The sequence below is a fragment of the Halichoerus grypus genome, chromosome 13, assembly GCF_964656455.1.
Source record: "Halichoerus grypus chromosome 13, mHalGry1.hap1.1, whole genome shotgun sequence".
NCBI lineage: Eukaryota > Metazoa > Chordata > Mammalia > Carnivora > Phocidae > Halichoerus > Halichoerus grypus.
Window position 1 is genome coordinate 16,469,864 of NC_135724.1, and position 71,501 is coordinate 16,541,364.

At 48.0% G+C, this 71,501-nt stretch overlaps 1 protein-coding gene across 1 annotated transcript; it reads right to left on the reverse strand.

The window, feature by feature from the left end:
• Window positions 1-23,356: 23,356 nt before the first annotated feature.
• LOC118541887 (O-acyltransferase like protein-like) lies at window positions 23,357-52,942 on the reverse strand. Its single transcript, XM_078060485.1, has 11 exons — window positions 52,918-52,942; window positions 51,413-51,592; window positions 50,531-50,633; window positions 44,872-44,973; window positions 39,515-39,680; window positions 37,826-37,905; window positions 31,363-31,476; window positions 29,475-29,607; window positions 26,797-26,983; window positions 23,971-24,113; window positions 23,357-23,712 (listed from the first exon to the last, which is right to left on the reverse strand). Exons 1-11 carry the CDS (start codon window positions 52,940-52,942, stop codon window positions 23,587-23,589), a joined length of 1,359 nt encoding a protein of 452 aa, XP_077916611.1. The 3' UTR covers window positions 23,357-23,586.
• Between the last annotated feature and the right edge of the window lie 18,559 nt (window positions 52,943-71,501).

Consider the following 71,501-nt stretch of genomic DNA (forward strand, 5'->3'; position numbering starts at 1 on the left):
CCCTACGTGTGCTCTCTCTGTGTATCTCTGTGTCTCAAATGAACAAATAAAATCTTTAAAAAAAAAAAAGTGGGGGGAGGGAGGGCATCTGGGTGGTTCAGTCATTAAGCATCTGCCTTCAGCTCAGGTCATGATCCCAGGGTCCTGGGATCGAGCCCCGCATCGGGCTCCCTGCTCGGCAGGAAGCCTGCTTCTCCCTCTCCCACTCCCCCTGCTTGTGTTCCCTCTCTTGCTGTCTCTGTCAAAATAAATAAATAAAATATTAAAAAAAAAAAAAAACATGAGAGGAAGTCTCCTGAGGCCTCCTTGAAAAGTCCCTTGTTCTTAGAGGAAGCCCCTGGAACAGAGGGTTTCTCCGCTAGCTCTGGATGTTGTCATGCCAGGAGGTGATGCCCAGAATTGCCGTATCAATCTAAGACCAATCTGAGAAGGAAGATAATATACCAAGGATGGCAGTCTTCACAGAAGGGAACAGTAACTACTGGGGAACAATAATACAAACTAGGTAGGATGGAAAGAACCTAAGAACCTGGGGGCTTATCGACATCACTGAGTTGCAGCCTAGAACCCTAGAGTGTGCCTTATCTCTGGACTTACCTGATCTGTGAGATTATTATTATTTTTTTAATCGCCTTCCTCATTGATTGTTTAAGCCACATGTGGCTTGGACTGCAGAGGTTGGGGCGGCCCCTGCGGAACACGATGGTGATCTACCCACTTTTGTCCTGTGGCCTAGGAAGCTCAAGTTCTGATACTTTGACCCAACAAATAGCACAGAGTGACCCATAGGTCTTATAAGTAAGCTCAAAGAGGTCAGGGGGGAATTTCTGGGGAGCAAGGCCAATTAGCAGAATTTCCAGACTCCCAGTTTGACGAAATGGCTGCACCTTTACCTGGAAAATGGTAGAGGCCTGGGAAGGTTTCTATTTAGGCAGCGGACAATCCTTTCTGGAGCATTCCCACCCCCACTCTCTTCCTTTGTCTTTGCTTTGTCCTTCAGGCTGACTCACTCCTGGCTTCCAGTGGTCATCTCCACCTTGGTCTCTCCAAAGTATTTGGTTGTAAATGACAGAAGACTGAACTCCAACATACACAAGAAACGGAGTTTTCTTAGTGGGCTGCTGAGATAATACCCAGAACTAAAGAAAGTGTTTCTCTCGGGACCTTGCTGAGGGAGTGATGGGGCTGGGGCTCTCTCTCGTTCTGTCCCTCTGGTCTCTGCTTCTCTCAGGAGAGGTTTCACCTCTTCCTTCTCAGTGCAGACCAGCTTCCTCCACATGCCACAGATAATACCTGCCAAGAGTTCTCGAGCCTAGTTTCCCAGCTCCAGCAGCAGACAGAGAGACTGACCCTTTTCCTCCGTGCAAGTTCTGCCATCCCAGGAAGGACTCTGCCTGGCCTGGCTTCGGTCAGATGCCCAGAGACAGGAACACCTGCTCATTCACTGTCCACCCACCCACCAAAAAAAAATGTTCTCCTCCATTCAAGAATGATTTGGGGGAATGTTGTTATTATTTTGGTTTGGGTTCAGTTTGGTTTTTACCAAGTGAGCTGTATATAAAAATAACCTGGTATAGTTTAAATTGTGTGTACCACCATTGACAAGGAATGGTATAGAAGTCATTAGAAAATACTTTGCTTCTATCATAGTAATCTTGCTTTTAGACTTCCCTGCATCTTGTGGCTGTGTTGGGGCGTCTTCCTCCGAATGATTACAGATGATCTGCACTGAAGCAAGGGTTTAAATCCACACACGCCCTCCGTATTTGATGAGCACATCTTCCCCAGTGCCTCTCATCAGTTGAACTTTAATTCGCAAAATAGTGTATTTCCCATCACTTCAGCTGCTTACAGGTCTCTGCACCAGTAAGCCTTCCAGCTATTTATCTGGCAAATAAAGCAAATAAGGTATTCTAGGTCTGCTTGTCTCCATGAAGCCCGCTGAAGTGCTATTAGCAGAAGTGTTTTCCTGATTTGAAGCATGGAGATTAATAGGGACCAAACTTTGTGAACAGCAAACACAGTCCAGCTGGTGAAAAGCAAGGACAAAACCGTGTTTTGTAATTACCTGTTTGTCCAGAAATCGTGTGAGTGTCTGGGGAGCGCTTTGTCGAGAGGGCCCTCCCCGTGGGCCTGCTGCCCTTCTTGGGCATCGGTCATCAACCTTGGCAGTTCATCTTCTCACTGCCCATGCCGGGAACATAGAGGACATGGAACACAAAGCCTTGAGGGTCAATTCACCCAGCACTGCCTCTCCTCGTTCCTAGTGGTTCTTCTAAAACACTCGGAAGTATATTTGTAATGTGTTGTTTAGGACCCCGTCTTTCCAGCAGGCTGATGGCTCGCCTCGTCCTCACAGTCTGAAGCAGGGACGTTGGAGCCCAGCCTGGATTTGCTGCCTGGCTCCAGCCCATGCCAGTGTGTTGTTTTTTTTTTTTTAAAGATTCTATTTATTTGACAGAGAAAGATACAGCGAGAGAGGGAACACAAGCAGAGGAAGTGGGAGAGGGAGAAGCAGGCTTCCCGCTGAGCAGGGAGCCTGATGAGGGGCTCGATCCCAGGACCCTGGGATCATGACCTGAGCCAAAGGCAGACGCTTAACGACTGAGCCACCCGGACGCCCTGCCAGTGTATTTGTTGGCTAGAGCTACCACCCCAAAGAGTGACAATGGGCGGGGGGGGGGGGGGGGGGGGACTTAAACAATAGAAATATATTCTCTATGAACAAAACACTTCTGGAGGGGTGCCTGGATGGCCCAGTCAGTTCAGTGGCTGGCTCCTGATTTCGGCTCAGATCATGATCTCAGGGTCATGAGATGGAGCCCCTCGTCGGGCTCTGAGCTCAGCAGGGAGTCTGCTTGAGATTCTCTCTTTCCCTCTCCCCCTCCCCCAGCTCACTCTCTTTAAAATAAATAAATAAATCTTATATAAATAGGTAAATAAATAAATGTTTCAGGAAAGAGCTGAAGTCTTCAGACTCTGCCCCACGCCCATAAAGTAAGCAAAGTTCTGGAGCCTGCCATACAACCGAGTTGTGAGGATCAGGAGAAGTGAGGACAGGAGGCTAAGCAGAAGAGAGGGAACGATGTCAAGAGAAGTCAGGATCCCAAACACAAGGCTTTGGGACTCTGTTACTCAGCAGTGGGTTCTGGGGCTTGGGGGACTGTGGGATTCGTGATCCCCAGTGGTTCAAAGTTTTTCCTGCCCAGAGCATCCATGTAACCACCCAAAGACACTCCAAGGAAAAGAATCCCAGTTCTAACACAATTCAACTAAAATGTTTCATGGAGAAGGCCAAACCAGCTGTGTAAATCAGATGCCTTTTTCAACCATGGCCAAAGGGAGCCAGGATCCATAAGAGCCTTGGGAAGAGGGAACCAAGGCAGATCCAGTCTTCAGGAGCCCAATGAATGGTCTCGAAATAGAGGCACATGCTGATCAGAAGCCAGGTTTCAAACACCACCGGAAGCCTTCAGAAACCACTCTGCTTCAGCAGACGTCTCTCTACCTAGTTCATCCAGATTCAACATGTGTGGTTTCTTGCTTACACCCACACCAGCCCCAGCTCTCTCTTATCTTGGGTTTTTCTCAGACGTGGGATTTTCCCATTTCTTTGGCTCAGGTTTCATCATTGATTGTTGACATTTCCTTCCTGACCAAGGTCCTTCCCCACCCATGCTTGACTCTTCAGTTTGTCTACTCATGTCTGACTCGGCACTGGTGTCTGTCCCTAGCTTCAATATTTCTGGTCAGTATACAGATTCTAGAAAGACTCTTTCCTGAGCAATGGGATGATCAAAATCAGATTAGTGACCAGGGCTCCATGGGAATGAGGGGGTTTGAGGCAAACCAGACAGAAAGGTGAGACAGAACCTAGAGAAGAACATGGACATTGGGGAGGAAGACAGGGCTGTCAGGGATGAAAAAACACTAGGAATCCTAAATAAGCAGGCCAGCCAGACTTCCCTGAGGTTCAGGAGAAGCAGATCAGGAAATGGGGAGAAGTCTGGCCACAGACCAAATGCAATACTGCGTGCACTGCCGTTGAAGACAAATGACCCTGGAAGTGAAAAACAAGAAAGCCTTGACCTTAAGGCAAACATTTAGCCCATCAGAGGAACTTTTCTAGAACTCTTTCTCAGGGAATGGTCAAGATGATGGAGATAGGAAGTGGGTAAGTGCACCTGCCTGACATGAAGGCAGGGCACAGGTAGTGATGACGGGAGGCTCTGGACACCAGCCTTCTCCTTGGTCCCCTCCACCCCTTAGCACTCAGCCAGGCCACATGGGTGGAGTTGGAAGCAGCCTCATGTGCACAAGTGAGCCTCCAGCCTTATTCTGAATGAGGCCTTTCAGCTACCCACGGGGTCCCAGCCACTTTCAGGTCATCTCTCTTTGGGCCCCAACAGCTCCATTGATTGGATTTTGAGAAAGGGCCATTACCAGGAAACATCCGCAATGTTCCATCCCATGGGCCTGTCCTCTGCAACCGTACTGCATTTTGGAGGACCATCCAAACAACAGAGTGTCAGAAATCCCGTATCAGACACACCAGAGAAGCTGTGGCCCCAAACAAGAATGATTCCCCTCTTCAGGGCATCTGACCAAAGCCTTCCTCATTGATTGTTTAAGCCGTGCATGGTTTGGACTGCAGAAGTTGGGGTGGACCCTGAGGAGCACAACGGTGATTTACCCACTTTTGTCCTTTGGCCTAGGAAGCTCAAGTTCTCAAGATACTTTGATCATACTGTAGTAGGGGGATGAAAGGAAATTGTGTTTCCTTCTTCCCGCATCTGAGGTCTAGGCACAGGTCCCCTGATGGTCTACAGGTTAGAGAATTAAGTGGCTTGTCCTTCTGTGATGCAGAGGGAGCATACATACACTTTAAGAGGACATGGCATAGAAATAATGTGAGTAAGCTTGACAGCCAGGGAGGCACTGGGAAATTGTGTTCTTTCAGAGCTGGTTTGTGTCTGAATTTGGGAGGAGTCCAGTAACAGAATAGAAGAGATCAGCGTTGCTGAATTCATAAGCATCCAGCTCATCTCTGCCCACAGGGCCAGCCATCAGGCAGCCTCTGCCTGGATTTTATAGGGCAAACGTGTCTGTCTCTAATTGTTGAGTCAGGAATACAAAATATGTATACTGGAGTACCTGGGTGGCTCAGTGGGTTAAGCGTCTGCTTTCAGCTCAGGTCATGCTCCCAGGGTGCTGGGATCGAGCCCTGTGTTGGGCTCCCTGCTCTGCTGGGGGTCTGCTTCTCCCTCTGCCCCTCCTTCCACTTGTTCTCTCAATCTCTCTCTTTCAAATAAATAAGTAAAATCTTAAGAAAACAAAAAAATACGTATATTGGCACATAAAAAAATAGACATGAATTTCTGGTAAACTATATTAAAGGGCTTTCTTTAGATAACAACTTTTTCTTATATTCATGCCATTACTGAGGGATTTTTTTCTTTTTTATGTGAACCCATGGGCATTTTTTTTTTTTCAAATACCAAAGGAAAAACTTTTCTTATCATGTGCTTTCAGAGTTATCGTTTGTAATGTAAAAATCAACAATGACAACAAGGATATATTAAGACACGAAGTGATAAAGTTACTCTGGAAGCCAATTTAAACATTTAAATTTGTGCAGAGGGCAAAGTGAATGTGTACATAGAAAAAAAATCCTGGAAGTTTGTACTCCAAAATATTAACAGTCATCTTTTCCCAGCTTGGGGAAGTAGAATTGTGAGTGATTTTCCTTCTTTGTTTCATTTCTTTTCCTTTCCCCTCGTTAGTCTCTCTAAGCTTTCTGAATTGAGAATGTGTGTTGCTTCTTTTAAAGGACTTCATGAGACCAGTTTCAGATTCACAGCAATGCTGAGCAAAGATACAGAGACTGCCCATTCACCCCCTTCCCTGCACGTGTATAGCCTCCCCCCACTATGAACGTCCCCCCCCAGAGTGGAACGCTGGTTAGTTGATGAGCTACAGCAACACATCCTGACCCACCTGCAAGGGAGGCTGGGAAGTGGCATCCCGACGGGCAGCCCCGTGCCTGGCTATTGAGTGTCTGCTATTATGAACGAGGGAGCAAGTGGACGTGGGTGGACAAACAGCAGTCTCTCTCACGAAGAGGGGAAAAAAGTGTGAAGATAGAAGAGGGAATCAGAGTGAGAGAGATGAGAATGGAGAAGAGAGAATTGTAAGTGGAAGAAGAAGCCCCGTTGGCTGAGGGGAAGCCGTGGGGACAGATTCCGCTGTGTCCCCGCAGCGTCGCGGGCTCTGATTGTTGCTCTGCTCTTGGGGTCCGTGACTCAGTGGGGAGGGACACCGGTCTTACTGCTCGGCCTCACCTGCTTGCACTTCCATTCATCCTGCAGCTGCGGTCTGTGGAGCTGGTGCTTTCAGACTTTGAACATCGTTGTTCCCCCTTATTTGAGCACTTTGGTTAAGTCAGATGATGAGACAACTTGAACGGGAACAGAAACTGATCAGGGAGGATGGAATGTGGGGTCTCCTACTAGCTTGAAAAAATAAAAACCCCTTTTTATGGGGTTTAACTTTTTTGACAGTTTCTTACGGATGCTGTCTCATTTCCTTCTAAAACAAAACTGTAAGGCAGGAAAAGCCAGTATTAGTAATGAGACTCGCTGAGGGCACCGCCTCGGGGGTCAGATGCCTGACTGGAACCCCCCCCCAGTCATTTACTAGCTGTGTGATCTTGGGGAACTCACCCAACTCCTCTGAACCTCATTTCCCTCAACTATAAAACAGGTCTACTGATAGTGTCTACTTCCATACCTCCAGGCAGAGAGTTCATGCGGTACAAACAAGATGGGCAAGTAGCTTGCTGGATTGAATGAGAATTAATTTAAGATTGTGAAACAGCACAAAATATGTGGATTAGAGCAGGAATTTCAAGGAGTGGAGATGGCCATGACACAGAACAGAGCAAGGGGGACAGCGAGAGAAGAGAGAAGGAACAGAGTCGGGCAGAAGGGCCATATGGCTGTCAGAGGTACTGAGGCCCTGAAGTTCTCATTGTCCAGAAAGGGAAACTGAGGCACGAGGACGTCACACCCACCTCCCGCAGCTAGAGCTGCAGAAGTCTGGAAGGAATCACTTCACGTGGGAGAATTTTCACATTCTCGGGGGGCTGCTGAGCAACCATCTGCATCAGCTTCAGCCTCCCGGGCTCATGGTGATATTTTCTGGAATGACTTCAGATTCTTCCCACCGGCTGCCCACACCGTGGTCAGACAAGCGGAGCTAGTTGAGGGAGGACAGCACACAACACACGTCACGATATGTTCTGCTCTCTTTTGTTTTATTCTAATCCCTCTAGGAACAGGACACAGATAACCTTTCAATAATCCGAAATCCCAATAAAAAGAAACTCTCTCTAAAAAGTACACAGTGTTTGGGAAGGCTTTAGTATTTAGTAGACCTGAAAGATTTTCATCAGCCCTCCAATTTCTCTGTGTGCTTTGGAGGCAGTGAGGGGAGTAATATTAGCTGAATAAAAGGTCACTACCACAAAAGTTGTTTTTAGCCAAATAAATTTGACATAGGAGAGGGGAAAGCTCTGGACAGATACAAAGTTGCTGACAATACCGTGGGGCAGGAGCAGTCCTCACACACCCAGGCAGGGTAGGAGAAGCCCTTCCATTCTACGCTCGCTTGAAAATGCCTTTCCTCTGTTTTTCTTCTTTTTTCTATATTCTCTCGCGCGCTTCCTCCATAATTTACTTCAAGCTTCCCCTGGCTTTGCAACCACGAACACTACCACTGAAATGTTGCTTTGCTGGTTCTCCAGTTTGCGTGTGGATCAGAATTATCTGGAGGCCCTGCTGAAGCACTGACTGCCGGGCCCCAGCCCCGAAGTCTCCGACGCTGCTGGTCTGGGGGGGAAACTGAGCATTTGCGTTTCTAACGAGTTCCCAGGTGCTGCTGCTGGGCTGGGGGCAACGCTATAGATAAAGGCTTACAGACACCTCCCTGGGCCGTGCCTCAGCCAGGGCTACCAAGTCACTCTGCACTCAGACCTGCCCTCACTCCCAAGGGGGGTCGGGCTGCAGGTTTGTGCTCAGGTTCCTGATATCTCTGGGCTGGCCCCACAGTCGGATCAGATCACGGGTCCTGAAACCCCCAGAGCAGCATGGGCCTGAGCAGTCCTCCCAGCTGCCCTCTGACCCAGGAATGCCAGCGTCCACCCAAAGGGATTTCCATCACCGAGGAGCCAGCGTTGTCCCTTAGCTTGGGTGGGGGCGGGGGAAAGGGCGCATCTGGGCGTTTGACGCACCGGGTGTTAAAGATCCAGGAACTCTGGGTCTTTAGGTGTGACAGGCAGTCAGATGTGACAGACAGTCCTCATCTTAACAATTGAAAAAATAAATGAAACATAAGGTTCATTTCAACTTCCTCAGAAACAAGGCAGTGGAAATCACGGAGAAGATTATAAGTTGTTTTCGGTTGAAAATAACAAACAGATTAGAAATAATAGATACATTTCCAAAAGGATTCAGTGGAAACCTTATTCTGGTCCTCATGATGATAGTCTAATTTTCCTAGTAGGCGGGCCATTTAAGAGGAAACCATGAATACTCTGACTCTTCTAATTAACGGTTCAGCAAGGCTGCAATTTTCCCGGGAAGCTTCTGGTGAGTTTCCACAAGGCAAAGGGACCCTGCACTGCTCTTTCAGGTGCTGCCCTCTTGTGGCCGCCCGGACGCATGCAAACTAACGCTTTCTTGTAGATCCTGCACATCTATTCCTTCAAACCAAACGGAGCTGAGACCAGAACTGACTTCTCTCACAAAAGGGGGAAGGGTGGTGTCACATCTGCCACACACAGATGTTTCCACACGCCTGAACCTGGTGCCATGACTGTCGCTGCGTCATGTTTTGTGCACAAAGGAGGTAAGAGAAATCATCGAGGCAGGTCATACTGATTTCCCTAGAGTTTGTTAATAGGAAATTTGGAAAGTAAGGGGAAAAAAAACCATGAATATGTGTATGTTGTCTGTGTCTGAGTATATGTAAGGAGAGAGAGGGAGAGAGACAGAGGGAGAGACAGAGGGGTCTATTTTGCTCTTCTGTCCTGCTCATACGGGCGAGCAGGAAGAACAGGTTGATGGTGCGGGCTGCTTGATGACAGGTGCGTGAACCCGGATGTGTCACAACCTCTCTGGGCTTCAGCTGCCTCACTGTAAAATGCCGTCATGGAGCAGATAACCGCCGCAGTCCCTTCCTGTTCCAGATTCTGAAACTACTTAAAACAAGATGGAAGAGAAACCCCTTCTCGTCACTCATTTCAGACGCCCCAGCTGATATACTTTGCCTCCCTTTTGCCTGCCTGCCTTCCTGCTTCTCTTCCCACATCCTCTAGCAGAGGACTCCCGATGCTGTCATTCTGGCTTAGTTCCGTGCTGCCCTCTTTTTGAGATTTTCAATATTATGTAGGAAAGTTCCATTTTTCTTCTTGAATCTCACTCAAGGCTATTCCAATTGTCTTGTCTCTGCTTTTCTTTTTCTTTTTTTCACACTCCCCTAAAACTTTTGTGTGTATCTTACCACGTCCTTTATTGTTGTAAATTAGCAATTCCTGCTCAGGAGCTGTGGGGGTCAGGCTTCACCATGGAGCTCCTCTTTTAGGCAGGCTACACACCAGGCATTCGTTGCTTTAATTTACATGCTGACTTAGGGCAGTGATTCTCGGAGTGTAATTTGGATACCACCCCCCCACAACACCCCGAGTCCCTGAGAGCCTTCCAGGGGACCCACAATGTCAAAACTATTTTTGTAATACCAAGACATTATTTCCTTTTTTTAGTCTCTCAGTCCCCATGAGTATACACTGGAGATTTCCAGAATCTACATGATGTGCCATATTGCAGCAGACTGAAAGCAGTAGCAGATATAAAAGAAGCAGAGGTATTAAGCTGGACGTTAAAGAGATTTCAAAACTGTAACACAAGGACACTCCTCTTACTCTTATTTTCAGTTTTGAAGATATAGGTATTTTCCATAAAAATGTTACGTCAGCATGTAATGGATTTATTGTTATGTTTGAATACCTTAGTAAATAAGTGTTTAAAATTTCCTTCCGTTTTAGTTTCTAACACAGTGAATATCAACAGCTAGAACCCACATAACAAACAAAGGCTCTGTGGGGTCCCAAATAATTTTGAAGATGTAAAGGGGTCCTGAGACCAAAACCAGGGATAGTAATAGTATCTGCTTCAAAGAGACGAGACGTTTGAGAGACCGTGGGTCACTAGGGGTGCACCTGTTATAATACGTGAGGAGAGGTTTAGGCTGGTTACCAGTCCACTTACCTAGTTCCGAAGGGTGCAGAAGGAAGGTTAGGTTCAACACTGCTAGCCAGAAGGATATTCTTAGGTCCCATCAAACTTTCCCTGGGCCCAGGAAATATGAGGCTGCTTTGCTTTACATCTGTGCGGAGCCCAGAGAAAGCTGGGGCCCCAGGGAAGATGCGCCATGTGTGATGCTGAGAAGCTGTGTCCCCGCCTGGCTCCGGGCCCTCCGGGTGGGGCCCCCTGACCCGCGCCTCCTCCCAGGGGGCGAGATGCAGGGGACTGGCTGGAATTATTCCTCTCCACCTCCAACTACTGTTCTGTAGAGTCTAGAAAGCCAGGCATTGCCTTCCTTTGCTTCATTTGCAGCTAGTGTCCTCGTAGGGGCTGAATGATGTTCCCAAGAATTCATAGGTTGAAGCCCTAACCCCCTCGTGTGACTGCATTCGGAGACAGGGCTTTAAAGACGTAATTAAGCTTGCGTGGGGTCATCAGCGCGGGGCCCTCAACCAGTAGAATTCGTGTCCTTACAAGAAGAGGGAGAGAGGCCGAGGCGTGCACGCACAGAGAGGCCATGTGGGAGCCCGGCAAGATGGCGGCCGACAAGCCACAGCGGGGCAGGCCTCGGGGGAAGCCAACCCCTCGGCACTTCCGCCTTGAATTTCCAGCTTCCAGAACTGTGAGAAAATAAACGTCTGTTACTGGATTGAATATCTGAGAATTGCTAATTGAGGAGATCTTTAAAAAGTTCTCACCACAAGAGGGAGATTGGGTCATGCAGTCGGTTAAGCGTCCAACTCTTGGTTTTGGCTCAGGTCGTGACCCAGCCCCGCATCAGGCTCTGAACACAGCAGAGACTGCTTGAGATTCTCTCTCCCTCCTCCTTTCCCCCTCCCCACCCCCACCTCGAGCTATCTGAGTTAGTTAATTAATGAAAAAAAAAAAGTTCTCACCACAAGAAAAAAACGTGTAACTACGTGAGGAGATGGTTGTTAACTAGACTTCATGTGGTGATCATTTCACAATATATACAAGTGTCAAATCTCTATGTAGTACACCTGAAACTAATATAATACTATAGGTCAATTCTTCCTCACTTAAAAAAAATAAGTAAATAAAAAATAAACATCTGTTGTTTAAGGCCCCCCAGGCTTCGGTGTTTTGTTATGGCAGCCCTGGCAGACTAACACAGGGAGTGGCTGTGATTTAGATTCTGTCAAATAGGCATTCGGGTGAGATTTGGAAGGCAGAAGGGAGGTAGACACAAACCTCTGCAGCTTCTGTAGCATTGGCTAGAAAACCTCTTGGACATGTCTGGTTCTTCTGTGAAGCTTCCTGGTCATGCCTGTTTCTGATCGTATTGGCTGCCTGATCATGGCAGGTTCCTAGCTATCCTGGCTTCCAAAACATGGCGGCAGAAGCATGGCTCGGGGGTTAGCAGCTGCAAAGCTGAGTACCCATACTGACAGGTGACTTTCTGGGCACAGAAGAGGAAGTAGTTCTCGTGGTACGGAGGTGTGCCTTTGAGAGCTGTTCCTGGAAGTTCTGAGCAAGAGAAGGCTCTCCAGGGATCTAGCTTGCTATTTGGCCCCTGTGACCCAAGTGATCCACTGGTATTCCAAGGTCCTGGGGCAGCCAAGATGCTCTGTGGAGCCCGTGACAAGCCCTAATAGGCCCCGGAGTTCAGGGATCAAAACCAAGCTCTCTCTGGCTATTAATATTCTTCTCTTGAGAAATAGCTCCTGAACTTGCTGCTGCGCCCTGGTGAAGATAGAATACCTGGCCGTGGGACGTTGGTAGCCACGTGCCTTAGGCTCTCCATCAGAAATTGCCTGTTATCTAACCCAGCAAGGTTGGATGCATGCAGAGGCACCCCATCATCAAGTGACAGTGGAATACATGGGCAGGTCCTGGGGTACAGTTAGGCTGCTGGAACAGATGCCACACAACCCCAGCACACCACCTTCTGCCCCATTGCCACCTGCCTTCTCCCCCTGGCCATGACGTCATGGTGGGGCGACTGGGGGGAGGGTGTCCCTTGGACCGAGGAGGAGTTGAGTCTGGTTTTCAGAAGTTTCCCCACAATGGTCTGCAACAAGGCAGAAGACTGACACCAGCTGCGGGGCAGCCCTATAGGACGGAGGAATCCTTGCGACGAGCAGAATTTTGGGTTCCTGAAAGGAGATATGGTCAGAGACCTAGCTCTTCACTAATTCCTGGGCAGCAACTAATCATCTGGCTGGATGGCTTAGAAGCTCGGAAGGAATGAGACCAGGGGAACTGTTAACACGTCTGGGAGAAAGTTATACGTAAGATCCTCGCAGAATGAGTCCCAGGTGTGACAATAACTGTATTCCATGTAACTGTCACCAACGAGTACCACTGCATATGAGGCTCTTAATAATCAGGCGAGCAGGATGGCACACTCTGGATGTCAGCCAGCCTCTTCCTAAGCAGCCAGCATGCCACCTGGTCGATGGCCTTGTTGATGAGCCAGCACTGAGTGGCTGGAGAAAGAGGTGGGAGCAGGGCAAGCGGGAGCTTTTGGCCCTGCTGCTGCTCGGGTAGCAGGTACCATCGGTGGAGGAGACTGTGAACTCTCCTTCTCCTGCACGGTGGAGCCTTCAACCACGGGAGGGCCATACGCCAGGTTAGTGTAGCCTGAGCGTTCCCATGAGAAAGAGTCACATCCAAGAGCAGAGTGGGCTGTGCCCTACCAGCATCCCGTTTATCCTCCCAGAAGTTACCACGTCGATGAAGAAGGCAGGCAGCTGGAGAACAGAAGGCCGGCGATCACGTGTCAGCAGCCACTCCTCGCTGAGGAGACAGAGGGGATGTGACTCCTAGCTCCCAGCTGGGAAGCCACAGTCTGGGGAAAGAGGCGTTCTCCATTGCGAATCCACGTCCAAAGTAGAGAGAGCGTCCTCCTGTTCCCTCCGGTGTCGGCCAGTTGCGTGGCTTCCGGCAGCCATGCGGGCGGACGCTGCCACCACCATCCCCATCTGGTCCCTCTGTCGCCCCCTTTCCACCCACTCCTCAGTGAAACTCCGCTGATATTTGCTTATACCTAGATATGCTCAGTCTCTTGATCCTCGTCTGTGCGATCACTACACCTGCTTCCTTGCCTTGTACCAAACAGTGACTCGCAAATCAGATTTCGGAAACTGGGGCGCGTTACTTCACCAACCAAATGTCTATGCATGAGGCCCATGGTGGAACACAATATTTGGGATTTTTAAAACGTAATGAACGGGTGGAGTATTTCTCCAATATTCCCAAGAGCAGGCACTGGAGGGTAGAATATCGAGACACTTCACAGGCTTCAAGCACATTGGTCTCAGGTCATTCTCTGTAAATGAAGACATTTCCCAAGAAGGGGCTCCTCCATGTTTCAGAAGGCTTTATGAGGCCACAAGCTTCACCTGATGCTGGAGGAAGAATTACCAGCTCTCAGTGCACAGGTCCGTCCCATTCCCAGCGCGGATCTGGAAATCACAGGCTGCCAACCTCTGGAAGGGTCTCCATGGTCTCTGGCTCAGATCTGTGAAGTCCCTGAGCATGTTTGCAGAACGGGGAGGGAGCAAGGGGGGCTTCTGGGGAGATGTGGGGAGACTGAGTGAGGCTGCAGAAAAGCAGCGTATTGGAGGGAGCCCCGAGTTGCCAGGTCTGGTTGTGAGACTCTCCCTTAAACTTCCTTGGTCCTCATTTTCCTTCAAGTGTTGAGGAGAAAGTCCTCTCAGAATCTGCAAGGAGTGTAAACGTGCTGTCTTTCTATCCTTACAACTCCCATTACACTCCAGCTCCCCATTGTCTCTCTCCTCCCCTCACAGCCAAACTTCTGGAAGGAATTTCTCATACGGGCCCTGCCTGGTTGCCCCAGGTTGCCCCAGGACATGGTACCTAAGAGTGTGGGCTCCGGACTCAAACTGTTCACGTTCATATCTTGGTGTCCCCACGTGGCTGTGGTCTTAGGCAGATGACTTCTCCTGTGCCTCATTTTGTGTGTGTGTAGGTAAGGATGAGAACAGCACTTCCCTCAGCGTGCCGTGTTAGGATTAAATGCCTTGGTTTCTACAAAGTGCCTGGAACAGTATGTGGCATGTAATAGCCCTACGTAAATACAGCCGCTACTGTCTTTCAAATCTCAGCTTAAGGCTAGTTTCTCAGAAATTCCTTCAGCAGCCTCCCAGTTAGAGTCAGGCTTCCACAGTTCTCACCTAAGTTTGATGAGGTATTTGTGGTGGTGTTCATTATTGCCCTCACCTGGGATACTGTAAGGTCAAAGCGGAAATTGCCCCTGTGTTTGTCAACATTGTATTCCCAGTGCTTAGCAGGGCCTAGCACGTGGCAGGAGGGAGTAAACGCTTGTTGACATATAATTCCCACAGGAATGGGTGAGGGAATGAGTGAGTGCCCCCCTGCATCCAAGCATGAAGGGAGGCAGCCTCAGGGAGCCAGAGCCCCCATATCCCTTGATAAACTCACTATGGAAGACATCTTTGGCCAAAGGATACCTGGTGGCTTGACAGACTGACTCTGACTCCCAAAGGGAGCCTTGTAGGGAGTCCCTTCGGGCATGAGAAAGCTCACTATGAGCCAAAGATTGTGCATGTCTTGGAGAAGTCGCTGTTTGCACATGAGTGTCATTAATTCAGACTCTGTGACGTCGAACGAATCCCATCACTCAGTGGGTCTGGTGGTTCAAAAACACGCTTGGCTACTTACTAGAATCCTTCAGGATTTTTTTTTTTTTTTAAGATTTTATTTATCTGTCAGAGAGAGAGAGAGCAAGCGAGTACAGGCAGGGGGAGAGGAAGAGGGAGAAGCAGGCTCCCTACCGAGCAGAGAGCCCGACGTGGGACTCGATCCCAGGACCCCGGGATCATGACCTGAGCCGAAGGCAGCCGTTTAACTGCCTGAGCCACCCGGGCATCCCGAATCCTTCAGGAATTTTTGAGAAAGGTATAGATTGCTGAGTCCCACCCCACCTGCAAATCCCCCAGAGTTTATCCTGGGGACGTGTATTTGTTAAAAGCTCCTCAGGTGATTCTGCAGCCTGCATAGACCAGCATCGGAGAACCTCTCCTGTTGCCAAATTCCATCATTTTACAGAGAAAGAAGCAGAGGCACACTGACACCATGTCAAGATGCATAGCATGATTTTTCTAATGAACAAGGAAGTAAACATAATTTGGTTGGGACCAGAAAATAGGGTATGCTTTTTGAAACAGTGCATTATACAAATAATGTGCATGTTGGGGTTCATTAGCATGGCAATAAGGCCCTGATGAGAGAGCCCTGGCAGCACCCCGTCCCCCTCCTATTGCGATCTGAGCAAAGGCATTAGGGTGTCTGGCAGACTCAGCCAAGTTTCCACCAGTAGACTCGCCACACTTGGCTGGGGTGTATTTGCCAAGTTCAAGACAGAATGATCCGGTGTTACTTGTCTAAGTGCTGACGGCCCCAGACACAATGCCAAGTCCCTCCATGTAGGGGCTCTGCACCTGAGTGTTCCTGGTTTGTGAGAACACAGCAATCAAAGCGATCCCATTCCAGACTCAGAGTTTCTCAACCTGGGCACTATTGGCTTTTATCAGATAATTCCTCGAGGCGGGAGGGGATAGCTATCCTACACATTGTAGTATGTTTGGGTTTTTTTGTTTTGCTTTGTTTTGTTTTTAAGTAGGCTCCACACGCAGCATGAAGCCCAATGTGGGGCTTGAACTCACAACCCTGAGATAGAGACCTGAGCTGAGATCAAGAATTGGACACTTAACCGACTGAGCCACCCAGCTGCCCCTGCATTGTAGTATGTTGAACAGCGTTCATGGCTTCTGCCCACTAAAGAAGAACAAAAACATCTGCAGACCTTGCCAAACCTCCCCTGGAAAGACAAAATCGTCCTCTCTGCCCCGCTGAGCACTATTTATTTATTTAACCTTACAAATTTATTACATTGTTTATCTAACCTTACAAATCCACCTTACAATGAATCAAAGGACTTTTAGCATTAGATCAGGAATTTTTACTGGAGCCTTTTCCCCTATGGAGAAAATATTAAAAAATATTTCTATGGGTTTCATGAATAAAACCCCAAAACTCACAAGCCAAAAGGAAGAGTGGTAAATTTGCCTGCATTAAAGTATTAATGATAGATGATAAAAGCATTTATCCCTTACAATGTTGCCACAGATTGGGAAAAAGTATTTGCAACACAAATAATCAACAAAGAATTAGTCTTTGGGATATATAAAGGACATCTTTGAATCAATAATAACAAGAAAAACACTTAATAGAAGAATGGGCAAAGGATATGGTAGCCAGTCTCTGAAAGAGAAGCTCCAAGGGCCATTACACACATGGAAAACACTCAACCCCATTGGTAGACAGAGAAATGAAAATTGAAGTAATCAGACCCTACCACTCATCAGGGATTTAACAGTAAATTAACAGGTTGATAGAACCAGGGGTTGGGGAAGGTCTTGACTAATGGTATCTACTCTCCTCCTCCACTAGTGGAGGCATAAACTGGCAAAATCACTTTGGAAAGCTGTGTAGTATTATCAGAATATACATACACCTCATAACCCTGCAATTACTCTCCTGACTATATACCCTGGAAACTAACATATCTCCATGAAGAAACACATACAAGGAGTTCGTTACAACTATGTTTGCAAAAATGAAAAACCAAATTCTACCTACCAACTGGTGAATGGATAAATATTTAAGGCACACATGCACTCAGTAAAACATTATGAACATTAGGGCGCCTGGGTGGCTCAGTCGGTTAAGCGACTGCCTTCGGCTCAGGTCATGATCCTGGAGTCCCGGGATGGAGTCCCGCATCGGGCTCCCTGCTCAGCGGGGAGTCTGCTTCTCCCTCTGACCCTCCCCCCTCTCATGTGCTCTCTCTCTCATTCTCTCTCTTTCAAATAAATAAATAAAATGTTTAAAACAAAAGAAAACAAAAAAAACCCCACAATGAACATTAGAAATGAATTGCCAGCTATACAGACTATGTTTAATGGGAAAAATTGTATTCTGAAGGATATTACAGCATGGATCCAATTACATAGCGCTTAAAAACAACATACTATATAACATTTATAGACATATGCATGTTATTAGTAAAAATATAAAAACATGGATGAAACTTGGATAAGAGGAGAGGAAGGAAATGGGATGCAGGAGGTCTACAATTGTGTTTACAATGTTTTATTTTTAAAACAGAAACACATTAGAAAGAAAAATGATGGGGCGCCTGGGTGGCTCAGTCGTTAAGCTTCTGCCTTCGGCTTGGGTCATGATCCCAGGGTCCTGGGATCGAGCCCCGCATCGGGCTCCCTGCTCGGCGGGAAGCCTGCTTCTCCCTCTCCCACTCCCCCTGCTTGTGTTCCCTCTCTCGATGTGTCTCTCTCTGTCAAATAAATAAATAAAATCTTAAAAAAAAAGAAAAGAAAAGAAAAGAAAAATGACAAAATGTTACCCTGTGTTTATTAGGGATGATGGATATGTGGGCTTAGCAATGGTTTCATTTCTTTAGACTTGCTGGAATGTTTGAAATATTTTATATTTTTAAAAAATAAACTTTAAAAAAATAAGTACATCTGGAAAAGGCAGAACTATAGGGATGAAAAATAGATAGTTGCTAAGGGCTGGGGATAAGTATAGAGGTTAAGGAGCCTCAGAAATTTTGAGGGGTGATGGAATCCTATATTTTGGTCATGGTGGTGATGACTATATGCATTTGTCAAAACTCACAAAAGACTTTTATAAATTTTTATAAATTATACCTCAATTTAAAAAAAGAAAAAGAGAGCGCCTGGGGGGCTCAGTCAGTTAAGTGTCTGCCTTTGGCTCTGGTCATGATCCCAGGGTCCTGGAATCAAGCCCCACATCGGGCTCCCTAATCAGCGGGGAGTCTGCTTCTCCCTCTCTCTCTGTCCCTCTCCCCACTCACTCTCTCTCTGTCAAATAGATAAATAAAATCTTTAAAAAAATTAAAATTAAAAAAAGAAAAAATTCATCTAATAAGCACAGGAGCAAAAGGTGCAGAATTAGACATTATTTCGGGAGCTTATCTAATAAAAAATGAAATACTACATAAAATTCTATTGTTATTTGAAAGCATATATTAATACATTCCTAGTCATAATCAATACATTTTAAAAATTCAATTGACATTTTAAGTAATAAAAACATAAGGATCTATCTATAGTGCACAATCTGCTAAAATATGTAGCACTTTGTCCCTTCCTTAATCCAAAGCAAAATGCAGCCCCAGGCCATTCTTCCCAGCTCTGGCTGCCCTAAGGGATGAGAGCCTCTTCAAAACAGGATTTCTGACATTCACATTAATAGTCCTAAAGTCCTTATAAATAGGTGATTATTAGAAATATTTGGTTACTGACTGAATGACTGAATAAAAGAAAGAAGAATCACTTTGTCTCAGCATCTTTATGGAGGTAGTCTCTTCTCTCATCTCTTCAAGGACAGCAATAGTTCTGGTAGCTTTACTTTTCCCCATATAACCTTTTCCCTCCAAAATCCTTTGCTCTGTGCGTTCATTTTAGACTCAGTCTTCCGGATGTTAAAGACTTTTCTCAGGTGTGTGGGAACCTTGGTTGTTCTGCTCACCATTAAGAGTGAGGAACTAAAAAGCTGATAGAGGGGTGCCTGGCTGGCTCAGTCAGTTAAGACTCCAACTCTTGGTTTTGCTCAGGTCATGATCTCAGGGTGGTGAGATGGAGCCCAGCATGGAGCTCTGGGCTCGGCGCAGAGTCTGCTTGGGATTCTCTGCCTCTCCTTCTCCCTCTGCCCCTCCCTCCACTCTCTTTGTCTCTCTCTCCGATAAATAAAACCTTAAAAATAAATAAATAAAATAAAAAGCTGATGGACATGAGCTCAGTAACCGCCCATCCCTGTTGCCCGGGACAGAGGGGTGTGTGAGGATGGGGGAGCTTCGGTGCTAAAATCGACAAAATCCCAAGCAAATGGGGATGAGGTGGCCACCCTACTTTGAGTCTATGGTTTGAGCTTGTTGACTGTGAGCTGCACTGGCAGGGAGCTGGCGAGGACACTTTGGGGACAGCTCTTATGTCAGTATTTTTAAGGGTTTCATCTTAGGCCAGTCAGAATCCTCCGAGAAGCAACTTCCAGTCTCCCACCTGGAGAGTGGCGATCTGCGTGCTGGGGCTCGGGAGGCTTCAGCGCACAGATCCAGACACCGTGCTGTCGTAGAGTGTCTTCATCCTCAGCTGTGCCGGGCAGCCCTCAGGCCCGCCATCAGTCTCAGTGTGTCGGCCTTGCCGCCTTCCCTTTCACAGGATGCTGCCACGACGCCCAACGGCACCACACCCTCCCGAGACTGCAGGAGGGGAGGACAAGACCGGCTTCCCGCTTCACGCCCCCATCCCCGCCGGTCTCAGCGAGGACAGTCTTTCCCGGAAGTCCCCGGCACACTTCTGCTTAGTCTCATTGGTCAGAGCTGGGTCACATGACCACGCTTGGCCCAATCATCGGCAGAAGCACCAAAGGACACAAAAGTGGCTTTTACTGAGTATGAGTCATTGGACCATTCCACCCTCTGTCTGGGCGCCTTGATGCCAGAACGTCAGAGTTGTTTGGCGGGGGGGGGGGGGGGGGATTTGAAGGTGGGTGGACCACCAAAAATGGCTGCCTCTGAGTGTATATTAGCACAGCATTGCTTTAAGTCCCAGTTGGGGTCTAGGAAATACAGTTCTAAAGGCTTCTCATCCTTTTAAGTACTCTGGCGCATCTGAACTTTGACCTTCCCTGGAAGGGGGTCTGGTTGGGCCATTTGGGGGAAAGGTTCTTAAAAAACTGAACATATCTAGGGGCGCCTGGGTGGCTCAGTCCTTAAGCGTCTGCCTTCGGCTCGGGTCATGATCCCAGGATCCTGGGATCGAGCCCCGCATCGGGCTCCCTGCTCGGCGGGAAGCCTGCTTCTCCCTCTCCCACTCCCCCTGCTTGTGTTCCCTCTCTGGCTGTCTCTCTCTCTGTCAAATAAAATCTTTAAAAACAAAAACTGAACATATCGAAGACCTGGTTGAGAGGTGCCTACCTGTATGCATGAGGAGGCTCCCGGGAAAGAATTCACCTAAAAAAAGAAGGGGTTGATTCCATCACTATTTCAGCCGCCATTTATTGAACACCTGCTGGGTGCCAGGTCAGGGCTAGCGGTGAACAGGGTGTAAATGTGAAGAGGAAAAAATTGTCACTCTGATCACCCTCCATCCCGGCGCCCATAGACTCATAGTATATCCAAGGGAGAATGACCCCTATTAAAATAAGGAAAATCTGCAAGAGCAGTTTCTACAAAAACATGCGGAGCACTTAGCAGCCCCGCATCAAAGCCTGAAGGAGAAAACACAGATGGCACAAGGGGGGCAGAGGGGACTTCTCTGTGCCATTTGTGGAGATCATTTGTGCTGTGAATGGACACGGTGGCCTGAGCACCCAACCAGCCCAGCCCACCTCCTGCCCAGAGAAGTCAGGAGAAGGCGGCATGCTTTGAAGAGTGGAGCGGGGACAGCAGGTGTAGGAGGCGCTGGCCCGACCAGCAGCTCTCAGCAGTCTGAGGGCAGGATGGAGGGAGGGCGCAGCTCTAAGGAGAGCCAGCACCATTAAAAAAGGAGCTAGGAGGGTCCGGGTGTTTATAAGACAAGCGAGACATTCCCGGACTCTCCCAAGACCAGTCAGGAGGAACTTAAGGAGGGCTGGAGTTCCTTTAGATCTGCTGGGGGTGACTATAGGGTCAATATGACCTATTTTTATCCATGGGCTGGTATGTGGGGATGAAACATGGATTTCAGAATTTAGGGAGAATTAGAGGAGGGACCCATCAGTTGATGCTTACTCTGTGCGGATGTTGCTGTCTCTATAAATTTGCACAAGTTTATAATTATATTTGCTTGAGTTTATTATACACAAAAATAGGAAAAAAAAAAACAGTATAATGAGGTCCCACATACCCATCACCCAGCTTCAAAAATGATCACTACACGCCCAATCTTGTTTCATCTATCCCACTTCCTCCTGATATTATTTTGAGGCAAATACCAGATTTTATCGTTTTGTCCATAAATATTTCAGTATGCATCAAAAACATAAGGGCTGTTAAAAAAAAAAAAAAAAAAAAAAAAACATGACCACAATACCACAATACCAAAACATGATCACATTAAAAAATTAATAAGTCCTTAATATCATCGAATAGCCAGGTGGTGTTCAAATTTCCAACTGTCTCATAAATGTCATATGCTTTTTTACAGTTTGTTTCTGAATCCAAAGGAGGTCCCCATATTCTATAAATCTTAAACTCCTAGGGAATTCTGGATCGAAACAAAAGCCAGAACAAAATTGGATTTCTCTATCCCTACTTTATATTTTATGAAATTGCAATAGTGGAGAGGGTATTTTTTTCTTATTAAAAAAACCTATCAAAAGCAATGTCGCTAGTAGTTATGAAAGCCATTTCCATGGGCCCCAGGTTTCTAGCCTTATAACTAGAAGCCCTTGGCAATTTGACTGCCCAGCAATGTTGGCAGGCGAGTCATTTCCCACTGGGGTCCGTCGGATTGTAGTGTTCCTCCTGTAAATGCCACCCACCCTCAAGATCCTCTCTGAGGCCTAAGTCAGAGGGGTCAGGTGCCAAATCAGCCATCAGGGGGCTCCCAAGAATTCCATGAACTTTGGGGTTGCCCAAAGATCCAACTTGGTGCATTCTAATACAGATCGTAAACATGCCAGGCGGGGACTTGTCTCCTCACTCCCAGCAGATTCTGCCAGCAGAATAGACCAGGCCTCCGGGAGATGTGGCTCCCCGAGATGAGTTGGAAAAAGACAAGGTTAGCTGTCAACTGCCCTTTGAAGGATTTGAGGTTAGCAGCCCTCTCCACCCCCCAGTGGTCCTCCTAACAGATCCACTTGGAGAGAAATAGTACATACAGATGTGGGGAGCATTCTGTGCTAATTAGCTCCTTGTAGCTCCCTGTGATTGTCAATAAATCCTTTGATTCTCAAGTACACGAGAGTGTTGTTAAAAGTGATAAGCATATGTGAGTAGGGATGGTTAACATGAAATCACACACCCAGGAAGGAACACATGTCTGCCAGCTGGGACACCCTGGCCTTATAAATCTCTCCATTTCTAGGCCTCGCTGCTGCAAACGGAGGGGTTGGGATGGAAGCCATTCACTCGGGTCTCCCGCTTCTCCACTGGGAGTTTTGTTGAGGGACTGTATTCCTTTGCTAGGGTTGCTGTAACAAAGCACCACACACTGGCTGATTTACCACAACAGATGTGTATCGTCTCACAGTTCTGGAAGGCTGAAGTCCTAACTCAAGGTGTCGGCAGGACTGTGCTCTCGCTGAGGGCTCCAGGGGAGAGTCCTTCCTTGCCTCCTCTGGCTTCTGGGTCTGCTGGCAATCCTTGGGGTTTCTTGGCTTGTGGGTGGATGCCTTATTCCTGTACATTTTCACCCCTTCTTCCATCTGTGCAGATCTGTCTCTATGTCCAGATGTCCCCTTTTCATAAGGACACCAGTCATATTGGATTAGGGCCACCTGCCCCCATGAACTCACTTTAACTTGATTACCTCTGTAAAACCCCAACCCCCAAACAGGGTACATTCTAAGGTACTAGAGGATTCAGACTTTGTATCGTTTTCAGTGGACACATTCAACCCCTAACAGGGACCACACTGTAAAATATATAATGTTTGGAAGGCCTGTCACTATGCACTCATGAATTGTGCACGCCAGTGGGTCATACAATCCTGAGGCGCCAGGGTAAAGTTACAAGTCTACAAGGGTATCATGATAACACAAAGACAATTACAATGTGAAAAACTACACACTGTGATTTTACCAAGAAAAGTGAACATTATAACCGAAATTGCATTAAATTTGCTAGGTTACGGTTTTCCTATGATCATCGGTATAGAAAATACACGGAGGGCGAGACCCCAAAAATCCAGGTTGTTTTTTTGTTTTTTTTGTTTTTTTCTGAAAAGGTACATCAGAGGGTGATTATTGTGCTACTAGGTAGGCTATCACAGAACCCTTTTATATAGTAAACACTCAGAACTCTTTCATGTATTAAGCACAGAGAAGTTGTACATCTTAAACATTCACAAAATCAGATTCACACCCCTTGCCGGGGGGACAACATCCATTACATAAACGAGGCCACGCCTGCTTTCGCTCATCACCCGCAGAATGAACCCATCCATTCTTCCGGGTTGTACCAGAACATTCATGGCCCTGCCGGCATTGGTCCCAGCAGGTGCCGCTTCAGTTCCTGACATGGTTTCTCAATGCACAGCGTCAGGGCCAGCCCAGTGACGAAAGTCAGCAAACAGTGTCCAGAGAAAAGATAGAACTGGAGAGAAAAAGGGGCAGAGTGGATGCAATCTTACTACCAGATTCCTGGCTGTATGAAATGCAACTGTAAGACAGAGTGCCCTGAACATTAAAACTAGAATAAATACAATCAAAGAAAGATATTATCCTGAAGCGCTCCCTCAAATAAAACAAAGGACAACAGGCTCCTCGAAACAACAACAGAACCCACTACTCCCCCAGCCAGGGGCTTTGTGGCTCCAGCAGAGTCACACCAGAGCCGAGAGCGGGGACTCACCATGTTGGTGTCAGTGTAGTGAATCAGCGTTTCTTGAAGCCCGTTGTAGAGCATGATGAGGATAGGGTGCACCAAGTAGCAAGCGTAACTGATGCTGGCCAGGAGAGTCCAGAGCCGGCAAGAAAGCAGCCGGGCCACCAGACCTGGAGGGAACCGACAGCGTGGTTTACGGAGCCTCAGGCGCCTCTCTGGCTCCACGGGGCCATCCCCGTTCCCTCGGGGCCCCGCTCCTGAGTGTGTGAACCTCCTCTAAGAAGGTCTTTATTCTTCTCATTTTTAAGAGAATGTGCCCAAAACAAAGACAAAAGAAAACAAAACAAAAAACACTTCCCTTTGCGGGAGTATGAAAAAAATAAGAGATGCTAATGTAGAGTTTAGAGTCGCCCGGAACACAAGACATGCCACGTGTAAGACGAGGTGCGAAGTCCTTCCGCCAGCTTCGGTTCTGGCTCCAGATGCAGCACAGGATCCGCTGGGCCTTGGGACAAGGCAGTGACATTGCCAGGCCCAGGACTTGTCATCTGTTATGGAGGAGCTTGTGTTTGGCCAGCTTCTAGTCCCTTTCAGGACAAATATTCTGTAACTTGCTATAACTTCTAGAACTGTGCTGTCCCACATGGTAGCCACTACCCACTTTGGGCTATTTAATTTAAATTAATTCAAATGAAGTGCAATGAGACGTCCTTCTCTGCACAGGACTTCCTGCTCTCTGTAGTGGGTTAAAGAGTGGTCTCCCAAAAGCTATGTCCACCTGGAACCTTGGTCTATTTGGAATGAGGGTCTTTGCAGATGAAATGAAGGTAAGGAACTCGAGATGAGATTATCCTGGATTAGAGTGGGCCTCAAATCCAAAAATGAGTGTCCTTATAAGAGACAGAAAAGGAGACACAAACACACAAAGGAGAGGAACTGGGTGAAGGCCATGTGAAGACAGAGGCAGAGATTGGAGTGATGCACACACGGGCCAGAGAATTCAGGGCTTGCCGGCAGCCATGGGGGTGGGGGGTGGGGATGGAGAGAGCACGGAACAGATCCCCACAGGGCTTCTGGAAGGACCTTGCCAACACCTTGATTTGGGGTTTCTAGTCTCCAGAACTATGAGAGAATCAATTTCTGTTGTTTTAAGCCAAGAAAAGAAAGAAAAAGAAAGAAAGAAAGGGGGCGCCTGGGTGGCTCAGATGGTTAAGCATCTGCCTTCGGCTCGGGTCATGATCCCAGGGTGCTGGGATCGAGTCCCGCATCGGGCTCCCTCCTCAGCGGGGAGCTTGTTTCTCCCTCTCCCGCTCCCCCTGCTCGTGATTTCTCTCTCTGTCAAATAAATAAATAAAATCTTCAAAAAAAAAAAAAAAAGGGCACCTGGGTGGCTCAGTAGGTTAAGCGACTGCCTTCGGCTCAGGTCATGATCCTGGAGTCCCAGGATCAAGTCCCGTATCGGGCTCCCTGCTCAGCAGGGACTCTGCTTCTCCATCTGACCCTCCCCCCTCTCATGTGCTCTCTCTCTCTCTCTCAAATGAATAAATACAATCTTTAAAAAAGAAAATAAATAATAAAAAAAAAGAAAGAAAGAGGGAAAGCAAGAGAGAGAGAGAAAAGAAAAGAAAACAGAAAAGAAAAAGAAAAAATTTCTGTCTCTCCTTTCCATGAACCTCATCTCGAGTTGTTTCAGTTGCTCAGGACAAAATCTTTGGTGCCATCCCAGATTCTGTTCTTTCTCCCATATCCCACAGAGCGCTGCCAATCTATCCTTAAAACTACCTATCTCAAATTGAACCCTTTCTCCCCATCTCCTCCGCAAACCCCCTCATCAAATCCACCATGGATTCCTCCTCCACGGACCGCTACAGTGGCTTCCTAACGGATCTGTTGGTCTCTCTGCTCTCCTTCTTGCTGTCCTACAGTCTCCATGCAACATCTAAAGTAATCTTTTAAATCACAGGTCAGATGATGTTACATGACGTTTAAAATAAAATCCGAATTTTTCCCCATGGCCGTGAAGACCCTGCATGACCTGACTACCACTTTCCTCAGTCGGTAGAATGTGTGACTCTTGATCTTGGTGTTGTGAGTTCGAGCCCCAGGTTGGGTGTGGAGATTACTTAAAAATAAAATCTTAAAAAAAGATAATAGAGTGACCATAAAACTATAAAACCAATAATATCTGAATTAACAACATTAAGTCAATGTGATTAGTAGTTGGCTGAAGCCAAATTGTAGCTCGCAACATGAACAGGATATTGTTTGCTTTAGGAATGTTCTTTTGTGTTTGGTTTACCTGTGCTCTTTGCTGACTTAATTTTTCTACAACTAGACATTTCTAATCTGGAGAAAATCCCTTTCTTTCCATTTAAGCCCCTTCTGCTTGACTTCTCCACACATTGACAGCCGGACTCAGTAGAGACAGTTTCCCCGCTTATCAAAGGGCTGAGGGGATCTTGGGAATTACTCAGTCTATATAGCCTTAGGTAAGGAAACTGAGGCCCAGGGTGAGTGTGACCAGAACTTTGGTCTCCAGCACTGGTATTTTGTTCTCACTACGTGACCCTGTCTTCCTCCTCCAGCTTCGAAACTAGCTTCATTGGAAAGGCTGCAGATTTTTCTTTCAGAACCTGCATTTGTACATAAACCAGGGTAAAAATCTAAAACAGAATATGCGGGCAGTTCTCCCCCAGGACATAAACAAGTTGCTGTTTTTGAGTCAATTATCAGTCATTCACCAACCACTCCAGCAAATAAAAAAGCCCCTCTGTGTACGCCATGTTTTCACGTTTGTCGCCTTTAAAGGGACACAGCATGAGCCCATGAACAACAGCCTGTGCCGCATCATACCTCCGTAGCCTTCCCGACATGCCAGCATGACCCAGCCGACGGCCGCCGCCCACAGGGTCCGGTGGAGGGCCTGGTACAGAACAGCGGCCGGCGAAGAGCTGGCAGGGGCGTCATCCACCACGTACGCCAGGGCGACCACTATGAACAGGGTAGACAGGGAGCAAATCCACCCCAGCGTGGCCTGCACCTACGGGGAAAGGAGAGACGTGGGTCAAGCCCACTGTGGACATGGCATATTTACTTCCTTTTGCACTAATTCAGTTTTTTCTCTTTTTAGTGTCACTTCAGGTATCTATTTGTAAACCTCCATCAGTGCCCAACTTTGACTAAAAGAGAAGGTTCAGACTAGTGGTTATGAGGGGCTAGGGTTGGGGTGGGGTAGGGGAGGGTGGGGGGCGTGACCGTAAAGAGTTAGCACAAGGGAGATCATTGTGGTGACAGCAGAGTCGTGTACCTTGCTTGTGGTAGTGGTTACACCACTCTCCATGTGCTAAAATTGCCCCAAACTATATACACACACAACTCAGTGCCCATAAAACTGGTGGCTCCAAGACCTATGGATTGTGCCGATGTCAATTTCTTGGTTGCATGTTACCAGTGAAAGAAGCTGGGTCAATGGTACGTAAGACCTTCTGTACTATTTTTGCAACTTGCTGTGAATCTCAAATAACTATTAAATGAAAGTTAGAAGGGAAAAAAGAAAAGATAATGTTCTGACCCACCTCTGACCTCCCATTCTGTTCCTTAACCTAATAAGGCTCCTGCATTGGTTCCGTGCCCACCAGCAATGCAAGGGCTTTTGGCACACGTCTGTCCCTGGGCTGCACCCTAGTCACTGGGCTCATAAAATGGCAGCAGGAATGGGAGAACAGAGAACTTTCCAGCTCAGAGAAGAGCCCCATGGGTTAAATTCTATTATTGGGTTCAGTTCAAGATCTTAGATCTTATGTCACCTCACTTGACCTTTTTAGACTCACACCTGTCTTCCAAGAATCTCTCTTGCTTCTCTGTTCCAGTTCCCAAGTTGCTATGATGAATGAACTAGCATCTTATCAGTCTACTGTCTAGTCTCTAAAGAGAAGCTCTCCCCTCCTTGGCCTCAGATCCCTGTGCTAGGCTCTGGCTACATGGGAGTAAAGGCATTTCCTTGGGGGGTCTCCACAAGCCCCCTCTTTTAGGCTAGGATCCCCTTCACTCTTTCACTGATAATGCACCCTACCTCGTCTCATTCCTAGCATAGGGCATTGGCCCCAGCTGCCTCAAGCTTGGACTCGTGTTCTTATTTTCTGGCTTCTAGAGGTTTAATTTTGTTCTACCCATCCCTTCTACCTTGTTTCTCCAGCTCAGCTTGACCTGTGTTCTGGCTTCATATTCCCTGGTCCTGACTCAACCTCTGGAGTGTTCGCAAATGCTCTGTCATCGTCTTAGGTTTCCCCTCTGCTCCCTGGGCACTCTGGAACCTGGATGACATAATGGCACTCTGCTGTAATCTACAACTGAATTGTGCATTTTTAGGGGAAACTCCAACCTACAGGAAAAGTCATGTAGCCCTTGTACATCCATTCTGTCTAGTGAAGCCCTATCTCCTCCTGTTGCTACCGTGAGCAACACAAGATTTTCCAAAGACAAGGGCCTCTTCTCCGAAGCATCTAGGTGAGGTACCCACAAGACCTAGGCAAACAAAGGTAGGGTTTAGCAGAGAAGATTTGGGCCTATCACTGTACCCTAATAGTGCAAAGGAATTCTTGGCCCTTTGTCCATTGAAAAGCACATTATCTTTCATTCATTCATCTATTAAGTGCCTTCAGTGATTTCAGAACCAGATGTTGGGGATTCAGAGATAAGTAAGACATAGTCTACCCTCAAGGTCTTATGGGTCAATGAAAGCCAAATGAAGAGCTTTTGCACAGTTCAAGGGCAACACCAAGGTAGTGTTTTAAATAGATTGCCCCAAGGGTGGATTTGAGATGGACAAGACAAGAAGTCCAGGCAAGAGATGAGAAGAGCTTCAGTGAGGTTAGTTGGACAGGCTAAGAGGACAGCAAAAGAAACAATAGGGGGGCTTGGTGAAGGACTGCCTGGGAGGAGGGGTCAATGAGGAGGACGTGTCAAAGATGAACACAGGCTTCCGGCTTGAGTAATGAGGTTGGATGGCAAACCAGAATGATTACCCACAAAGGAGCCAGGGAAGCAATTTTACCTGGAAGACAAAGTGACAGCTTCTTTCCCCTCAGACACCTTGTGTCTTGATGCCCAATGGAGCCATTGAATCTGACCAAGAATCCTGTCTATAGAAACCAAGGAGCATGTGCTATTAAAAAGTAACCATGCCCTTCCAGAAGAGGGCCTTGCCGCTGCAAAAACTCACTGGGCATGTTTTTCCCATATCAGTGAGTTCTCTGGGTTTGTACCGAGACTCCAATGGATGGAACACCACTGTGTTTCAGTTCTGGAGCTTTCTTAAAGGCACTCAGTGAGGAAAGCAGAGAATCAGGCTGTGGCAAGAAAATAAGGTCTCTCTTATTCTCTGGCACCAAGAAACATTGCTAACACACCACAGCCCAATAAAGTACTGAGCAGTCTGATTCCTGCCCATGGCTTTTGACGAGCCTGGCCAAATGGGCCACTCCAGTCCCCAGCAGACCCAGCCCTTACAGTGAGGTACGGGGCAAGCTTACCTTGGTTTTAAGAATGTTTGCCTGGTGGTTTTGGTGCATGAAAATGCTCAGAAAGAGGCCCACGAGGAATGGCCCGTATCTGCAGTAGGGCTTAGTGTAATACTCCGAGAAATACAACACAGTCACATTTTCACTGAAAAACACAAGAACATGGGCACCTGGGTGGCTCAGTTGGTTAAGCGACTGCCTTCGGCTCAGGTCATGATCCTGGAGTCCTGGGATCGAGTCCCACATCGGGTTCCCTGCTCAGCAGGGGGTCTGCTTCTCCCTCTGACCCTCTTCCCTCTCGTGCTCTCTGTCTCTCATTCTCTCTCTCAAATAAATAAATAAAATCTTAAAAAAAAAACAAAACACAAGAACAGAAGGCAGAAGGGTCTGTTTGATTTGGACCTGAAAAAAGGAATCTCTCAGATGTCCGTTGGTGCAATCATCAAGTCCGAAAGAAAATGTGGGGTACATTTGTTCATTTCCTCACTAATGATCCACAAACAGTAACGCCTTAGACCACAGCTGGCTTGCTAAAATTCCAAATTCCCCTGGGCCCCCCCACCCTGGATCCTGAGGAAATATGATGACCGTGTTCCTTTTAAATAGTTGTTTCTGGTAGCTGGTACATCAGGATAGTTCTAAAAATCTGGTTCTCAGGAGTGAACCTCGTCGTAGAAGCTCTTACAGAATTCGGTTGCTTGGGCCATGTCCCTGGAGATTGTGATTCAGGGGGTCTAAGATGGTGCTTGCTGGAAGCATCCTTGGATTTAAAAGCTCCCCGCGTGAGTCTCATGTGCTTCCAGAATTGAGAACCGCTGGGCTAGACGGGAATGAGCTTCTTCCTCAGTCACCTGGCAGCGCCCACAGAAAACGAGGACATGGCGGGAAGGGCCTGGTGCTCCCATGATCAAAACACCTGAGGTGTCTTCATTCATTCGTGCATGCATTCATTCCTTCATTCCCCTCACAAATACATAGTAAGCACTGTACCAGACATGGCTCAGGGCTATTTTACATCGGGAGGTCAGCGAAGGCCGCTCTGAGAAATGACATTTGCACTGACACCTGTAGGAAAGCCCCGCCAAGATCTAGATTCTAAAGGAAAAGCATTCTAGTGTGAGGGAACAGCAAGTGCAAAGGCCTGAGGAGGGAGCATGCTGGGTGCGTGGAGGTAAGAAGGCCAGTGTGGCTGGTCCAGAGTCAGCACAAAGGCGAGTGATAGATGAGGTCAGACAGGGATTTTACTCTGAGAGCACTGGGCAGCCACGGGAGGAATTTGAGAAGGTGACTGACAGGATCTGATTGCCATTTCTATCACTCTGCCTGCTGCGCTGGGAAGAGATTAGCAGGAAATCGGACCACTTCTCCGCATGTGATACACAGGGTGGTTATAAGGAAGAATCGTTATCTATACCTCACTGGGGAGGCCAAAGAGCATAGTGGGTAAGATCCTAGCTTCCACTCACACCTGTGCCGCTTACCGGCCCTGTGACTTTCAAGGGATAACCCCAACTTCCTTAAATTTCCGTCTCTCCAGCCAATAATAAGAGCTTCCAAGCACAGGTTCGCCACTGAAGGAGAAACCCAATACGGCCACATGGGGGCGCTCCTCTCCTCCAAGAAGCATCTCAATGGGCAGCCGTGTGTGTTCCCCGTACTTTCGGAGAACGACCCACCCCCCACCCCCACCCCGCCCCTGTGCAAGTTGAAAGGTTCGGAAGTTTGGAAACAAAAACGCAATCAATTTTCCCATCCAGGCTGAACATTTCCCACCCAGTTTTTCCACGAGCCAATGCACACAGCGCAGAGAGGCCGGCACTCATTGAGCAGCCCTCCCTGGGAGGTCCTGGCCCTCGAGGGCAGGCGAGCCGAGAGCAGCAGGCTGGGAACTGCGGGTTACCTTGCTTCCGACGGAGCTGCGACCGGAAGGCTATGAGCCAGTGTGAGCAGAGCTGTGGCGGTGAAAGACGCCAAGAACAGCATGGCCCCGAGGAGGACAAGGACATGTTTACTTCTGCAAAGAGAGGGCATGGACAGAAGCGCTCTTCAGTTTCCGTCACCGCAAAATCTGTGGCCACGAAAGATTTGAAAGCTTGGCAATCAGAGGCACTTCCTGCTAGGGCTGCCATTGAGAGAGGCTGCGTGGCAGGGTGGGGGCAGCCGTGGCAGGGTGGGCTGGCGTTAGAGAACTGGGTTAGCCTTTAGACTTGACCGTTTACTGGCTGTGCGACCCTCGGCAGGAACTTGAACTTGAATGTCCTCATCTTCACCCTGAAATTTACCATGCAGCTCAACATGAGACCATGCTTGGGAATGTCCCTTGCGACCCACGAGGCACTATATGGATATAAGTGGTGGTTGATTTAGGAGAGAAATGACTGTCAGGCCCGGGGGGTGCAGGGAGGGGAATAGCGTAAGGGGGGGCCAGGGATTCTTCCCCCACCCAGATGCAATCTGAGACAAATATCTGGGTGCTGGTAGCTGATAGGGGGTTAGGAATGAGGGATGGGGTGTGGAACAGGGAAGCAGGGAAAGCTAATACAAGGATGCACTATGAAAGTGACTAACGCTCCATTCTTCCAGAATGTTCTATGGACCCTTATGAAATGCACCTGAAAGCTGTCTTGGGATATGAAAGAAAGAAGCCTTTTCTAGTGTCTTCTATCCCCCATGGGTCAAGGGTGGCCCCACAAATGTCAATGCCGTCACACTTAGGGACTATGCATGTTTAAGGCCAAGAGAAGTCCTGAAGGAGTCCCAGCTGTAGTATGTAGGAGGTTCTGGGGCAGGGAATGAGATTTAGAGACACAGGCTCAGAGCAAGGCAATGTCTGGTTGCACCTACTCAGAATTGTGAGGGCTGGGACCAAGACGATCTGCAGTGGTAGAGAAGAAATGTCAAACACAGGTGCAAGACTGTCCAGGCACAACCCTGTCTGGATGATGCCTCTGACAAGCCCATTCCACTGCTTGAAGTTGCCATGGTTCTTCATGCAGAAGGGATAAGGTACCATTCGTATATCATGAGTGATGCAGGGAGCAAACGATTTTAATCCAGAGTGCCAATTCTAGTTTAGTGTTAATGCTTGGAATGGAGAAAGGTTAGTTAGCTCAGTGGTGCTCTGATTGATTAGTAATGTCTGCTGTGAGCGTGGGCTGGGAAGTTACGACAATGATGCTGTCTATTTACTGTGCCATTTGCCGGACCATCTAGTTCTGCCCTCCTTGAATCACTAGCATTCTATATGAGTGTGTTCTCTAAAGAAAAACCTTACCTTTTTTACCTCCCACCATTTAGAAGCTAAGTCTAGTTGCATGGCGGCAAGCTTGGATAGGGCTGGTTTTTAGCTGAGGGATTGAAATCTGTCTTCCACGACAGCCTCTAGGAAAGATGCTGACATTGGGGCCAGGGCTCCTAAGTGACAAGGACATTCAAGTAAGTCCCCAGTAGGTCTAGAGTTGGGGAGTACTAAGAATTCATTGTCTTAGGCGGGTGGTAAGTCATCCAGTCAGGCCATCCAATAAAAACCCACATCCACCCAAGTAAATATTTGTTTAACTCCCTGGGGGACTTGAGCCCAATCTGTGGCACCTCCTCTCAGGAGTCAGACAAGTCTCCCCTGGCAAACCACTGCTATAATAAAACGAATAAAGTGTCCTGACCTAGACTGTTATGGGCTGGATTGTGTCCCCTCACATTCCAACTTCCAGCACCTCAGAATGTGACTCTATTTGGAGATAAGGTCTTTAAATTGATAATTAAGGTGAAATGAGGTCATTGGGATGGGTCCTCAGTCAATCTGACCGGTGCCTTTCTGAGAAGAGGAGGTTAAGACTCGGACAACCACAGAGAGAAGATCATGTGAAGACATGGGGAGAGGCTTCAGAAGAAACCAACCCTGCTGACACCATGATCTTAGACTTCTAATCCCCAGAGCCATGAGGAAATAAATTTCTGTTGAAGCCACCCAGTGTATGGTTTTGTCATGCAGCCGCAGCAAGCGAATACGCATAGGGGCCAAAACAGACACATGCCCCGCCTTACCTCCTGTTAGTCCTTTGTCCTCCGGAGCCCTGAGCCGCTAATCAGGGCCTTTGACCACAGCACAAATGGCCCAGTGCCAAAGGCTTCCTTCTGCCAACTCAGGTTAGTGGCTATATTTTCTGGCTTTTTGAGGGGACTACTCCTGGGCCAGCGGGATTGAGAAAGTCCCAGAGCTTCAAGCACTGACCACCATCCCCATTTTCTCAAGAGGGATGGTCCCTCAAAAAGGTCCATTCAGGGGCCATAGCCCAAGAGGAGGAAGGAGTAGCAGAACGGCAGAGTGTCTTCCTTGCAAGCCTGTCAGCCCCCAGCATCCTGGCCAGGATTCCCTACAGGATTTCTCTTGCTCTTTCTTCACTAAATACTTGGACACATCCTGCTGCAAATGCCACCCTGAGGAAGCCTGTAGAGGCTTGCCCTTTCTCCTCTGCCAGGGCTGCCGGGCCTGCTGAGGCCTCACACCTGATCCACCTGGTCCTGCAGCACTTGCCAAGGACTCCGGAGCCCTTTGAGCAGCCACAGTCCAGCACAGAGCCGAGGCCTGTGACAGCACCAGAGAACAGAGAACGGGTCAGCCCGGCTCTGCTGGGCCCAGCAGCTCCCCCTCCCCTGAGGGAGCTCTCAGGGTTTGACTGCCTTGTGGGAGGGAGAGTCCACCCCAGGGGAGGCCCTGTGGGCCTGAGCAGGTCTCAGCTGCTGCTCAGGGAGCCCCTCCCCTAGCAGCAGGAGAGATCAGTGACCCAGGAGTGCTCTGGGAATCAGGCCACCCTTTCTAAGGGGCTGGGGAGGGGGCGGGGGGTGGAGACTTGGTCAGCATCCCAAAGCCACCTTTACCTCCTCTCCACCTTCCTTGCCTGATCCATGGTAGGGTGAGGGGAGGAGGTCCCACTAATTCTTAATTCCCACCACCCTCAGTGATTTCATCCTGGGAGATGTGAGTATCAATTAAGCAGGCATCGAGTGGTAGGTCTTTCTACCAGAGGATGTTCAGAGTTAATTTTTTAAATCTCCATTTCCAAAACAAATAGCAATGTGATTATTAGATCTCATTTCCATCTCATTACCAGATTTTATTTCAATCTCATATGCTTGTATCAGTTCTGTTATGCTATCAAAAATTGCACTCCCCACACCCCAACCCCCACTCTGAGAAAATAGGCCATTTGATTCAGATGCTTTTGTTTCAGGAGACTGGGTGGGGGAGCACTTGGACCTCCCTGCTCTCCCCACAGCAATCACACAGAGACAGACACACACACACACACACCCCCAGCATCGGGCATTTGTTCATGTCTCCACACCCTCTCACCCACCTCAGAGGAGTGGAACTAAGAAGGAGTGAAACATGAAGTGTGGAGGAAGGGGTGAGGCTAAGCAAGAGGACCTCAGACCCTTCAATGTGGGAGGCCTTTGTTAACATCTGCTCCACGCCAATACCTTCTGGAAAGGGTGTTTAGAGAAGCCAAAGAAGGGGACTGATTGCCCAGATAAGGGGACCCTCTGTGGAATAGGGATGGTGCAGAGAAGATAGGGAGATGGCCACCCCTGAATGGGTTTAGGGGAGGAACAGACACTCACAGTGGCTTATCCAGCTACCCTTCCCCCAGTCCCTGCGAGACTGGGAGGGCAAGGGGCCGCCCCTGCTTGGGGACAGCAGCTGGGGACAATGACGATGACATGGCATCTCAAATAACAGGTAGCTGAGTGACATGTGGTCGCACATTACTGACAGGCAAGCTCTGTGCTGGTTCCCATGTGTATGATCTTGCTTTGTCCTCCAACCCTGATGTGAAGCACTACCAGCTCATTTTATAGAGACAAAAATTGAAGATGAGAGTCTAGCAACTTACCCTAGGTCCCCTAGCTAGTGACTTACCAGTCATGATTTGAACCCATGTCTTTTGACCAAACTCACGATCCCAGCAAACTGCCTTTGTGCTTAGTGAAATCCATGGAACATTTTTAATGATTAGTAAAACAAACAAACAAACACCTCTTTGCATTTAAAGTTAGAAAGCAGGGTGTATTTAAGATATGTGAAAAAGCAGATTTTCCTTTTTTTTTTAGGTGCTTAATTCTTAATTAAGTTAAAATTAGGATTCTCTCTCTCTCTCTCTAAAATAAATAACTCTTGGGGCACCTGGGTGGCTCAGTCTTTAAGCGCCTGCCTTCGGCTCAGGCCATGATCCCAGGGTCCTGGGATTGAGCCCTGCATCAGGTTCCCTGCTCAGCCGGGAGCCTGCTTCTCCTTCTCCCTCTGCTGCTCCCCCTGCTTGTGCTCTCTCTGTCTCTCTCAATCTGTCAAATAAATAAATAAACTCTTTAATAAATAAATAAATAAATCTTAAAAAAATTAGAATGCATTTCCCTTGCCCAGGATGCATGAATGTTCACATGTGGCTGGAATGGGCAACATCCTGGGTCAGCCTGTGGTTTAAAGGTCTGTCCTACAGAGAGCATTAACAGGAAACCATGATGCAGAGCTGGTCAACACATACTTGGAACTCAGCTGCACCCCTAGTAATTGAAGACTTGCAAGTTAGATGTGAAAAATGAATGTTTTCTTACATATCAAAATAACAAGGTTTGTATTTTGTTTTGTTTTATTATTATTTTTTAAATGTTTTATTTATTTATTCATGAGAGTCAGAGAGAGAGAGAGAGAGAGAGAGGCAGAGGCAGAGGGAGAAGCAGGCTCCCCGCCTAGCAGTGAGCCCGATGCAGGACTCGATCCCAGGACCCTGGGATCATGACCTGAGCGGAAGGCAGACGGTTAACCATCTGAGCCACCCAGGCGCCCCTGTTTTGTTTTATTATTAACATTCCATGTTGGCAACAGTGCAATTAGATGGCCAGAGGACTGAATATTGATAGACCTTTAAGGAAAGCAATTTGTCATTATGCTTTAAGAGCCTAGAACACATTCATGCTCTCTGATCTAGTAATTCCCCTTTAAGATATGCATTCTAAAGAAATATCAAAGTTGGAGAAAAATGGTTACCATGAAAATATTGATCAGACTGTTATTTATAAAAGCATAAAATCAGAAATAATCCAAGTGTTTAACAATAGGGGAAGGTATAAGTAAACTAGAGTTGATTCATGGAATGGAATGTGATGCACACATTAAAATTATATTTACTTAGAAGTAAAATAATATAAGAAATTGCTTATGTCATAAAACTATTAAAAGAAAGATACTAATGTGTAGATACAGAATCCTTTCATATATAAAAAGCTATGCAGAAAAAAAGATTGGAAAAATAAACACGAAGATATTGACATGGAATTCACTTCTCCTTGAGCGAGGGATGGGTTGAGGGTGATGGTTTTCCCCTCTCTTCATCCTATTACCTTCCAATGTTTCTTAAATAGAACATGTATTTTAACAAAAAAAGAAACATCTTTTAAAATATGGCATGGAGGGGCGCCTGGGTGGCTCAGTCAGTTAAGCGTCTGGTTTCAACTCAGGTCATGATCCCAGGATCCCGGGATCGAGTCCCACATCAGGCTCCGTGCTCAGTGGGGAGTCTGCTTCTCCCTCTCCCTCTGCCTGCCACTCCCCCTGCTTGTGCTCTCTCTCTCTCTCACTCTCTCTCTCAAACAAATAAATAAAATCTTTAAAAAATTATTAAAAAAATTAAAATATGGCATGGATAATCCCCAAGCTATAAGTCTCCTCATGAATTATTGAGGCCTTAAGCTTTTCTAGAACTAACAAAAATTAAGGTAATAAATATCCGATGTGGGGAACAGGTACACTGATGCATTGCTTGGGGCACTGTAAATTACCTCCCTCTTTCTGGAGAATAATCACACAATATGTAACAAGCACCCCCAAATTGTGCCTACGCTCTGACCTAGTAATTCCACCTTGAAATAGGGCCCCACGGAAATGAAGAAGAGTGGAAACGTAGTATGTTCAAAGACAGTCATCGAGGGGTCATTTGGAGTCACGACAAACTGGACCTAACCTAGATGGCCAACCACAAAAATGGTTTATGACTCTGGAAACTGACAAGTATGCAGATCGTGTCGCTATGCGGCAATGTTTACAAAGACCGTTAAGTGGAAAAAGCTGAGACAGGATATTAATACACACGGATTGCAACTCTGCAAAAACACAGAGGGATGCGAGTAGGACAAAGATCAGAGGAGGATGCGGAGGAAGGTAAATAGTGGAGGATGTGGTGTCCAGACTGTTCTGAAAAGTTTGTTTCCTAAACTGTAAAGGCTGCTGTGCCCAGAACTGCAGGACTCGCTGAGAGTTCCGTGGGAGACACCCCACGGGGAGACACACCTGTCCCGGGGAAACTCACTTTCCGTGGATGAGGACGATCGCCGGCGTGGTGAGATGGAACTGAAAGTCGTTGGCGAGGTACCACGTCCAGCCATTACACTGAAACGAGAGGAGCAGAGGTGACCCCTTTCCCTCGCTCATGGGGCACCCCACATTGTCTCACCTTTCTGGAGCTGGAGGAGGAATTCACTGGGCAGCTGCGGGGGGGGGCGGGGGCAGGTGGTGGATTTCCGTGGGAAGAGAAAGGAATTCTGAGTTCCAGGTATTTCAGGTACCCCATCTCATTTAATCCGGGAACAAGCCTGGGTGGTGGGGATTATTATTGCCAGCTTACAAAATGGAAATGCGGGCAAGTGTTCTCACTTGTTGAAAAAAAGCAATAAGAGCTAAGCTCCCAGCACCCTCGTGGGAGCTCAATGCCATCCCATGACCCGAATGTAAGGAACAACCATGGTTTTGGTGTCGTCAGAGTCCATGTTGTGCCCTCTTCCCTGCCTTGCCGGCCCTCCTGGCCTCCAGGGGAGGAGTGTGCTCACTTAGCATGGAGGCCTGGCTCCAGACGAGCTTTTCTGGGAAGGCCCAGAGTTCCCACGAGAGCCTGACAGGCGGTCCTCTGGCCCAAGCCACCTCGCTGCAGAGGCTGTCCTCCTTTGTGTGGAGGGAGGCAGTTACCTGTATTTCTTCTTCAATGTGAGGAGATTCCCGGGGCAATTCTCTCCAGGGCTTCAGAGATAAAAGGCTCCTTGTTCCCTCCAATCCCCCACCAGACTTATCCAGGGCAAGTGACATCTTTCCTTGTCCCCGCTAGAAAGAAGTTCCCGGGATAGGCAAATCTGTGAGGACTCAAGGCCTGACAGGCCTCACCCTTCTGCTTTCAGGGACCTGAGGCGGGCTTTGCCTCCAAGAGGGGCTGGCTCGTGTCCTTGTCCCCGCTGCCCACGCACGGCCCCAGCCAGTCTGCATCTGGGCGAGCGGGCCGGCCTGTCCTCCATGGGCCCTGTCCCAGACATGGGCCCCTCCGAAGGCGGTTAGGCTGGGACGGACACCCTGTCCGAGCCGCCGGGCACTGGCTGATGGAGGGCAGCCTCCCCGTTGGTAAGTAGTTACGCGCAGAGATGAGTCACGCTTTAGCGATTCTCTTGTCAGCCTTGCTTTCCAGGCATGTGCAAACGTCAGGGACATGATTTAATTACAGCAATTTCACTTGCGTTTACTCCAACGTCATTATGAGGAGAGGAGGGCTTTGGGGAAGCCCCCACCCACGTATACACAGGCTGTGGCTTGAAATGGAAAAGAATTCATTACGGCGAAGGTGCAGCGCAGTGCTCCGTCCCAATTATAGGTGAAGAAAGTGTCCTTTCTCCATGGGGTGACACGGGCTGGAACAGGAACCTGATGGGGCAAGGCCGGCTGCATCCGGGACAGGCACCTCGATGGTCGGTGGGCAATGCCCACTACTGCCCCCTCCGCTTGTCGCAGCAACCCTCCCTGCCAGGACTGGTTTGGTAACGCTCACCCATCCCAAGGGGCTAGGCTCCCTGCCCGCAGCCCACCTTACTATGGCTTCGCTGTTCCTCCAGAGAATATGCCAGAAGAAAGGGCATCGGACTCAGGTTGGCCCTTGGAAAGGTTGCCAAACCACGTGAAGGGAGACCCGGCGTTTGCCCCTGCCCACCTGCCTGTCGCTAGCCCCTAACAGGGGACTCACCGCGTTTCGGACCGACAGGAAATTATTGAGCAACAGCAGATTTGTCCACCACGCCTGCCGGCAGTTATCCAGGTGGAACTTGGGCACGTCCCAGACAGGTCCCCAGGGAACAAGAGAGAACAAGCCAACCAACAGGCACACGGAATACAGGTGGAGAGGCTGCAACCTGGCAGGGAGAGCCGGGGGAGAGAAGGTGACTCTCCACAGTGGTTCCATTCGGTCCCCTGGGCGAGTGAGCGAGAGAGATGCTCCAAACCAGGTTGTACTGGGTGGGCGACCAGCTCCCTGGCCACACCGCAAACACTCCCACATTCCTGGGTAAAAAATCATGAGCCGCCAACCCTGAGCCAGCTCCGGTGCTGTGGATGCAAAAATACTATTAGTCATTGAGCAAGTGGAGCATGTTGGCCACTGTGCTAGGAGCTTCTCAGATACTTCTAACCCTCGGAACACTCCTTCAGGGAAATACTACGTGCATTTTACTGGTGGGGAAATTAGAGCTCTAAGTGTGGGCGATTTGTCCAAGGTGGCCCAGCCATTACCGCAGTGCTGAGATCAGACATTGGTTCCTGTTCTTTATTTCTCCCTCCCTCCCTTCATACCCTACCTCGTCCCAAGCAGGACCTGAAGTAGCTACAAAGATGATGGGAAAAAAGGCACAGGTGTCTTTTAGAAACAGAATTGGAGCCGCACCTGCCACCTAGTGTACACATTCTAGCAGCCACGTTTGTCACCCTGGGAGCGAGTCCCGCACGGGGCTCCCTGCGTGGCGGGGACCCTGCTTCTCCCTCTGCCTGCCGCTCCCCCTGCTTGTGCTCGCTCTCTGTCTGTCCAATAAATAAATAAAATCGTAAAAAAAAAAAAAAGAAAGAAAGAAACAGCTACAATGAATTTTAATACTGTACCTTATAGAGCTCAATGTATCCAAAATATTATTTCAATAGGTAATCAATCTAAAAAGTTAGTGAGCTGATTAACATCCTTTCTTCTTTGACTACATCTTTCGAATCCGGTGTGTACATTTACTACTCGCCCACACGTCCGTGGGCCACCTGTCGGGTGGCTACCTATGGGACCTCACTGGCCTCGAGTTCAGAAGTGAGGTTGTAGCGGGGAGAGGGACACGGTCCTGGCATGGATTCTGGGTGAGCTAGGACCCCGGCCGTCTTTTAAAAGAACACATTTAGAAATTCAGAGCAGAACACATGGCCCAGCAGTGTCTCTGAACGTTTCAGTGGGGGCACCAGGGTGCGGGGTGGGCTGTGACAGATGGGAAGGGTAGGACTGCGGGGGGGGCGGGGACAGCACCCAGCCTCTGGTCTGCGCGGGCCCCGGGCCTGTTGGCCTCCCGTCCTCCCCACGATGATAGCATCCTTCCTAGCATGCGTCTGGTAGGCTGGAGGGCTGTGGGCACACAGGCAGCAGGTGGGAATTGCAGATCACAGTCAGACAGAAAGGGCTGCCGATGGTGCCAAGACGTGTCTCCCCCGATCGGCTCAGACAACAGCCATGGAGCCCTCCCCGGGCCTGGGCCCTGCCACATTAGCCATCTGACCAGGCTGCCCTGCAGCTGCTCCCACAGGCCTCCCAAGCCTCCCTTCCCACCATCTGTCACCTCCCCGGGGAGAGTAAGTCAACCCCCTGCTCCCCTCAGAACCACAGTTCAGGTCAGATGCCCTCAGAAGGGAGCAGGGTCCGGGCATCGTCCTCCCCAGCGCAGCCTCTGAGTTGGGGCCCGCGGGGGCGAGGCGGAGGCTGCTGGGGTGGGTCTCACCTTGAGGAGCAAAGCTACAGAAATGGGCGTTCTAGTTTTATCTAAATTTTCATACTGAGAACATCATATCACTTCCCTCTTCCCTCTTCTATGGAAAAGGGGGAATAATAATTCCTTATTTTAAGGAGGCTCATGATTCCTGCCTCCTGAGATTTTTTGAGAACCAAATGAGATCAGTAAGAAAACAGTGGGAAACATCGAAAGCATCAGGTAAATGTAAATGCTCTTCATTTTTGTCCAAGCTTCTGGAAGATTTAAAGTGAAGGTTTTCAAAGATTAAAAAGTACAACTTCGGCTGTTGTAAGAGGTGTGAGAAGCAGGCATTCTCATACCTGGTGGGCGGGAAGGTAAATCGGAAAACGTCCATCAAAATGTTAGATGCACCAAACTACCAATTCTACTTGTAGGAATTTACCCACAAACATGTTCACAACAGTGCACAAAAATGTATAGACACTGTATTATTGTCTAGGATAGCAAAAACTTGGAATTACCACCATGCCCATTAATGGGGACAGGTTAAACTCCTAATAGTCCACCCACACATCACCATCCCAGGCAACCTTTGAAGTCAGTGAAGTCCTTTCATGCAGAGAGAGAGAGACATGCCAACATTAATCATTAAGTGCAAAAAAGCTACATGCAAAATAGTGCGGCATATAGTATAAACCTATTCATGAGGGAAAAAAAATCCTAATGCATATAAATACACGGAAAGTATCTGCAAGAATTCACAAGAAACCGTTAGCAAAGGTGTCCTGTGGGGAGTGAGACTGGAATGGGTACCCTTACTTTTAGTGTATAGCCTTCTGTTACAGTTAGACATTTTTTTATTATGTTATGTTAATCACCATACATTACATCATTAGTTTTACAGTTAGACATTTTTACCAGTAATTTTTTTACCTATTAAAAAACCCTCCTGATTTTTAAAATGTGGCTCCTGGTTGGAATAATCACAGTTTTAAGGGTCTGGAACATCTACTCCCCTTGTTTCTCATTACGTAATCTTTGTTCTGATTGACCCCTGGAAGCTGGGTTTTTGCATTTTCTTAAAGCCACGATAGCTCCCAGCTGTCGCCCAACTCTTGCCCTTGTCCTCTTGCTGTCTATTCTCAGAGTGATTCTTGGAAAATGTAAATCTGACCGTGCCACTCCCCTCCGGGAATCCCCCAAAGCCTTCTGGTCTCCAAAGAAAATAGAAAGTCCTCAAGGCCGCTAACAGGTCCTGTATGCTCCGGGCCATGGAGCTCCACTCCAGGCCCACCTCTCTGAACTCACTCCCTTCTGTTCTCCAAGTTAACCGCTCCCTCCACTCCAGCAGGCTCTCTGCGGTCTTCCAAACACACCAACAGTGTCCCCTTCTCTGCACCCACTCCCCACGTAGGCCATTCTTCCCTCACAGCATTCTCTTTGCTTAGAACCTTCTTTTATTTCCTTTGACAAATGTCATCTCCCCTGACTACCCTTCCAGAAGAAGACCGCATGGTGCCTCAGTCTTCCAATTAACACTTGGTGACACTTACCATCACTGACCTGTTAGAAATGTATTTGCATGTTGCAGCTTAATGTTGCATATTTATTTGTTGATTGTCTATTTCTATTCACTAGAACATAACCCCCAGGCCAGAAGGCATTTGCATGGTGATTAAGTGCTGAGTCCCCAGAGCTTACAACAGTGTCTGGCACACAGGGGTCCCTCAACAAATACAGAAGAGTGAGTGAACAAATGATCTTACTTCCAGTCCTCTTGGAAGTAAGGAGGCAAGCAATCAATTATAATTGAGTAATAACAGTGGGTTTTGCCAACAAGAATGAGAACATCAAAGTGGCTAGGAGTATGGCTGCTTTCTCACTGGGTTTACCTTAGAGAGTGAGTTCAAACTCGATTGGTGATGCTTCCTCTGATTTTTCAACAAAGTTTTGTCCCACTGTAGACTCTCTCTTCCTGGCTTCAATCTGCCACTTTCCCAGAGCTCCCTATCTCAAGAACATTACCACCATCCACCATGTCGTTCAGGCTGGAAAATTTGAGTGTCCTTGATTTGCCCTCTCTCCATTCCCAATGCCAATCACCAGTCCAAATTTGCTGTCCTGCCCAGATATTGCAATAATTTACTCATGGGATCCTCGCAGCCATCTTGCCCCATAAGGACACACACACACACACACACACACACACACACACACACTCTTCCTGCCCCAACTACTGCTTTATCTTCCCGCTAAAACACTTCCCGCTCTTCAGTCCCCCACTCTAGGACTTTTCTTCTGAAGCAGGTTTCCCAGGCAGGACCCACCAAGCCAGGGGATCCCACGCCCCACCCCCTAACAACCCATCAGCATCTCTCATTAACACCAGTCCCTCTACAGAAGACCACAGGGTAGAATAGGCTAACCCCAGTGCCAAGTTACCCAGAAGATATTGAAGGGATAAGCACTCTGTCAAGTGGGCAGGACAAGGGCTAGATTTAATAGTGTTTGGAAGAAACCACGAAGGTCATGGTGAAAAGACATCAGTAGAGGTCTATTTCCTGGCTCAGACTCATTCTTAACCTATTTACCGGAAAAGTTACAAGGTGTAAGCAGCAACAACAGTTCATAATGGCAGCTTGAGCTTACTACGTGTCACACACGTTTCTACTCTTAGCACATGTTCTCTCGTTTCATCCTCACAAGAGTCCAGTGGCGTGAGTGCCACTATTCTTCCCATTTCTGAGATGAGAAAACTCAAGCGCAGAAAGGTTGAGACACCTCCTCGGGGTCACGCAGCTGGCAGAGGATTGAGACAGAACGCAAGCCCAGGCACACCAACTACAGTCAGATCTTACGCACTCCATTTTACTAGCCCAGAAGACTGGGTCAGGACCCTCCTTCCTGTTCCATGACAACGACGTGTGACAAGAGAGGCATGGGCCCTAAGCAATGAGAGCTGGCTCCCGCTCAGCCAGCAACAAGCCATGGTTTAGAGAAGGTCCAAAAGGAACGTTGGGCTACGTGAGTTGAAATTTCCTCTTCTGCCTAAGCAGAGCGTGGGTCTCATTCCCTCACAACCTGTCTGCCCTCCCGCTGACCCCAAACTCCGTCCCAGAACCGTATCCCCCCTGCCCCAACCATCCACACGTTCGTAACAAGGACCACGTCCTCCCCGCCTCCCTCTGAGCAGAAGCACCATTGTCTCAAGCATCACCTGCCCCTCTCCCTGTTATATCTTATTTTATTTTTATCATTACCCTTAGTACTCTGAGTTACAGGACCCAATTACTACCAATTTATAGAAGCCACGCACCTTCTCCCATTGGATACACATTCCAGGGAAACCTGACAGTACATTTCTTGCAATCTGCTGCCCATCAGCTGAGGAATAAGGATGTTTTTGCTGGTTTAATATAGTTCAAATTCTATTAGGATAAATGCCACAAAAATTGGTATCTTCTACTGGCAAAAGCCATTAAGCCAGCAAAAATCAACTTTATGAAGAAAACCATGTCTCTCGGTTTATTTTTCTTTGAAAATTATTTCAAAAGAGTAATAAATGATTACACAGCAATAATGAATTAAGAGATGAGACAAACAGACCTACCTTGTAAGGCGGCTGAGGACGTATCTGAGTATGACGCTGAGGGTTGTTCCTTTGTCTGAATTCTGATGTATCTTTAAAAACGACCTTGCACTTAACCAGCCACTGAGAGAGAGAGAAGATGAGTCACAGGAATTACTGATCATGATACACTTCATCGGATGATTAACGTGGTTGTCTCTATCAGGGTACAGTAAGTGATACTGTAGGAACAAGATTATCTCCAACACCAAAGCAATAATAGTTTTCTTTCTTGCTTATGCTGCGTGCCCACGGCCAGTCACCTCGAGCTCAGCATCTTCCCCACCAGGAGACCCAGGCTGAGGTTGCAGCCACTCTCTGAAGGAGCACCAGCAATCCTGGCGGAGAACAAAGCGTGTTGGAGGGCTTCAAACCAACAATTAAATGCTCTAGCCCAGAAGTGACATGTTTAAAGCTCTTAGCATACTGGCAACACCAGGTACCCCTCATTGGCCAGACCTAGTTCCCACCCAACCGCCACGGGGCCAGGAAGTAGACTCTTACCAAGGGCCTGGAGGGAAGAGAGCCAGAAATATTTGGTGAACAACTTTATGAGCTACCACATTAGCCTTTTGAAATAATAACATCCAAAGCCTTCCACGTTTATGGTACCACCTCGTTTTCAAAGTACTCTCGCTGACGGTGTTGCTTTTGCTTCTAGAGCAATACCAAACTCCTTTGCAATAAATGTTTGTTGAGCGAGTGATTGGTAAAAGGGAAGATGTTACTATCCCTGCTTACCTAATAGGGATACTGAAGCGCAAGGACTCAGTGGGTTGCCCAAGATTCTCCACCAACATATCCTGATGACAAATTTGTTACCCGGAATGCTCAGCTAAAGAAACAGGCTAGTCTCTGAGTTCTAACCTGATGATAAGCAAGTTTGGGAGGGAGTTTCCTGACCTTTTGACCTGGATGCCAATGATCCTTGTGGGTGTTTCCCTAAGGAACAAATGCATTTCCTATTGCAAAAGAAGGCTGTGTGTGTGTTGGAAGGGATCAGGGAGGGTTAGAGAACGTCTTTGTTCTCTGCCAGCACGATTTTCTTTTGAAACGCAGCAAGTTGGAGTCACTAGAATAGGAACACAATTGATAGAGACGTGTAGAAAGGCGCGGAGATGTGGAAGTGAGACAGCCAATTCCAATTCCGGCCTCCTCTTCATTTCAGGAAAGGATGAATCGGGGTCTGTCTCTGTGTGCGGGCGTGCACCAGCCCGCCGTTCAGTTGGTCTGGAGGACAAAGAGAAAGGTGGCAGAGAAAACAGGCCTTGAGCAGGAGAAGTTGCTGTCGGAGGCTGGGAAGACCCAGAGACCTGCCCCCACGGGGGAAGAGTGCAATCCTGCCGTAGAGTTGTGCGGAGTCAGCCGGAGAGGTAGAAAGGGATCCCCGACCGTCCCCAGCGATAGTCAGGGGTCTTTGGCTTTACTATGTAAAATATGAGTGACACGGTGGGTAAGACAGGCTTTGGGCCCGAAACAAACATAATGTTTCAGTTCTAATTCTAACTTTCCTAGCTGGGGGGCGGAGACTGAGGCAAGTTATTTCATCTCTGCAACTTTCCCAGCTATAAAAACGGGCATGATATTCGTTCTAACTTCCTGGGTTTATTGTATATGGAATAAAAGATTGTAGGCTCTTAGCACGACGGCGATACTAGGCATCCCTTAGTAATATTTCCATTGTCCAAATGAAAATTTTATTTAAGAGAATATGTGCACTTTCTTTTCTTTTTTAAGTTTATTTATTTAAGTCCTTTCTACTCCCCATGTGGGGCTCGAACCGACGACCCCAAGGTCAAGAGTCGACTGCTCTTCCGACCAAGCCACCCTGGTGCCCCAATGTGCACTTTCTAAAGTAAACAAAATGAATGCTGGAGGGGAAGAAAACAGTTACTGAGACAGGCAAAGAGAAATAGAAGCAAACAGGGATAAAGAGAAAAGAGACAGATGTCTTGGTCTCTTAGGCCAGGTCAGGAGCTGCTCGCTTCCACTCTGCCGTCTCAGCTCCTTATGCCGAGGCTCGCGCAGTGGTCCACGGACTCTAGCAGGGGGCAACGGCACCCCGAGGATGCTGTGATTCAGTGGGCCTGGGAATCTGCATTTCTAACAACCTTCCAGACGAGGCCAGTACAACTGCATTGGGACTAGACTCTGAGAACCACTGATAAGAGGCCCGGCACTCCCCAGGCCCCAGAGCGAGCCTGGGGTCAGATATGCAGCCTTTACTATAAAGGGACGCCTATTTGTCGTTTTCTTGGACATCTGAAATTTCATAGCCTTGGCCTGTGTTGTGGGTATCTCAGGACTGACCCGGTGGTGTCCCTATTGTCTCGGAGATTCGCACCGATAGTCCAGGCATGACCAGTGGCTCTTCAGGCCTTCATTCTTCCCTCCTGGTGGCAATCCTCCAGCCTGAGTTTTGGCTCTGGTTCCAGCATCCCGATCTGGCCTTGCCAGCTTCCCTCCCACGGTTTGGAGCTCTGCCAATCAGCCCCATCCAGCATTTGGTGTCTTTTTTTTTCTTTTGCCTTGTTCTTACTAGTCCTCTTGCAGGGAACAGAGTTCTGGACTTTGAATGCTGTCCCCTGGGCAGACCTCCCCACCCACCAGGGGCCGGCCCAGGTCCCCCGCAGCTGGGCTTTGCCTGCCTTGGTTAGGCCCAGCTGTGCCCTCTTGGAAAGTCTGGTACCTACTGGTTCCCATATCACTGCAGATGGTGGCCTCTGACCCTCGCCTGTCTGTTTGACAGTCACCCTGACCACCTCCTACCATGAGCTCCTCCCTGGCGACCAGGTCTCAGCTCATTCTGTACCCTACTTTCTCTGCATTCCCTCAAGAAACTATCACACCAGAGGTTTGAGCTAAAACAATTAAGAAACCATTTCAAAAAAAAAAAAAAAGAAAGAAAGAAATCATTTCAACAACTACTTATTGAGCAACACTATACTTTTGGCATTGTTTTTGGCAGGACAGCAGGACACAAAACAGAAGAAAGTCCTGCCTTATATTCCAGTGGAGAGACACGGGCAATAAATACAGAAATAATAAGTAAGTGGCATCTCTAGGTATGTTAGATAAAGAGAAAAGATAAATTAGGAAAAAGGAAGTTAAGAGCGCCGGTGGGTCCATTTTAAACAGGGGGCACGAGCATGGTGCGGGGGGAAGGCAGCATTTGAGGAAGCGCCTGAAGGAGGGGGCTAGCCGCAGCGGCTCAGGGAAGTAAGTGCTGCAGGCATGATGGGCATCCTCAGCCTCCTGTGGCTTCTGTTTGCGAGCTGGTTCTCTCCTAATCTGGTGGGTCAGTGGTTCGTACGCTTTGGCATGTCATAGACTTTAAAATGAAAAAAAACTAGGAGGCACTCATCAGAGCTTTCTCCCTTGTCTGGCCAACAACAATCTGAGCATCCATCCCCATGTCGCTCCTCTTTGGTCATTCCCAGCATGTAATGTAGACGTGTTCTCGGATCCCCTCTCTTGACTGGGACCTCTCCTGATCCCCAGCCACCGTGCAGCTCCCCCAGCCACAGTCAGCCCCTCCATACCCTGCTATCCGTGCAGGCCCCCCACCCACAGTCAGTCAGGGTCCCAGGATCAAGCCCAGCATCGGGGTCCCTGCTCAGTGGGGCAGCCTGCTTCTCCCTCTCCTGCTCCCCCTGCTTGTGTTCCTGCTCTCACTATCTCTCTCTCTGTCAAATAAATAAATAAAATCTTTTTAAAAAATATAATAAAAAAATAAAATAAGATATCAGATGATATCGCTTTTCAAATGAAAGCTATTCAACCACTTCCTGTTCCACAGAGACAGAAGTCCAAAGTCCTGAGTCTTGCTACAAGGTCCTCTGTGGTCTGGCCCTGCGTGGCTCACTCTCTTTCCTCTCCTCCCTCTCTCCCCACCTTCACTATGCTTCAGCCTTCTTTCTGCTCCTTTATCGGGGCTCTCTCTCTCTCTCTCTCCCCTTAGCTCATCTGCACCAGTGGCAGTTTGCCTGAAGCTTTTCCATCCTGGATTTTTCCCATGGCCGGCTCCTTCTTGCCGCTCAGATCCAACAGCAGCCCCTCAACAGATGAGCCTTCTCTGACGACTCTAAACAGGTACCCACTCGCTCTCACAAACCACTGTTCTATTCTTTCCTAGTATTTATTACTACCACATTTTTTCTTGTTTGTTTGCTTATTGCTGGACAAACACACACACACACACACACAGTCTTGGGACCACAAGAAGTTCTCCTTTGTTTTATCCATGGTTGTATCCTCAGGGCCTAGAACAATGCCCAGCAAACAGGAATTCAGTAGATGATGGTTGGATGGATGAATGCCTAGCATTTGATGGAAGCAAGTGCCGTCTACTGTCACCATCTCTCTGTGAAGGAAGAGACATTTAACCCCAAAGAGGTAGAGGCAGGTCCGCACGGTGACAGAGAACACGGGCTCCAGAGTCAGCCTGCCCGGGTTTGGGTAGTAGGTCAGCGCCAGGACTATCTCCCTCAGTTACCTTTAAAGTAGAGATTTCGTAGTCCATCCATACAATGGAATCTTACTCGGTCATAAAAAGGAATGAAGTACTGAATTGTGCCACAAAGTGCATGAGCCTCAGAAACATCACGCTAAGTGAAAGAAACAGACACAAAAAGGCCAGACGCTCTGTGGCCCATTTATACGAAATACCTAGAAGAGGTAAATCCACAGATTCAGAGAGCAGATTTCTAGGAACTGGGGGGTGGGGGAGTGGGGAAGATCCGCTTAATGGGTACGAGATCTCCTCTGGGGATGCTGAACATGTTTTGGAACTAGTTAGAAGTGGTGGTTGCACAATCCTGGAAATGTACTAAATGCCACTGAATTGTTCACTCGAGGGGCTTAATTTTATGATACGTTGTGAATTTCACCCTAGCAACAAAAAAGGAAGAAAATGGGGATGTTGTGGTCCCCTGTTAGGGGGACATCGCTGGGATTAAGTGAGGTAATGCTGCAGCACTTAACACAGTGCCTGACATGTATCACACAATTAAGAAAATGTACCTCTTAGTAGTTCATTTAAATAGAGAAAGCTTTCTGAAATGTCACACCATTTTCAGATTTGTTCACATTTCACTCTAGTGAGAACCGGCAACTTTATCACAGATTTGCATCAGTCCATGGGCCAGAATTTGAGAACCACTGAAATAAACAACTTTGATTCAGATAAAATCACCTTTTGTAAAAAAAAAAAAAAATTGGAGGGGCGCCTGGGTGGCTCAGTCGATTGAGCGTCTGCCTTCGGCTCAGGTCATGCTCTTGGGGTCCTGCGATCGAGCCCCACGTGGGGCTCCCTGCTCGGCGGGGAGCCTGCTTCTCCCTCTGCCCCTCCCCCCTGCTCATGCTCTTTCTCACTCTCTAGCTCACGCTTTCTCTCTCGAATAAATTAATAAGATCTTAAAAAAAATTTTAGAGAGCCATCCTACCTCACTTAACAAACTGAAGATACAGAAGAGAGGAGCTGATGACAACAGTGCTATCTATAGTAGGACAGAAGCAAAGGTCGGGGCGGGTAAATCAGTGTGAGCCATTCAGTGTTTCTCACTGGAGCGATGACGGCATCACACACACGCACACAGCCCCAGACAAACATGTGCAAACAGCGGAGAAAACACCATATTACCTGACCAGGAAGAATGTGTCAACCCCAAGATAGAACGGGCCGCTCCGAGAACAAAGGTACAGTGGGTTTTTAGGCACTCTGGTTTTCCACTCGAGCGCGTTATCTGCAACAAACGTGAAAACCGTGTCTTTTTGTTTCCCAGCAGAAAGTCCTGTGATTTAGGTTTCCAGAACAAGCAAGAGGAACCGCCTTCAACTTTCATAGCTTCAAGAGGATGTCGTGCAGCCCCACAACTTGGGAGGAGAAGGTAGATCGGCTTAAGAAATGGTGACAAAGGCACCTGATAGTGCCTACCAGGGACCCGTAACCAAGGCTTTGAGCCGCTTCCTACCCTCCCTGTGCCCACAGCTCAGGGGCTCGGCAGCGTCACCCGGCCGCCACGGGCTGGTGCAGATCGCCGGGGGGCTTCTCCAAACCCCCCCAGTCCAGCCCCCCCCTCAACTCCGCCCCACGGGCTGGCCCCGCTTACAAAGAGCGGCTCCTTCCAGCGGTGCTTCGGGGGCGAGGCCACAGGCAGAAGGCCGAGAAACGCTCATTTAACACCAGTGCACGATATTTATCTACGCTTGACTATTTTTCCAGAAGGAAACATTAGTTTCTGGATTCATTCATCATTACCAGGAGGAATCCAGCTCTTTGGACAAGGAATATGCCACCCTCAGGTATCACTGTTCACCTGTTCACAGGGGCCTGATTCACACCCGGGAGGACGTAAAGCGACTGCTGGGCACTGGCCTGGGGAAGTCACTTGTGAGAGGTCATGGCTGTCTCTCTGAAACAGAAGGAAGGCTGCTCTTGGGGAAGGCTGCAGCCCCAACAGGCTCCCCTCACGGGAAAGCTCTCTTCCTCAACTGCTCATAAGGACTCATCGGTTCTCCTCACCCAAAGACAGCCATGCAGTCATCTGACTGGTGTGCCCCGACATGATCCAGAGGAGACTCAGAACCCGGATGCCGTTCAGCACAGAGCACGGGCTCCCTGGAGTCTCTGTTGTCCAGACGGCCGGCACATTCTTCTGCCAAGAAAAGCATGTCAGAGCATGCTCCACGGCTCCTAAAAATCCTGGACAAGAGCGCAGGTGTTACCGTCCACCCTGAAAGCCAGATCAATCCACACGCTGCCCCACAAACGAGTCAAAACACACACACCGTGGGTGATCTCGGTTGTCACACAGACACTCCTTTGCTGTGACCCTGGACTGCTCAACCCAGTTCTCCACGGTCCCCTCTTGATCTATCTGTGCACCTTCGGATGGGGTCTCCCTCCGCTGTAAACCTTGACTTGCCCTAACATGCGTGCTCTGAGGTCGGTGCCCAGAATACACTGCCTGCCCAAGCTCAGGCCCCAGGGATGCCAACCCCTGACCCCAGTCCTGTTTTACAAAGTTGGGGGGGGGTCTTAGACATCATTCAGAAACCACATGCTCCATAAAGCCAGCATTCCACTTGGAATGGCATTCCTTCTGTCCTCCCAAGACTGAACTACTTGCAAACCACATCCTTAGCTGTCAAGTACAGGGATGAAAACAGAGGGGCGCGTAGCCCAGCAGTTAAGGAGGCTGGCCCTCTAGGTAGATGCTCCTGGCTCTGAACCTGGCTGTCCTTTGTTAGATGCTCTGCAACCTCTGGCAAGTGAGTTAACCTCTCTGTGCCTATGTTTCCACATCTACGAGATGGGAATCAAAGCAGATCTTACGATCTTAGGATTCGCATGAAGAACCAATGAGATGACATAACAGCTGATCTACTCACTCGTTAAGCCCTATAGCTTTAATCCCTTCCACTTAACTTATTCCTTCTAATTTCTAAAAAATTTTAATTGGACTCACTTAGATTAATTCCAGAGAGCTGGAATTGTGAACCGGGAACCTCCAAAGGAAGGCTCAAGCCGCTCCAAGGGACTCATACTTTCTCTTGGATGTGGCTTGGCGCTTCCACATTGCAGGTGCAAGGTTGCAGAACTGAGACCTATTTACAAATGAGATCTGGCTTATAACCAGGTGCTGGAACTCTAACTCAGTTTCTTAAATGGGAGAATGTAATTGCCAAACTTTTTGAGTCTCTAGCTGTAAATAGGAGTTTTTCCCTCGGAGTCACTCTCCGATGTTCCTGCCTGAAGGCACGGAGCTCACCCCGCCAGAGGGATTTTCATTCACCAGCACTTGGCATGGCACAATCAGCCGTGTCCTATGTCCTGAGTCCCGGCCCCCCTCGGCTCCCGAGAAGCCACGTGCCACTGTGGAGAGATATGGCCCCGGGCTCTGCCCAGTTTCACCCACTCTTCCGCCTCTCAGGACCTCTTCCCTCACTTTTAAACTGAGCAGGCTTCTTGGCAGGGCTCTTGCGAGTCTTTGAGCACATTTGTCAAACATCTGGCCTGACGCCTACCTTGGCAAGCGAGTACTGAATACATTTTGCTACCATTTGATTTTTTTTTCCAGCTAAATTCTGCTTGTGGGTGAACTTAACTAGTAGCAGCTTATAACACTGTCTGAAAATAACTGGTCTTTGGGGAGGACAGCCTCTCTGAGCCCCTTGTACTCAATTGTACATGGAAAGGAGAAGCCGAAGGGGCATGGGGAGGATCGGTTGAAATGACGCATGTAGTCAGTGGTCCTCAAAGCGGGGGTCCCCAGTCCAGCAGCTTCAGCATCACCCGGGAACCTGTTAGAAAGGCACAGTCCCAGGCCCCATGCCAGACCTACCCCCTCAGAATCTTTGAGGGTCAGGACCAGCAACCTGGGCTGTGACAAGCCCTCCAGGTGCTTCTGAGGCTCCCGAAGTTGGAGAACCACAGGGTGTGACGGTGTTTTGGAAAACTTTGCGGCCCCTTTGGATTTTCTCAGTGATTATTACTGTGAGCTCACTTCAAGTGACCAAACACAGATTAAGAGCCCTGACTTCCAGAGGCTGAAATCCACAGCTATTTAGTTCATGGAAACTTCCTCAAACATGCACTCGTATTTTTCTCATCTAAGTAGGAAAGGACAGGCTCATGTAACAGGAAACCGCTCTGAGCGAATGCAATGATTATTTGGAGGATAAAGAACCAGGAATCTGAAATACCCAATTTGGCTCTAAACTTCTAGAAGACACGGTAGTCTTAAGTTGATTTGACTCGCTGGTGAGTGGAAAAGTGGAAAGGAAAAAAGATGCTGACCCTGGGGCTCTCTCCATGTCGATTTTTATTTCCAACCACTCAGGATGTGATATTTTACTGATGCTATTAAATACAAAAAAATTGCTACAGCAACAGAACATGGAACCCCCCCACCCCATACACCTTTCTGAAGCCACACTTAAGTGTAGCTGCTGAAAAAGCTAACATAACCTTCGTATCCTGATCATAGAGAGTCTTATTTTGGGCTAAAACCCTAATGTTTCAGTGGCTGATTGCTGACTCCCTACCAGGTGTGTCTGCCTAAAATCCTGCGATCTGGCCTTAAAATGCCAAGCTCTGAAGCTCAGCCTTCCAACTAATAATAGGCAAAGGTAAATTTGGGGACTGCAGGCTCACCCTCCGTCTGATAACTAGAAGCATGCGGCAGGTGCCTGGAACCCAGCTGACCTCAGCAAGGTCAGTGTTAGCGAGAGGGGTTGACCAATTAAAGCCGCTCCCCTTTCCCGCTTCTGGCTTAAGGGAAGAGAATGAGGAAAAGAGCAACGAATCAGGAGGAGGACAGTTCACATTATCTCGTTTAATTCCCTCAACAAATCCCATTGTATGCCCCCATTTTACGCAGGTAGAGACTGAGTTTCCTAGAGGTCAGACAACCTGACCAAGGGCAGAGTTAGAAACCAAGGCAGGTCTAACCAGGGATCTCTAAGCATGGGCTCTTTCAGCCATGCCCATGGAACCTTCTCTGTGGCAGCCGGGCAGCCGAGTTCTTGAACCACATCACATGAGGAGACACTGATGGGCTCTGAGATTTGGGGGAGCCCATCATAACTGGTCCCCAGTATCTGATGTGGAGGAATAGAAACAAGAGACCAAGTCGAAGGGCCAAACGAGGGCCTGTGAGTAGAAATTACAGAGCAGCAGGGACTGACTCCGCACAGGAGCTGAACAACGAACGCGTCCCACGACGATGACCATGGGTGCAGAGGGACCGCCTTCTGGCTTGGGAAGGAGGGCGAGTGTTCTCAGCTCTTCTGTTCCATCATCCTGACACAAACACGCTTTGTGTTGCTTTCCTTGCCGTTGGGAGTTTGTGGTGGTGGTACCTTTGTTTTTGGTTTTGCCTGAAGATCCCAAACAGGATCGGATAAAATCATCACTGTGCCCTCCACAGGGGACATACTCCCCAAAGCTACTTGATCACATACTCATAATCTTTCGGCCCATTCATTGAAATTGTGTCTTATTTTTTATCCCCTTAGTTGGAAGAAGGAAAGGCCAATTCTGTGCCCCTGCAGGGGCTCTGCTGAACATGATTCCCCACGTCCTAAAGGTGTTTGCACGAGGATACTATTCTTGTTTCAGAGTGTGTGTGTGTGGGGAGGGGGGGTCTTTGCCTTGCCATATGGGCAGGGAGAAATAAAGGAAGTGCTCTTGACTTGTCCCTGAAACACAACCCAAGGTGACCAACCGCTCACGGCCGTCCAGCTCTCCCTTCACTAAGTGGGGTATCTCGCTCTGGCTCAGCTACCCTCCGCCCGCCTTTAGCCAGTTGCGCACTTACCCCCTGGCTTCGATTTCTACGTAAATCCTTTACCTTAGTGATGCCAGAGGGGTTCTGTGAGTCATCTGCGTAGTTGCGACACTGAAAATAGACACTGGGATCATGGAATTGTTCTCAAAAGGATTACTCCAGTGAAAGCCAAGCTCTGCTCTGACCTAGTCGTTGGGTAGCACAAAGACACACTGGATAATTGTCCCCGAGAAAGAAAGCAGCATTTCCAGCGGCCTTGCCTTAACACTCTGATAGCAAACAAAGACCGCATTGTAAAGAGCAGAGACCCAACCTCCACGCTGGCATCTAGAAGCCGTGGGGCATTCACCAGATTCCGGCACCGTAGGGTTTATTTTCCAACTGCGACTCATCTGAGTCACCTCTCATGAGTGGTGTTAGTTTCTTAAAATGCTTACTTTTTCCTCTGCTTGGGGTTCCTGATAGTGAGAGATGGGCCGGGCAACCAGCTCTGCCTCTCGGTTCAGTCCTCTGTGTCTCTCTCAAAGGCAGACTCCTGTCAGGCGCCGGAGGGGCGGGTGGCGCCCTGTCGTCAGACCCCCTCCCCCTGAATGCCACGTAGACAGTCCCGGCCAGGGGCAGGAAGACGCCCAGCAAGGTGAGGCACCTGCAGGGAGAAGACAGGTGTGACCAAGCCTCACCTCACACCAATGCCACGGGAACATGAGAGAAACGAGCCCGGTGAAAAACAAACCACTCCAGCCCCCGACTAAAACACAGATAAATATCTAACAGTTTTAAGGGGTGGGAGTGGCGTTCTAGAATAAATAATGAAAGAAATGATAAAAGCAAAGATGAATGGATTTCACTAAATTCCTTATTATAATTGTAAAAAATAAATAAATAAATAAACAGAAGCAACCCAAACACTGAGGAAGATACTTGCGGCTGATATGACTAAGGATTCCTATCTTTCACCTGAACTATACAGTTTCAAAATGAATAAGAACCCAACTCACACACATGCACAGAAACAGGAGTGAAAAGTAGGAATAGCAGCTAAACTTGGGGGAAAGAACTCCTTGTTACCAATTTTTTAAAATGTTCATTAAACCAATTTATTTAATCGATCAAATGGGTACTAGTTTTTATAAAGGTAGCCTTTGACGCGAGTGACGGGGTGGTGGTAAAGACATGGACGTGTCCCAGGAGGGGCAGTTATATAAGTGAGGTTTTCAGGAAAGCCTCTCACCAATTATTCCAGCTACAGACCAGCAATTCTATTAGCTTGTCCGGAGGACCAATGCATGATGCAAACAAAAAGGAACAGGCAGGATTGCTGAGGTGTTTGTGGGAGAAGCCATGCCTCAAATAAAAGAAATTAATCTTCAGAGGTCACATGACAGGAACAGGACTATTTTGGGACAGGATACATTTCTCAGTGACTCTGAAACTCAATCCCATGTGGGTGTGGTCAGCCTTCCTCTTGAACATTTCCGAATTTTCTCGTTTAAGGTACACGGTGATCTCCCATGGAACGCTGGCCAGACATCACTCAGGAATGAAAATTAATTGACTATGCGTCGTTGGTGAGTGGAAGTTGATAACATAGCCCCGACATACACATCCCAACCAGATACCCCAGATGCCCATACTCACAGACACATGGCAACAAAGGTGTCGAAGGGGAACATTCCAGTAGCGCATCTAGCCACAACCACGCCAGATGAGAAGGAAGAATTTATTGTAAAGAGAGAAAGAGAAGGGGCCAAAAATGAAGTATTTCTGAATCTTAAAATATCTACCAAGGGAAAAAAAGAGAGATTGTATTAATAATACTTTATTTTGCAATAAATAAACTTTTCCAAGAGCTTTCATATCTATTATTTCAAAACAAAACTTTGACATTAAACAGGGCAGCTGGCTTTTCACATATCTGATGGGGAAAATAAGGCACGAAGATGCTGAGATTCACAGGAGGAGGAACTCAGCCCAGCGCGATGTGGACCGTGCTCTCCAGAATCTGTAGCCCGCCCAGACTCTCGAATCCTCTCCCAGCACAGCACTGGGAAGGACAATCCTAAAAGGTGCCATGGCCAGCTCAAATCTGTTTGCAAACAGGTTCCCACAGGAGAGAGATAAATGCAATATGAAATGAAAAAATACGGTGGAAGCCCACAGGCTGGGGAAAGGTGCAGTTTAAAATGGAAACTCAGAAGCACCAACTCAGGGCACAGCTCATGGTCACTGCAAGTAATTGGTAGGGATTTTAGTGGTAAGATGAGGACCGTGGTCTGGAACTTTCTCGTGCCGCAGAATTACCTAGAGGGTTGCTCCATAGTTTGCTCCCTGTCTCCCCTCCCTGCGGGCTGATGCAGTAGGTCTGGGTGGGACCTGAGAATTTCCATTTCTAACAAGAAACCAGGTGCTCGTGCTGCTGATCAGAGCACAGACACTGAGCACCACAGGACCAGGGAGCTTCCAGAACTTCGGCAAACGCTGGGGAGTGGCAATGGTAAATACAAAAAAAATAAAATATTAAGTGCCCATTAGGTATGAGACATGTTTTGGACATTATCTTTAATCCATCAACAACCTACAAGAAACTATTATTTACCTTATTTTATAGACAAGGAGAATTCTCCTCGGATACTCGTGCACATAAGCATGAGTATTAAGTGGCTAAGAATACAGGTTCTGCAGTTTGAGGGCCTGTATCTACTCTTTATAATATGACCATGGACAAGTGACTTCATTGCTCTGTGCCTCAGTTTCCCCCTTGGTAAAATGGAGATAACAGTTCCTTATAGGGTTGTTGTGAGAACCAAATGCAGCAATAGCTATAAAGCACTTAGGAAGTGCCTGGTATAGTCAGAGCTCAATAAACATCGCTGTCTCTATGATTGCTGCTAAGTGGCAGGGACGGAACCCACTCAGGTCTGTGTGAACCTGAAGAGTGCGGTCTTTTGATTTCCTCACGCGACCTCATTTCACCACAACACGTTGCCTAGACTTGCATTCAGGAGGCTTGGGTTTGAGCCTGCTTGCTGTGTGACCCTGGGTAAGTTACTTCACCTCTCTGGGTCTCATTTCCTCCTCTGGCTAATGAGGAAGGGTGGGTTGGACACGGTGTCCTCTAAGGTCCTTCTACCTCCATGAGTGTGGCCTGAGGGTTTCTGAAATGTCCCAATAGGTCACTACAAGATTAATAATATGTGTTAATTGTGATTCTTAATCGTGACCTGTTAAGGGGGGAGACAGGAAGGAGGGGTTGTCCACGTGTCGTCAGCACTGGCCAAGGGTGAGGGTGCTCCATCAAGCAGGTCCCCAGAGGGGACACGGTGGCAGTTTCCTCAGTATCTGATTCCATTTGCTCTGAATCAATGCCCACCGCCCCCCCAACAGCTACTGCCTGGTTGTACTTGAATTTACCAAATAAACTCTTCCACTGAAACAGAAGCATATAGACCAGCCGCCATGTCCGTCCTCGCTGGAATTTTAAAAGGAATCAACTGGCCTTCTGTTTGATCCATGACCCACTCCGGAGCCTCCGGGCCGTGTGAATCAGGCCCTCCAGCCTGATGACTCCGGACGCCCCGAGAAAGTCAACCTCCCAGACCTACGAGGCAAAGCCCAGCTCCGTCCCTGCGGGGACCTGCAAACCTCCTCGGAGACCACAGCAGCCAGAACCTTCCTTGTCAGCCTTAACTGCACAGCATGTACTGGGGGCCACAGGGAAATCCAAAATCAAGATGGCAAAAAGCTTCGTAGTTTATCTACACTCTTAAAAACCTTTTTAAAAAAATGTAACTTAGGGCCCTGAATGTAACAAGAAGTACAAGACAATAGAATGAGGAACAGAATGATAACGTGTATGTCTGGCCTTCCAGATTACACTTCCTTCATCTTCCATTGTTTTTTTAAAAGTTGCTTTTCCTTAGGTCTGACTCTTCCTGTCTCAAGAAGCACAGGCTTCATAGCAGCCAGAAAATGTTCCCAGTTGTCTCCAACGATCATCTTCCTGCATCTGAATCCTAGGGGGGCTGCCTCACAGGCCCCAAAGCCTATTAAAGCAAGTTACAACCCACTTCACCTCCGTCGCCTCAGGGGAATCCCTTCCGGAGTCAGCGCTTGCCCCTGGATGGAGTCTGAAGCACTGAGCAACAGTGTCCAGACCCTGAAGGACAGAGGAGGGTTAACACTGCCCTCGTGACCCCAAAGATACTCCAGGGGGCTGGATACTTACACTTGTAAACCGCGGGATAGCTCTGGCCGAGCCAAGAAGCCAGAACGATGCTGTGTGTGTGAGTGTGAGTGTGTGTGTGTGCGTGTGTGTGTGTGTGCTGGGGGAGGTAACCAAAGAATTAAACTTGGTTACACTGAAGTCATCATCAGCTGCGGCCTCCAGACACTCAGGCCCATCCCCCCCATTCCCTCAGGGGTAAGAACACACGGTGGGGAGGCTCTGCAGGGTGGCCCCCTCCAGCTCCCGGCCCACCACTTCTCTCTTCCCACCTTCTCCCTGCTCCTATACCACCAAGTGCCTTACCTGCGGAGTGTGGACAACCTAAGCCCCACCTGCCTGACCCTCTCCCACAGCCCCCCCTTAGAGGGGGCTGGCAGCCAGCTGGGCAGGGAATTCTGGGGTTCTAGATACTCAGAGTGTGACTGGAAGAGAAGGGGAAGGTGGGCATGTCCCCTTGATCCCACAGACATCTCATCGGGGAGGACACAGCCAGCGGAAAGCCGGAGGAGTGGTCCCTAAAGTGGGGGGCCTAGGTCCGAGGGCTGCACTGCAGACACCACTCCCCCCGCCCCCAAGGCGCCTACCCTCCTGTCGGGGAGATCACAGGACTCCGGGGGGCCAAGCGTCAGGAGAGGAAGAGAGTGAGTAGAACAGAATTGGGCCCTGGAGGTCCTAAAATCAAAGGGCCTCTGGGAAGAGACTCTTACAGACTGAATTGTGCCCCCTTCCATCCCCCAAATTCCTACGTTGCAGCCCTAAGCACCAGGACTTCAGATTGCAACTGTATTTGGAGGTAGGGCCTTTAGAGAGGTGATTAAGTGAAAACGAGGCCATCACAGTATCCAATCCAGCCGGTGTCCTTGTATGAAAGGAGGACTGGACACACACGTGTGAGCACACACGCAGCGAGCAAGCCCAGGAGAGAGGCCTTGGGAGACACCAGCCCAGCCGCCCCCCGGGACCCGGGACTTCCAGTCGCCAGAACCAGGAGAGGTGCATCTCTGGTGCTAAGCCCCCCGGTCTGTGGTATTTTGTTAGGGACAGCCCTAGCCACCTAAACACGGAGACCTGCCAGGTGGCGACGCGGGCCGAGGCAGCGCGGGGCCCGGGAACCCAGCCGAGACTCCGGGATGGGGCTGCCTGTGGATGGCTGGGTCTGCTGGGCACGGCCGCCCTCACCAAATGACCGGACTCGATGTCCTCGGTCCTAGCAGCACCGAGGGGAAGCGCCAACACCCTGTGCCGAATCCTGCCGTAGTTAATAAATCCAGCTGGCAGCCTGTGTGCAGTCGACTGAAGCTAAGTGTCTACACGGCCAGATTCTAGGTCTATACAGGGGAATAGGGGACCTCTGATCCGTTTCCCACCAACATCTCGCCACGCGCCATCAGCAGCCCCTTCGCTCTCGCAGGCCCGCTCAGGCCCGCGCGTCCCCTTCTGCCCCCTCCAGTGTGGCTCTTGCCCCCAACCCCGCGGCTCCCCAGAGCTCCCCTTCACGACTGCCTGTCCCACGCTCTCCCCGGGAGCTCCCGTGGGTACTTCCTGACCGCCCCTCACTTCGGGCACACACGGCCTTTTCCTACTCACTAAATCGGAGGGTTCCCCAAATGAGTGACTCCCAATGCTTTCGATTCTCCTGCCTCTGCACACACATGTGATCTCCCACAAAGGCCAGAGGCAAACGTACTCGGGACATATTTCCTGAATTAAACTGAGAACACAACATGGTATTCCGTGACATGTTTTGGATTCCTCTTGAGGCGCTTCTGTGGGTAGCTCAGGGAGTCATTATTAAAATAGCTCCATTTTAGGGGCGCCTGGGTGGCTCAGTCAGTTGAGTGTCTGCCTTCAGCTCGGGTCATGATCCCAGGGTCCTGGGATCGAGCCCCGCATCGGGCCCCTGCTCGCGGGAAGCCTGCTTCTCCCTCTCCCACTCCCCCTGCTTGTGTTCCTGCTCTCACTGTGTCTCTCTCTGTCAAATAAATAAATAAAATCTTAAAATAAAATAAAATAGCTCCATTTTCTCAGTCAGCGCTCAGGGAATCCCTGTGAGACAGGGGTGGGGGAAGAAGTCACCCTTCGAAGTGCTAGAACTGTTGTTCTATGTAGGCCTCGTAATCTTGATTATACTAGGCAGGGCGAGATGAAGTTAGCCTAACAGCACAGGAAAAAGGACACATATCAGGGATGGTTACACATTGATGGTAGGCAGCCCGGTTCTCACTGCTTTGGGTCACTGCCAACAGAGACAGGGCGGCCGCCATATAATGTTATAAAATTTCCATGAGGACAGGAGACAGACTGAGAGTGAGTCCTTAAGAATGGAAATACGTAGCCCTTCAAAGTTGAGTCTGGATAAAATTTGCTAACTCGGCGTTCACAGACCCTTACCCCAGCCCCTTCTTCTCCAGCTCTGTGCTGTCCCTGTGACCAGAGCCAACTGTTTGCTCTCCATTCAACTCCAGGTGGATTTGCCTGATGTTTCTCAAGCACATTCTAAGTGTAGGGCCCCAGGGTTTGTGGCTGTGAGTCACCATGTTCCCGATTCCCTGCCGTGTTTAAGGACCTCTGATATCTAGCCAAACTAGGAACAAGGCATTAGGTAGTGTTCTGGGTTGAACACAATTCTGCTTCAATTGTGTCTCTCCCTCCCCCACCCCCAAAGGGAACAAGCCCTAACCCCTCGGGGCTGTGACTATGACCTTATGGGAAATAGGGTCTTTGCAGAGTAATCAACTTAAGAGGAGGTCTTACTAGATTCGGATGTAGGTGCGCCCTAAATCCTGTGTCCTTATACACAGAGGGAAATTTGGAAACGGAGAGACCCACGGGGAGGAATGCCCTGGGGCCACAGAAGTAAAGACGGGAGGGACGCTCCACCCTGTGTGTGGCGCTTTGTTCCAGGAGCCAAACAGAACACTGCAAGTGAGGCGACATACCGCGATGTGAGCTGTCGGGGAACCAGCCGATAACTGCATTTGTGGTCATCACACCCACCTTTTATCTAGACTCTCATGCACTAAAGCTTCGGTAGGTGACTGTCAGCCTCTTGACCCTCTCAAGTGGCCTCCAGGAGATCTCAAAAATAAGGAGAACCAGAAAACCAGTTAAGCAGAGGCATGCAGGCGATATTTTGGAACAATCAGATATGATAGAAATATAATGTCTTTTTTTTTAAAGATTTTATTTATTTATTGGAGAAAGAGAGAGCGAGCAGGGGGGAGGAGCAATGGGAGAAATAGGCTACACACTGAGCAGGGAGCCCGATGCGGGGCTCAATCCCAGGACCCTGGGATCGGGACCTGAGCCGAAATCAGACCCTTAACTGACTGAGCCCCCCAGGCGCCCCAGAAATATAATGTATTAAGATGACTTAAGGGTACGGACGCCTGGGTGGCTCAGTTGTTATGCGTCTGCCTTCAGCTGAGGTCACAATCCCAGGGTCCTGGGATCAAGCCCCGCATCGGGCTCCCTGCTCCGTGGGAAGCCTGCTTCTCCCTCTCCCTCTCCCCCTGCTTGTGTTCCTGCTCTCACTGTGTCTCTCTCTGTCAAATAAATAAATTAATTAAAAAAAAATTTCCACGTGTCCCTGTGGAAATCAGAAAACCTTGATTTTTACAACTGAACAAATTATGCCTTGTGACTCACACGTATTTGGAGAACTGCTTGCAAGCGTGCGTCCCCCTTTTGCTTCCCGCATAGAATCCCCTGTAGCTGATGGGCTTCGGAGCCCTTCCTCGGGGCAACCTGAGTTACTGTCTCCTGGGCCACTGTCCTCAGGAAGACAACGAATAAATACTAACCTACTTTGAGGTTGGCTTCCTTTCGGTCCACACTCTCAACACCCCCGTGTGACATATTTTCATTCTCAAGAACTCACACCGAGTTAGGTGACTGAAATGTTATAAGATCCTATGGCAACCACACGGTGCAGTTTTTTTGCCTGGAAGTAATACCTTCTGCCCTGCCCAGAATCGTCTTTCCTCTCTCTGCAATCTTGGGCTCATTTCTTTTTTTTAAAGATTTTATTTATTTATTTGACAGAGAGAGACACAGCGAGAGAGGGAACACAAGCAGGGGGAGAGGGAGAGGGAGAAGCAGACTCCCTGCTGAGCAGGGAGCCAGATGTGGGGCTCGATCCCAGGATCCTGGGATCATGACCTGAGCCGAAGGCAGATGCTTAACAACTGAGCCACCCAGGCGCCCCTTGGGCTTGTTTCTTGTAGGCCTGTCTGCGTCGGTGCCCACCTGGGAAGCCCCTGCTCTCCTGCTCTGGGGGAGCGAGGCCTGCAGACAGCTAGCTACAGGGCACCACGGGTGGGCAGGCTGTCCCCACAGCTGTAAAGGAAATAATGGCAACTCCACCAAAAAGCTTTAGGGAACGGCCGAGGAAGCTCCCCTAATACATCTACCCCTGTCAGCCCGGCCCGCCCCAGGCAGGGCCCTTCCTTTTCCCAGGTCCTCAAAGACAATCAAGATATCTTTGTATTGATAATAGCGTCTCACCTTCCACTTTATTCTAATGTCAACTCTGGCTAATCAGCTTAGCATTAGCCAGAAAAAATGAGGCTAATTGATAAATCTCTTAAATAATAATGAACATTAACTCAGACTGAGTGAGCCACTTATTCACTTGAAATGCTAATCTAATAACAACTTTGCACATTCATCTTCATTGCTAGGATATTGATGGCCTCGCCAACCAGAACTGAAATTGAGATTTAATTCATAGCAATTGGTTTTCTTTTTAACAGCACATAAAATATTTGTCTAGGGAGACAGAGACTGGACCCGAATCTGGAGGGATAATCATAAATTCAGAGGACAGTGTCAGGTTATTGAAAACTAACCGCAATATCAACACTTAAAGGAAGACGTTTAATACGTGTGTGATATTGTGATATAATAAGAAACCTATATTTGGCCTTCAGCCTGGGTTCCTGGCATGGAGCTCATAAAGCCCTTGGAATTTCCTGAGTGAGAGGGGTAGGAGGAGGGTGTGCTCTTATTCATAATAAGCTCCTTTCAACCAGACTTGAGTTGATGCTAACAAGATGACTCCAGGAGGAAGGGGCTGGTTGACAGAGGAACCAGTCCTGGGATTAGATTGGAACTTCCAGCCCCATCCCCCACCTCCGGGAGGGCCAGAGATTGAGTCAATCACCAATGGCCAGTGATTTAATCCATTGTGCCTACATAATGGAACCTCCATGAAAACCCTACACAAAGGGGTTCTGAGAGCTTCTGGGCTGGTGAACACATCGAGGTGCTGGGTTGGAGGGTCACCCTGAGAGGGTGAGGAAGCTCTGCGTCCCTTCCCAATAGCTTGTCCTGTGCATCTCTTCCATTTGGCTCTTCCTTTATAATAAGCCAGTAATAGTAAACTGTTTCTCTGCATTCTGTGAACCATGAGGGTGAATTATCAGACCTGTGGAAGATACTATGGGAACCCCTGATTTGTAGCCACGTCAGACAGAAGTGTGGGTAACCTCAGGACCCACTACTTGGGATTGGTGTCTTTAGTGGGGGAGAGTCTTGTGGGAATGAGCCCTTAACCTGTGGGGTCAGCACTCTCTCTAGGTAGTGTCAGAATTGAGGAATGTGAGGGGGGGAGACACACACATTTGGTGTCAGAAGTGTCCAGTCAGTGTAGAGAACCAGTGTCTTCCTTTTAATGTGTCGTGTCGGTTCTTATTTGGATGACCGGAATAAATACAAAAGATGCTAGCAGTAAAACTTCTGGGCTTTAGAACTCTTTCTTTGAACATTTTGAAAGAATTAGAGGAAACCAAACCAGTTTCCATGTGAACTGAAGTGTATTCATTCTGTGAGGCGAAGGTCAGAAGGGCCTGCAAGGCCGCAGGGAGTTGGAGCCACACTGAACTTCCAGGTCCACCCCTCTCCGTGCAGAGGAAGTGACTAAAATGTGGGGAGATTAAGTGATTTGCCCAGGATCACACAGCTGCGAGGTGACAATCAGGACCAAACGCGGGGCTCCTAGCGCTAATCCATGACGACACATCAACTGCACACAATCCCAGTTCAGAACGGCCTTCTGGAATTGGCACCTGACAGATTCCCACACATGGGCCACAGCAGAGAACATTCACGGTATAGAAACCCGACACGGCCCACCTGCTCTCCTCAGGCCTAACCGGGCCACTGTGGGCACCTGGAAGATTGTTTACATTTCAACTTTGATTGTGTGAAGATTCAGCCCTTACCTTCTCTTTATTCTTTCTCCTCCTTCCTACCTACTCCTTTCCTATCCCTTGGCCTCCATTCCCAAATCCCCAAAATGCCATTGTTCTCTGGGTATTGGACTTATCAGGATGAAAGGTTGGTCATTCCTGAAGGAATGGCTTTTCTTGGCTCCAAGGAGTTGGGAGTCTTCAAACTTTATGCTAAGACACTAGTTTCCCTGGGTATCTTTCGGACCTACCCAACTGAGACATCACAGTCACATCCTCTTCGGCGCAAGAATCAGGGACACACACACCCACGCTGTATTCGGCTCCGTCCTGGAAAACACAATGCCACAACGCTCTTTCATTTTAATGTTCAGAGCATACGTGCACCATCTTTTCTAAGGCCTCTGCTGTGGGCTGCCCGAGAATTAAGATTAGGACAGGGGAGAGAAAGGTATTGAAAGAAGTTTGCTGACGTCTTTGGAGATGGCTGTCCCGTTACAGAGTGGTTCGAGTTAAATTTACAGAAGATCAGATGCACTCATCTTGAAATCAAAGCTCGCAGCTGATTGTTTACAAAGCCACCACCAGTGTGGGATCTGCCCCCATGCATCTGTCCCCCCCTTGCCCCCCCGGAACGGGTCATATTAAGATTTGACGGCCCTACGATTTCCAACAGAATTGCCAAGTGGCGATTTCTCTGTGACAGGACACAACATCTCAAGTAAAGATTTTATTCATCAGTCAAGCCCGTGATTAGAATGCCTGTCCCAATAAAGAAAAGATCAAATCGTAAATAAAAATTTCGGGAATGCTTCTTCTAAACATGTAACTTACATAATTGTGTAGGCCTGACCTTTTGCTCTGATATCAAAACCATTAATCTGCTTCAAAAATAAGATACAACATTTGTACACACTGATTAAACTCTCAAGCAATCATTATCATAACCCTCAGTGGGACAAGTAGAGTTGGGTGATAATTTCTCTATCTCCAGTGGTTAACCATTGCAAGACCGTTTTATAGCATTTATATTAGAGAGCTTGGATTTCTTCTTGCTATTTTATGTGACTGTTTCTAGCCAACCCGTTATTTTTATGTTAGTGTGGTGTGATGTCATAAAGTCTATTTTTGTATTTAACAGGAGACTGGGTTGCTCCTGGTTTTATTTTCCAGCAGTAAAAGAACTATCATGCTTTGAAGATAATAAGCCCTGTGACCTCAGGCACATGCAGTGATGTTCATAGAAGTCTGGGCCCATCTGCTAAAATAACCTCAAATTCCTATCTCAGAGCTCTTAGATACCTTTTGGTATTCCAAAAACGGATGGTGAGTCAGGAGTTAATGGCCAAAAACATTGGCTGGGACTTGACCTTGGATTCCACACGAAGGTTGTCCAGAAGGTTTGCCCCATACGATGGGGCGGGAGGAATGTCTGAAGGCCCAGGCGGTTTGTGGACAACCGCCTCCTGCAACGTCCCGCACTCAGAACATGCAAGTGCAGCCGTTTGCAATTTAGTTTTAACGTTTTGCCAAACATCTTTAGAGTTTTGGGCTTTTTTATTAAGAGAAACAAGCGACGGGCTTGTACGGGGTTCCCTATCACGCAGTTCAGCCGTCCCCCGAGAGCGCGAGTGCGCCCCCGCCGCGCTCACCTGCAGGACATGCACCTTGCAGTACCGCCCTCGGAAGCCCCCCGACGGAGAGCGCGTGGAGAGGCACTCGCTGTACGATCCCAGCCTGTCCACGTTTCCGTGAAGAACGTTGCTCCCAAGCTTCCCGACGGAGTCGTACACTGAATTCCAAAGCAAAAGAAGTAGGCAAGGTTAGCTTCTTTCTGTTACTTTCAAATGAATTTATAGGCACTCAGTTCCACCTCCTAAAGCAATCAATCTGAAATGACGGAAAAAAGAAGAGAGACAGATGCATCTAGATGCCACTCTGTGAGCCCGCATCTTGTATCCACAGCCCCTGTCTTCACTGAGGGACAACAGTGATGTATGTTCTCATGTTGGTTGCCTGGTCTGTTGCTGAAAAAAAAATTAGGAATATGAATGCTTTTAAATAATAAATGCTTTGAGGGAGTCAAAAGACGTAGCTAAAAATTGGTAGCTTTTCTTTCTCCCCCATACAGCCAGGAGAAAATACTCAGTCTTTAACATTTTTTATCCAGTTTTGTGGGACCTTATTTTAGACAGGTTTTTTTTTTTTTTTTTTTTTGCTCCTTCAGGAGTAGAACAGTCACCACGTTCCCCTGTTAATGGCACTCTTCACCCTGGTCCTACAAAGCTCTTTTGTTTATGTTCGTATGTGTTCTTGGGTCCTTCACTTTAAAGAATTCATTTCCTTTCATTTTTCTTTTTTTTAAAAGATTTTATTTATTTATTTGACACAGAGAGAGAGAGAGTACAAGCAGGGGGAGCGGCAGGCAGAGGGAGAGGGAGAAGACTCTCCACTGAGCAGGGAGCCCAATGCGGGGCTCGATCCCAGGACCCCGGGATCATGACCTGAGCCAAAGGCAGACGTTTAACTGACTGAGCCACCCAGGCGCCCCTCCTTTCATTTTTCTTCATCTCTCCCTTCCTCTCTCCCTTCCCTGTTACCCCCACCCCCTACGTTTGACATCTGTCCTCTCATTCGTAGGTGTTCTTGTTTTGTGTAAGCGTATTTATAATTTATATAAATGATTTTGTGCTTCGGATCTCCTGTTTCTACACATGTCACTCAGGGCTACGTCTGTGGTGTTATTCATGCTATATTTATGGTGTTACTATGCTCAGACCTTCAAACTACTTGTAATAATTCATCAGAATCTTAGACTCAGCCATTCCCCGGGTGATGGACACAGAGATGGCCTCCAACCCACAGAAACACCCCGAACGTCTCCATACAGACCTACGTGAGGCTTTCGCTCAGATAACACACACCAGATATACAACCGTGAGTGGGACTGTTGAGTCATAAAGTAGACAAATACTGGTAAATCCCACCAGATTGTGCTCCAGAGGGACTCCCCCAGTATTACCCTCCCCAGAGATGCCAATGCCTATTTCTTCTTTGCATCGTCCAGCTTTCATGTTTTTGGCAATGAATGGATATGAAATGCTATCCAGGGGCGCCTAGCTGTCTCAGTTAGTAGAGCATACAACTCTTGATCTCAGGGTCATGAGTTCAAGACCCACATTGAGTGTAGAGCTTATTTAAGAAAGAAAAAAAAAAGAAAGTTAAAATGCTATCCAGGGGCGCCTGGGTGGCTCAGTTGGTTAAGGGTCTGATTTCAGCTCAGGTCATGATCTCAGGGTCCTGGGATTGAGCCCCATAAAAGGCTCCCTGCTCAGCGAGGGAGTCTGCTTCTCCCTCTCCCTCTGCCCCTGCTCATGTGTGCGCTCTCTCTCAAATAAATAAATAAAATCTTAAAAAAAAAAAAAAAAGTTTGTATAGAGTTGAAACACGGAAGTAGTAAAAATAGAATAGGAATTGTTTATACGATTTAAGATTACCAAGGAAAAATGTAAAATCTCACGTAAGGACACAAAAAAAAGACTGGAGTAATTTGCATGACATCCAATGATGGCTTAATACAAAACTGATGTCAACTTACCCCATATAATCTATAAATTTGAAGCAATTTCAATCAATATTTTAGTTGGATATTCCAAGGAGCTCAATAAACTTTTTCTGAAATTTTCTGAATACAAATTTTCTGAAATTTGTATGAATCCTTAATGGTCTACAAATTAACTAGCTCAACTTTGACAAGAAGACTAAAGGCAGGGGCCCCTGGGTGGCTCAGTTGGTTAAGGGTCTGGTTTCAGCTCAGGTCATGATCCCAGCCTCCTGGGATCGAGAGCCCCACTTTGGGCTCTCAGCTCAGCGGGGAGCCTGCTTCTCCCTCTGCCCATCCCCCTCCCCCAGCTCGTGCTCTCTCTCAAATGAATAAATAAAATCTTAAAAAAAAACCCCAAAAAACAAAAGAAGACTAAAGGCAGATAGGCAATATACTACAAATCCATAATAATAAAAACCATATGGTTCCGGTATTAGAACCAGGACTGGCTTCATGGGCATGTGACCTGTGCAGTCACACGGACCCCACGCTTGCTTTAAGTGTGATCTGCTGTCACCATCTCGACATTCTTAATAATTTTTAAACAAGAGGCCGTGCCTTTTCATTTTGCATTAGCCCTGCCAATTATGTAGCCAGTCTTGACTAGAACAAAGATTGTCGAAAGACTGGAACAGAAAGTGAAGGCTCAGAAGAATGGATGTCTGCCCAAAAAAGGACGCTGTGGATAAGGAACGCACAGATAACCTACTGAGTCTAAATGTTTTCAGTGACTCAGGTAGACAAGGACCAGTATTTAGAGTAACAAGGAGCTCTTGCACATCAAAGAGCAAATCCATTAACAATGGGCAAAGGATACACACAGTACTTCACAGAAGAGAAAACTTCAATGGCTGGCTGACAAAAATATCCTGAGTTCTTTGTAATTAGAGAAATGAAAGTTAAAACACCTGGATAGCATTTTCATTTTATTTTTATTTTTTAAAAAGATTTTATTTATTTATTAGAGAGTGTTGGGCAGCTTTTCCATTTTTAGAATTTTTAATTTTGGTAGCTGGTGTTTTCACTGTCACCCAGCGTTCTAAGTGTTTTGTGAGCATGTTGTGAACCCTCCACTATCAGGTCTTTTTGTGACACAGGGGTTCTCTGTAACATGTTACTCAGTTTCCATACACGTAGCGTTTCTCTTTTAGCTCTGCCTTTGTTGTTTCGAAGTCATGTGTCTGATTATCTTTCTTTCTGGAAATTTTTACCATTTCCTCATTGTTTTTCATGTTCTTAAGTTTAGGTGGGTCCTGACGGGTACGCTGGGATGTGAATTTTCTTTATCAGTCTGGTTTGGCGCTCTGTAAACCATTTCAATCTGACGTCTTTTATCTTCTTTTAATTCTGGAGAAAATATTGCTATTATTTGTTAAATATTTCTTCCTTTTGCTTGTTTGGTTACATTTCTCCTTCAACGGCACTTCTGGCCCCAAAATCTCTCAGTGTTTTGTTTCCCAGCTCTTTATCCCTTCCGGCTATACTTGCAGAGTTCTCCTAAATGGATCTTCCAGCTCCTCGTGGTCCTTGGCCTCCATCTACCTTACTTACTACTTATCCCATTTATTGTGCTACTTATCTATTTCAACTAGTTTTACTCTAATAGTCCCTCTTGATTTTATGATTTTTTAAAAGATTTATTTATTTATTTGAGAGAGAATGCACGTGAGTTGGGGGAGGGGCAGAGGGTGAGGGAGAGAATCCTTAAGCAGACTCCCCATTGAGCATGGAGCCCACACGTGGGGCTCCATCCCAGGACCCTGAGATCATGACTGAGCTGAAATCAAGAGTCAGATGCTTAACCAACTGAGCCACCCAGGCGCCCCTTGACTTTATGATTTCTTATTCACACTTTGTGTTACCAATGTTCTCCATTAGCTCTCTGATTCTATTTATTGTATTTATTTTTATTATTTTTTAAAGATTGATTTATTTATTTGAAAGAGAGAGGGAGAAGGAGAGGAAGAGAATCTCAAGCAAACTCCCCTCTGACCACAGAGCCCAGCGTGAGGCTCGTCCTCACGATCCTGAGAGCATGACCTGAGCGGAAACCAACTCAACTGACTGAGCCACCCACGCTCCCCTACTGTGTTTATTTTAAATCTTTGATGACCATCTGTTCCAATAATTCAGCTTCATGTAGGATACATATTTGTTCAATTCATTGTCATTAGCTTCGAGAATATAGTAAATAGGATACAGTTGGATTTTCTTTTAAGCTTGATTAATATGGTCCAGTTGCTCACTTTCCCTTAAAATTACTTGGTATGACCTATGTTGCCAGATCCAGATCCTCACAT

What these genes read in the sequence shown, in the direction of transcription:
- LOC118541887 (XM_078060485.1), bottom strand. Translation starts at nt 52,942, where the DNA reads ATGTATTCAGTACTCGCTTGCCAAG. An exon ending in GACTGCATGGCTGTCTTTGG is followed by an intron (nt 50,634 to 51,412) that starts GTGAGGAGAACC and finishes CGTTTGTTGCAG; the next exon opens with ATAACGCGCTCGAGTGGAAA. An exon ending in ATCGTCCTCATCCACGGAAA is followed by an intron (nt 31,477 to 37,825) that starts GTGAGTTTCCCC and finishes CTCTCTTTGCAG; the next exon opens with AAGTAAACATGTCCTTGTCC.